At 47.1% G+C, this 72,089-nt stretch overlaps 1 protein-coding gene across 1 annotated transcript; it reads right to left on the reverse strand.

The window, feature by feature from the left end:
• Window positions 1–10,598: 10,598 nt before the first annotated feature.
• TRIB2 (tribbles pseudokinase 2) lies at window positions 10,599–35,880 on the reverse strand. The gene is made up of 3 exons (XM_002710045.6): window positions 34,833–35,880; window positions 29,532–29,824; window positions 10,599–13,020 (listed from the first exon to the last, which is right to left on the reverse strand). Exons 1-3 carry the CDS (start codon window positions 35,100–35,102, stop codon window positions 12,552–12,554), a joined length of 1,032 nt encoding a protein of 343 aa, XP_002710091.1. The 5' UTR covers window positions 35,103–35,880; the 3' UTR covers window positions 10,599–12,551.
• Window positions 35,881–72,089: the final 36,209 nt, after the last annotated feature.

Here is a 72,089-nt window from a genome sequence, read left to right on the forward strand (position 1 = left end):
GACATAAATAAATTTATTATAAACATATAATAATAAAACTATTATGACATAAAAGGTTAAATATCAAAAAATAGCTGCCTATGTTGATCAAAACAAATGTTGTAGTCCTGAATTGTATAGATTCTTGATCAATCAAACTGACCCATAAAACTAGATTGGGGAGGGTTTATTGACTTGACTTGGGGTGCTCTCCTTGGATATGGAATTTATTTCTTATGGTAGGAAAAATGGAAAGTGACCACCTTCCCCACCACAACTATTAGGCTTTCTGGAAAAAAGGAATTAAGATCTTTAAATATGGAAATCATTATGGTTTATCCAGGTAGCTCCAATTTAATCACAGTGTCCTCAAAAGTAGAAGAGAGAGGAAAATGTGGGTCAGAGCAAAAGTCATAATGATGGGCCGGCACCGCGGCTCACTTGGCCGGCACCCTGGGTTCTAGTCCCGGTTGGGGTGCCAGATTCTGTCCTGGTTGCCCCTCTTCCAGTCCAGAGCTCTGCTGTGACCCAGGAAGGCAGTGGAGGATGGCCCAGGTCCTTGGGCCCTGCACCCACATGGGAGACCAGGATAAGTACCTGGCTCCTGGCTTCGGATTGGCGTAGCACGCCAGCCATAGCAGCCACTTGGGGGGTGAACCAACAGAAAAAGGAAGACCTTTCTCTCTGTCTCCCTCTCTCTCTCTCTCACTGTCTAACTCTGCCTGTCAAAAAACAAAAAAAGAAAAAAAAAAGACATAATGATGGAATCAGGTCAACACGTTACTCTGTTGCTAGAGAAAGGGATCTGATGAATGTAGTTGACCTCTAAAATCACAAAAAGGAAGGGGATGGAATGTCCTCAACACATTTTGTTACCCTGCTAACACTTTGATTCCAACCCAATGAAGCTTGTGTTGGATTCTAATTATACCCAATTTTTGGCGATTTATCTTCTTAGCAGTAGAAAACTATTAATCACTCCAGCAAGAATCCTATGGCAGATCACAAATGTGTTATTAGCAGGATTCCTAGAAATCTGGACAAAGCTGTGGTCAACACAGAGCCAAGTTAAAATGCCTACGTTATTAAGGTACACAGTATGTAAGGGATTAAAGCCTCAGAGAAGAAGACAAGCTGGAGAGGATGCGCATGCGAGGTCAGGGGACCCATCAGAGAACTATGTTTCATGGTGGCTCCAAGGCTGCACCAAGACCACGAGGAGTGGACTTGTGATTCAGATGGCATAGGTGATGTCATCACTCATAAGGTCAGTGCCAGGTCTTTTCTAGTGATCACAGCTGAGGACAAGAGGCTCTTATAGGATTAGGCTGCTTATCCCAGTGGGAACAATGGCATCCAAAGCAACAGAAGTAGGGTGTTGGCAATCACTTGCCAAAACTCAAGAGGCCATTAAAATCCTGATATACACAAGACGTTGAAAGAAGCTAAGAATGATCAGTAGGGCAGATTGAAAGCAATACAATGGCTTCATTAAAATGTTGTAAAAATGTCCCCAGTTTATAGATTTGAGTAAGTTGTAAGATCTTGATCCATTGGGATGAAAGGAAGTTGGATCCTCAGGAGAAAGGGGCCTAAAAACCATGACGAGCAAATACTGTTTCCTCAGTCTTTTCCCAAATGCAACTGTGGCCGCTTATTAGCAGGAGTTTCACTGAGGAAACAGAGATATCTGGATATTCCAAGGACTTCTGGACACAGGGAAGGATTTTTTTAAAAATTTTTTAAATATTTGAAAGGCAAACTTACAGAAAGGCAGAGGCAGAGGCAAAGAAAAATGGCTGCAACAGCTGGAGTTGGGCTGGTCCAAAGCCAGTGCTTGGAGCGTGTTCTGGGTCTCCCAGTGGGTACAGGGGTCCAAAGACTTGGGCCATCTTCTACTGCTTTCCCAGGCCATAGCATAAAAATGGATCAGAAGTGGAGCACCGGGTCGCAAACCAACACCCATATGGGATGCTGGCATTGCAGGTGGTGGCTTTATACACTATGCCACAGTGTCAGCTCCACAGGGAAGGATTGACACTGATACCCAGGAAGCTGAAGTACCATCATGGCCCCCTACTAAAATGAAGACATATTGAGGTCAAATAATAATGAGTCCTTGCAAGAGCAAAGCTTAAATTTGGTCCCTAGGCTCTGCAGACATACCTCACAATCATTTCCCCACTCCCAAATTGAACTTGACCCACTTACTAGCTGTAAAATATTTGCATGTAGTCTTTGACCTGTGACATGAGTCAGAATAATGTAGAAGGCCAAATAAAAACTTCCCACTCTACTAAAAGCCAAAAAGTACATTTTTAAAAATTCAGTCACATGATGACAGTTAGTGCCACCCAAAAGATGAAGGAGTGTTGGTTTCTCTCAGATTTCCGTTTCATTCAACCATTTTCTTATCGCAGAAGCCAGCAACCATAAGCTCATTCAACCATTAACCTCAAAGACGCTCTGGCAGATACGGCATCATTGCCATATCTTAGGTATCTGGTATTTGGATTTGGTAAAGGCATTCTTTTGTCTACCCAAATCAGGAAAGATCAAAATAGCTTGCACTGATTAGATAGATATAGATACAGATACAGATAGATAGATATAGATACATAGATAGAGACAGAGGTAGAGGTAGAAATAGATAGATATAGATTCATCAGTTTTTTCAGGACTCTATTAACTCTGCTAATTTCTTTGACAAGGTAAATTGAAGAGATATGACCCTCTAGGCAGCCCACAGAACATCACATTGTTCTATTACGTCAACAACATTATAGTCACCAAGAAGGATGAGCAAGGATTGATTGGCCAGCCTTATAAACATGCCCATAATTCAGAGGATGGGAGATAAGCTGTAAGAGTATTCAGAGCCCTGCTCCTTCATTAAATAATTGAAAGACCCAACAGTTAAGGGCATTATCTTCAAATAAATATATAAATGACTGCATCTTTCAACTCTCCCTTCAAATAAGGAAGCACAATATCTATTAGGCCACTTTGGGTTCACAAAGGAATCAAAACAGTGATGGCATTGATAAATATTGTATTGTGTCTATATTACTTTCAATGTATTAAAAGTAGCCAATGGTCTTAAGTAAAAGCAATAAAAATATATTATGGGGCTTATAATATGAAGAAATAAAATTAAATTCATTACAAAATGAGTTGGAGGAAATAAGTAGACGTTTATTATTGCAAAGATTATTATACAATATCAAGTGGCATAATATCACTTGAAGTTCCTTTATTGTAAGTTGAGGATGTATACTGTAAATCCTAAAGCCACCCCTAAAACAACAACACAAAATGTTGTAGCTCACAAACCAACAGAGGAGATAAATTGGAGTTATTGAAAAATCCTCAATTAATCCAAAAGAATATAGTGAATAGGGTCGGCCCTGTGGCGTAGCAGGTAAAGCCCACCACCTGCAGTGCTGGCATCCTGTATGTGTGCAGGTTCGAGTCCCGTCTGCTCCATTTCTGATCCAGCTCTCTACTGTGGCCTGGGAAAGCAGTGGAAGATGACCCAAGTGCTTGGGTCCCCGTACCCACATGGGAAGACCAGGAGGAAGCTCCCAGCTTCTGGCTTCAGATCTGCGCTGTTATGGCCATTGCAGCATTTGGGGAGTGAACCAGCAGATAAAAGACCTCTCTCTCTCTCTCTCTCTCTCTGCCTCTCCTTCTCTCTCTGTGTATCTCTGACTTTAAATTAAATTAAATGAATAAATCTTAAAAAAAAAAAAGAATGTAGTGAACAAGAGAAAAGGGAAACAAAACAGGTGTGGCAAATAGGACACAAAAGCAAATTGGTTCGCTCAAGACTAATAATATCAGTGATCATTAAATGTTATTAAAAGACATTGTCATAAACGAACAGCTGTCTATGTGAAAACTGCTGTGAACATGAATATACCAATAAATTGAAAGTGAAAAGGTAGAAAATATATAAGATTGATACTAGCCAAAAGACTAGAGGGCTGTGGCACTGTAAGTAGTATAAACTTCAGAGCAAGGGCTATTGGCACAGTTAAGGTCATTATGTGGGCAAATGTTTGGTATGACACTTACCATATTGCTAGGGATCCCTGCATCCCATGTTGGTAGGTGGGAGTTCGAGCCTCAGCTCTGCTCCCACTTCCAGCTTCCTACTAATGGTCACAGAGCAAGGAAGCATAGGATGGCTCAGGTGTGTGGGCCCTGCCGCCCACCTGGGAGACCCAGGCTGAGTTTCTGGTTTCTAACGTAGGCCTGGCCCAGCACCAGCTGCTGCAGGCATCAGGGGAGTGAACCTGCAGATGGGAGATGTCTATCTGTCTGTCTGTCTGTCTCTCTTAGTATTTCCAGTAAATAAAATAAATAAATACATTTTAAGGCCATTACGTGATTACAAAGAAGTCAAGACATTAAGAGAACTTAATCATCCTGGATGCTTTTGTATCTAACATCAGAGCCACAAAACACATGAAGGAAAAACTGACAGAACTGCAAGATAAAAAGAAAAAAAAACAGCAACTTTAACCAGAGATTTCAATAATTCATTTATCAATAACCAGTAGAGCAAACAAATGGAAATTTAGGCAGAACATGAATGGAATTTACTCTGACTTTATCTATTCAATGTCATGCTGGAGATGTGAGCCAATGTAACAGGCAAGAAACAGACACCCAAAGCATCCAAATGGAAAGAAGTAGAACTGCCCATGTGCAGAAAACATGATCATCTGTGTAGAAAGTCATATGGAGTCCCCAATAAGCTACTAGATGAAATAAGTTTAGCAAAACTATAGACCAATACAAAATGTAATAGTCTCATGCATACATATGTATGCCAAACTTACCAAATTGCATATTTTAAGTATGTGCAGCTTACTGTATGCCAATGGTACCTCCAAAGCCATATTTCCAAAAGATCTTAAGAAGAGACAAACAAAAAGGAGAGAAAAGTCTAACAGAACTGTGCAGTGTTGCAGACCCTCACAACTGCAAAAGGGAAGTATGCCAAAGACTCAGCTAAAGATTGAAGGAGTGCTGCACAACTCGCAGTAATCAAAGTTCAGGTACTCACACAACATTTCTGATGGTGTATAAAGTCAGACTTCTACTCTAGGAAAGTATGATCATGAGAAAACCCTTAGGAATATTCAGTAAAGAGTAATTAGAAGGAAAGTCACGCGGTCTTCAAAGAGGGTCAGAGGATGAGCACAGGAAGAGTTCGTGCAGTTCAAGGGGTGAGATCATGAGGAAAAGAACGTGCACACTTAACAATGGGCCGAGCTGTGCTCGCTGCACATCTAGTCCTGACCCAGCTCAGTGCTCTGGCAGACCTCCATAGCCTCATCCCCACACAGTCTTCTGTTGTACCTGCCAGCGTTGCTTCCTGTAAATAGCTGGAAAAATGAAGACATGCTTCTTCATGGCCTGTGCCTTCTGGGACGATGTCCAAGCAATGGCAACAGCCCGCTGGTCCTGGAGCCACCCTGCCCCTATTACTCCACAGGAGCACAAGGCTGGCCAGGCCACACTGTTGTGAATGCTGTACTTAGTGCAACATTCAATCGTGCTTTCTTCTCTGATAGTCCCAGAGTCCATCAGTGTTCCATAAGAGAATCCCATATGCATTAGGCCCTGGGGTACCACACTCCGGGCATCTTAATGGAATGAATCAGCTCTGGGAGTTCCTCGGCTGGGGTGGCATCACTCCAGTCACTGCTCCCAGCTGTACATGGTGGCCTTCCCTCTGTATATCAGTATTTCATCTGTATTTCTGTACCACTTGTATTGCATTGGGGTCCACTCTAGTGAAATTTGTCCCTTTCTAACTTACATCTGCAAGGATCCTACTTGTCCCTTTCTGCAAACCAGAAGTAAGCTCTGTCCACATGCTGAACCTGCCTGCACCTGAACCTTGGATTTCCAGCCCCCAGAACTGTGAGAATGAATATTTACTGTTTTAGCTGCCCTCTCTTGTGTTTTGTGACTGCACCCTGAGCTAAGACAAGGCCTGTATACCTTAAAAACTTGCAGGAGTCTGGGTGAAGAGGAGATTCACTCTGGAGAGGGGGAAGATTCAGATGTTCAAAGGCTTCTGTCCAAGACTGGTTATGATTAAGGTCACAGAAAGGTAAAAAATTCATTTAGCCTCCGTGTTCTCAACTCCTGTGTATTCTCTTGAGGCCCAGAGCTGCAGAAAACATTCTCAGAGTGGGTGTGACAGGGGAGTGCAGAGGCCCTCCCTCCGGATAGCGCCAGGGTCTTGGAGTTTTGTTCTCTGTGCTAAGAGGAATCAGTATACAAAAGCTTTGGAGTGTGATGCCAGGGTTCAAATGAGATTCTCCACTCCTTAGCTGCATGGCCTCCTTCCGTTCATCTCTCTGAGGCTCACTCTCTTTATTTGAGCTTGATACCTACTGGAAAGACTGATGTATGGATTAAAGAGATGTTGATTCTTTGCCCTTCTGTCCATCTCTCAGGCCAAGTCTGTGTCTCAGGGTTTGGTTTCTTGCAGGGACACCCTACAGACACACAGAAACGGTGCAAGCCTCCCATGGGCCAGTCACAGGTTCAGTGTGGGATTCACACTCCAAAGTTGAATTTCCTGGCCCTTCTTTGCCCTTTGGACAATGGACAATCATTTGACTTACAGCAACAGGAGCCTCTAGAAACCACCAAGGATGAGTAAGAGCTCTTTGTTTAAGGTGTTTTTGTATATCAATACAGGTTGAATATCTTTTATCCCAAATGCTTGGGATCAGAAAGTTTTTGGGTCTGGACGTATTTGGACTGTAGTATACATATGAAACATTTGGGGGATGGAACCTGAATTAAAGCATGAAATTCATTTATATTTCTTATACATCTAATGCAGTAGCCCAAAGGTAAACTTTAACAATATTTTTGGTGCACCCACATTTTTAATTTGTCCTATCCCATGAGATCAGATGTGGAATTTTTCAATGATGGTGTCTTGTTGGCGCTTAGACTGACGATTTCAGTGGCTGGAGCATTTCAGATTTCAGATGTGGGGATCGGGGATACTCAACCCGCAATTTGCAATTCCTGCAGATTTTTGCTGTTGTTACACTGAGGATAAAACCCAGGACTCTGGTGGGGAAGGGCTGGCTTCGTAACAAGAAGCCCTGAGTGTGCAGGGCATCACTTCCAGGGCCCTGCATCCCCGGCCCTCCAGAGCAGGTGACTCTGTCCTTGCTTTGTCAAAACTGTTAGAGTAGAATTCTACCAATTGCCTTTTTAAAAATGCCTACTTATTTTCATCTATTTGAAAAGCAGAGTTAAGAGAGAGAGAGAGAGAGAGAGAGAGAGAGAGAGAGAGAGAGGAGAGAGAGAATGTTTTATCTGCTGATTCACTCCCCAAATGGCAAATGGCCGCAATAGCCTGGGCTGGGTGAGGTCCAAGCCAGGAGCCAGGAACTCCATCTGGCTCTCCCACAGGCACATCACTAAGAACCTGGGTCAGGAGTAGAGTATCTAGGACCCAAACTGGCTCTCTGATACAGGACGTGGACATCCCAAGTGGCTGTCTGATCCACTGTGCCACAGTGCCCACCCTAATCAATGGTTTTTAATATTTTTTCAGTCCATTAAGGCTATTATACTTTTTATTTTTTTAATTATTTATTTGAGAGGTAGATTTAGAGAGAGAGAGGGAGAGAGAAAGTGAGAGAGGAAGGTCTTCTATCCGCTGGTTATCTCCCCAAATGGCTGCAATGGCCAGAGCTGAGCCAATCTGAAGGAGCCAGGAGCTTCCTCTGGGTCTTCTATGTGGGTACAGAAGCCCAAGGACTTCTGCCATCTTCTACTGCTTTCCCAGGCCATAAGCAGAGAGATGGATTGGAGAGGAGCAGCCAGGGTACAAACTGGTGCCTTTATGGGATGCCAGCACTGCACTGGAGGCTTAGCTTGCTAAGCCACAGTGCTGGCCCCCATCAGGCTATTATGACAAAGTACTTTAGACCGTGTACTGACCAATAATAGAAATTTGTTTAGCACCGTGTTGCAGCCTGGGCAGCTCAGGAGGAGCAAGGCACTGGCGGTCTCAGGGTCTGTGAGGGCTGCTCTTGCCGTGTCCTCACATGGGGGCAGGGACAAGGCAGCTCCCTTCAACCTCTTTTATAAGGGTCCTAGTCCCACTCATGAGTTAATCACACCCCTCAAAGCCCCGCCTCTTCACGCTAGCACACTGGCTATTGGATTCCTACCTGGGAATTTTGGTGAACCACAACACATACAGAAGCAGAATCTTTTATTCTCCCTGGTCAGTCTGGGAATGCCGCATACCAAACTGATGAACGTGCAGCAGCCTGAGCTGCAGCAGAGGAGGGCCTCAGGGGGCACCTCTCCCCTCTTTTCCATGGCTTCTAATGTATTCTCCACTTCCGCACCACTTCCCAGCAAAAGAGCGGCCCTGGGGCCAGTGCCGTGGCGCCGTAGGTTAATCCTCCACCTGTGGCGCAGGCATCCCATATGAGTGCTGGTTCTAGTCCCGGTTGTTCCTCTTCCAATCCAGTTCTCTGCTATGGCCTGGGAAAGCAGTAGAAGATGGCCCAAGTCCTGGGCCCCTGCACCCATGTGGGAGACCCGGAAGAAGCTCCTGGCTCCTGGCTTCAGATTGGCGCAGCTCCGGCCATTGCAGTCATTTGGGGAGTGAACCAACAGACGGAAGACCTTTCTCTCTGCCTCTTCCTCTTGCTGTCTGTAACTCTACTTCTCAAATAAATAAACAACATCTTTAAAAAAAAAAAAAAAAGGAACAGTCCTGTTATCCCTTTGCCTAATAATAGTGACATTCTCTGTTGCAATCTTTGACAGACCTTAACTCATTGACCCCTCGCAGCATCTTTGGTCTTCATCAAAGTTAAGTGATTTGTCGTTATGATCAGGAAGTCAGGCGGGACTCTGAGCCCTGGCCTTCGCCTTCCCACACCTCTGCTCCCACTTCCCTGTGGCCCAGGCAATGTACCCTGTGTCCAGGCTGAGTGGAAAGGAGTGTGTATATATCCCCAAAGGGTTTAGAGAATACAGCACTTTTACTGGCTAATTCTTCAGACGTTAGGTGGGTTGGGGGGGGAGGGAGCTGAGTATGCTCATCTCCCGACCCCCCCCCCCCAAAGAAGCTCATTACACAGAGGCTGGGCTTGGCGTGTGAATGCCAACAACGCCCGCCCTGCAGCAACCACACACGCGAAGGTTTGACAGAACACAATTCCAACAGGCATTCATTAGGCAGCAGGCCCATTTCTGCTTAATCACAGGCAGGGAAAGAGCAAGGAAACCGGAGCAGCCTTTCTGGGCCCTAGCAAAAACCGCTGGTGGGCTTCAGTACTTGCTAGGGCTGCTTTCTAGCGACGTGCAAGTTAGACACCTGGGGTACGAAGGCCATTTAGCAGCACCTGGAGTGCTCCTGGCACAAATGATACATCAGTGAGCGGTTATTTACTGAACACCTCCTGTGTACCAGGCACCAGGTCAGGTGCCAGCTGCCGGGTCTGGGGCTGGGGACCCAGAGGCGACGCCTGTACATAATAACTAGCACTTTGTGAATTAAGAACATGATTGCCAAGAAAGCCGTGTCTCCATCCTCCCGCATGCCATCGACGGTAGCTCTTGCAGGGATTCAGCTGTGACCAGCTCCATCCACAGCTTGGCACTGATGGCATCCACCGCTGGGTCAGTCTCAAAGCTTCGCACACATGCTTCCCTCTGCGTGAAGGGCCACTGCTCTTTCTCTCACCTCGTTAACTCAATCCATTTCTTTTTGGACTCTAATTCGGGGGCCACCCATTCCGGAACACCTGACAGATTTAGACAGGTGGGATGCCCATCTCACAGGCTCCCCTGAGCCCTGTGTTGGCTCACACCCCCGCACACACTCATACACTTGCTTGTTTGCTGTTATGTCTGCCTTCCTGTCTGACTCCCCAAACCACAGTGAATGACAGCGGCGCTCACTAAAAATTTCCAGGTGGAAATGAGCCTCTCTGGGCTGCAGTCACTTCTGCAAAACGAGGGGGCACAGTGGGTGGGATCGTCAGTAGAGTCCACCTCGCCCGGCCACTCTGATTTCGCACTATGCAGAGGGTCCCACATACACAGTAGACATTGGAAATTAGGCAGTGTCTTTCTTGACAGTTCCCAATAGCGTCTGCAGCACATGCTGCTCTTCTAGGGGAATCTACAGCTCACTGTGCTCTGGGGAGCCCTGGTTACGCCACAGCTACCGCTGCTTGCTCCCTGAGAACCTCCGAGCTCTAACATGGTAGAAAGAGGAAACAGCGACACAACTGACTTGAGCTCCAGTCATGGCTCTTTCGCAGGCTGTTGAACCTTGGACAAAGTTTTCACCTTTCCGTGACTACCTCCGAATCTGCAAAATAACTAACACTTCCCAGGGTTGCTAGGACAGTATATTCAGTGAGCTAGCACATCTAGATTGGCTGGCATCCACCCACATATGATGAATGCTAACTTTTATCAATCGTAGCCGCAAATGGCTCACCCTGGACGTGACCACCTTGGGGAGTAATGAGTTCCTGGCTGGCGTGTGGTGGTCACTGATCAGTTGGCACAAAACCATCATTGTCCAGACCCCAGAATTTTAGTTAAATACGCACAATTTTATTGATTGAAGAGATTAGGACAAAAACATTAAACCAAATACAGGACAAAGCACCAGAGGCCACAGATCCCCACCATGCATGTCACCCATCTTTTCTCCTACAAGGGACTTAAAAAATAGGGGAGAAGGAAGAGAAAAGGTCCTTCTTGACACAGCACCATCTTCAGAGTAAAAAAAAAAAAAAAAGAAAGAAAGAAAGAAACCAACCCTCTCTCCTTTATATCTTCCAGTATCAAAATAGAATCAAGGGCAAATCCATGGCCGCCTTGTCTCCTGATTATGAATGGTGAAGCCGCCCTCCTGGGAATGCGAAGGGCAGGGCTCCTGCTGAGCAGGCAAAAGCATCCAAGAGTCTGCACACACATGCCACGGACTATCATGAAGCACAGATTCAAGTAACATTTACACACTAGAGTCCACGGGTTACCTACCCCAAAACATGACTGCTTCACAAAACATCTACAGGCAGTAAAATCCAAACAACTGAGGTACTGGAAACACAAATATTTATGCCAAAAGAGTTCTGTATCATACAGCAATAGAAAAGCCATAATAAAAAAAAAAAAACATTTTGCCACTGGAAATCAAAGCTACCTAGAAAAGCCAAATGAAAGGTTATTTCAGGGACAGAAATATTCAAACAAGAGAAAAATTAAAAGTCATAAATGTTAACTACAGCATGTAACATGTCATCCCAAGTCAACCCGTAATTGAAGTACTGGCTTAATACATCACAATGTGACATTTTCCTTTAATAAATAGAAGAGTTCTTGAAAATACAAAGGTGCGTATTGGGATAGAGAGCTGTTTGTATTTATATCATCCTAGCTTTCCGCCATTATTCCTCCCGTTCTTCTCTACTGAGGGTTTGTGTCCAAACCAGAGGGCCTTCCAAGCTAAAAAGATCATTCTCCATACGGAAAACTAAATAGCTGCCCTGTATTTTATATGCGTGGGACAACCGGCTCTGCTTCACTGGTTTCCAAGAAAACAAAGACAAAACGTCCAGCTGAGATCTGAGCGTGGCCAAAGGATGAGGCTCCGTGAGTGTCCCACTCTCTGGCCACGTGGCTACCCTCTCGGCCAAGAGGAATGCTTGTGATGCAAACCCTCATCACGCACAAGGAAAAAAATGCACAAGAAGTCAGATTTCTGGTTCCCCTTTAACTCTGACAGCAGTAATGCATCCTGCCACAGACCAGTGGCCAGGAGGCAGGGGGAGCTCCTTAGAGGACAGATTCCTCCCCCTCCAGGGAGCAAAGCATTCCCGAGCCATTGGCTAACAAGGATATATCACGTAGTTTCTTTAGAAGAAATGAGTTGAAGAGAGCGATTAAGAGACACAAACTGGACTTTTGTTTTCTTTGAGTTTAGCACCCAGGATTCACGTCCGTCTGTGTGCACCGAATTGTGTTTCTAAGTGACTCCCATGAATTATCAAATAGGTGGCTGGCTTGTTTAAAAAAGAAAAAATAAATTCCTCCGCCAATGGTTCCTTCCCTGAATCATAAGAAGAAGTTAAATGCTAACAGTGCGATGCCAAGATGTGTGTTTGAGGCAGAGTTTTGAATCTATCATATCAGCAACTATTTTTGAACAGAATGAGAAGCGGAGTTGGCGGAAGTAGCCCATCTGGCCAAGGGGTGATCTCTCAGGCTATGGTGAGGGAAGAGAAACTCTGGGGGAGCTCCCAGCCATCTGACCCAACCTCCCCTCCCGCGTCTCTGGCCCCCACGCTACATGTGCACTCAGCTCCTGGAAGGGTTTCCTTCTCTGAACCAAGAAACTTGTGAGTGTGAGCGTCTTTCTTGCCACCCAGCCAGGTGATTGAAACGTGTTCCCTCGAAGAACCTTCTGCTACCCTCTCTCTCTCTCTTTCTCTCTCTCTGCTCCTGGTACCTGCTAAGTCTCTGTGGGGCGGGGCACGAGCTCAGTTAAAGAAAGGGTCCAAGTTCTCTTCCATGTTGACATCCGGCACCAGCTGGTCAGACACCTCCTTAGCACCATATCCTGAATTTGAGACATTAAAATCTGTAGAAAACCAAGGATGGTCCAGAATCTCCTGCGAGGTCAGCCGCTCCGAGGGCTCCCGTCGCAGGATGCTACGGATGAGGCACTTGGCCTTGGGCGACAGAGTCTCTGGAATGTTGAACTGGCCACGCCGGATCTTGCTGAAGAGGGAACTGGGTTCAATGTCATGGAAGGGGTAGCGGCCCACCAACATGGTGTACAGCATCACGCCCAGGCTCCACACATCAGCAGCCTTGCCCGAGTAGCTGCCACTGGTGTTCAAGATCTCGGGGCTGACGTAGGCCGGGCAGCCATGTTTGTCGGACAGCGAGTCGTCACCTCCCCGCAGGATGTAGGCATCTTCTAGGCTTTCCAGCTTCACCCGAGTCCTGCAAGAAAGGGAGGACCAGGATGTGAGCGGCTATGCACGCATGGTGACATGGTCAGCCCGCATCCTCACACAGCCCCTCCGTGGATTCTCCATCCATACTCACCCTTCCGTTCACCTGACGAGACCAGCACTGAGTACTGAACTGATCCGGTTGCCAGGGAATGCACAGGTGAACACACCTGACACAGTCTTTTCAGGAAGCAACTCAGACCTTCAGCAACTAAGCACACCCAAGCCATCAGGAACACGATTAGGGCCCCTGCTTTGGGACTCTAAGTCACATCTGCATAACAACAGGCTTCCTGGGATTGGAACAAAACTCTGGCAACCTCCTGCCTCATGAGATTCAGCTCAGTCTGCAGAGACCACGCACGTCATTACTTCACTGCACACGTGAAGAACCTTACCCTCCCCTTGTAAAGATTAGAATACTGAGGCGCAGAAGGTTTGATAACCCAGCAAAGGCTCTGAGACGGGAAATGGAGAAGACTTGACCCCACATCTTCCTGAGTCAACCTTGCTGCTCTTTCTGCTACACAAGCTGCCTGTCTTTAGGACACAGACAGAAGCAAGGAACGTTCAAAAGGACTGGGCTCCCATCACCGAGTCCTTCCACGGTCAGCCCTCGGATATCAAGTGCATTGTGCTTCCCTGATTTCCTGCTGAAACTGTCTCCTGTCCTGCCTATCAGCCTCCCGGGTCCTGGTCCTTGTCCCAATTTAGGCTACCTGCAAGTTCTCCCTGTGTCACACACCTGTGATTCTGATTTCTCACGTGTGTGTGTGTGTGTGTGTGACAGAAAGAGAGAGAGAGAGAGAGAGAGAGAGAGAGAGAGAATAGGAGCATGAGTCCAAGATTCTTCCCACACTATTTCCCTTGTCCTAGTCTCCTACCCTTTAAGCATTACTTAGGAGGGCCATGATCACCAGCAGAGATGCAGGGCTCTCCAGAGTGCACTGGAGAAGTCCTGGATTGGACTCTGAGTCCCTGGAACCTGAGACTCAGCCGCACAGAAAGGCTTGGTGTCACCCCTGGGGGGTAGAATAAAGTACATGAACAGGAAAACACTCTCGGAACGGAGTTGCCCTCTTACAGTTAACTGTGATGGAGCTTGAAGGCCAGGATGCCCAGTGACTTGTTCAAGTCTGCACTTGAAGCCGAACTTGAAAGTAACTGCAATCTGGCCCTCTTCCCGCAGCCCAACTCCTAGCCCAGCCTTCTCCCCTGAGCCAGGTGCCCCGAGAAGCCCCCTTTTTCCTGAGCAGAGACGCCTAAAATCTTCCTGCTCCGCCGGCACAGCACTGCCCCTGCAGATGCCCCTTGGTCCTCGGGCCCCAGGAACTCTGCTGAAGGCTTCTGCAAGGGTGATGAGGGACGCGAGGAGACGCAGCTGGGATGTGGCGCCTAGAATGCCGGATCATTCACGTCGCTCGTTTCCTTCATCTCAGACATGCCCGTCTGCGCACCTACCCCATTGGTCCCAGAGTGTCGGGGAGCACAAAGGTGCAGGGAGTGGGAAAGTGCGTGCAGAATCACTGTGGGTCCCCAGTTCTCAGTCGGAGCCTGGGACTCAGGGCTGTCCCTTGGTTCTCTTCCTCACTCTGCCTGCAGGTCTCTGTCTTTCTGGATGATGGCAGTGGCCAGACAGAGTCAGAGAAGGGAGGTGAGATATACATTAACCACAGGAGAGCTGCTGGGTGCTTTCCCCAAAGGAGAGGTGTGCCGGAATCGGGTGTTGATTCATAGATCTCTGACTTGGCTTACAGGAGCCACCACGGTCAAGGAGTGACTCCTTCCCTGGGCCCGTTTCCACTGACATGCAACAACGTTTGTGGCCATGGGAAGAGGTGCTAGGAGGGTGGACTGCAGCCAGTCTCCATCTCCCACCTGCTGTGTGGCTGTGGCCAAGTTACTCGACCTCTCTGTTTCTCGTTCTTGCAGAGCAGCACTGGACAATGCAGTCACCTTTTGTTTGTTAAAATATGGCAAAGTACACTTCACATGAATTTTACGATTGCAACCTTTCCTAAGTTTACAGTTCACTGGCATGAAATACGTTCACATGTTCCTGCAGCCATCTGGACGAGACAGTCATCGAGTCTCTGCCAGGTTTAGCATTCTGCACTGCACACGATACAGTGACATGCCGTTTGCTTCTGATTCGCTCTCCACACTCTGTTAGAATGCATAGTGTGTATGTTCTTCTCCTGCCTCTACGGCGAATGCCCCACAAAAATAGGAATAGATGTGCTAATCTGGCATTGAGCTGATTAGAACCAAATCCCTTTTGTTTTTCCAAATCGAAGGTGGCAGGTGCAGCTGATCCACTGGCCTCAACAGATGCCCCAAGATCCAGCGGAGGTCACTGGATGAAACCCAAGGGCAGGGAACGGGGTGGGAGGTGGCCTCCAACAACAGCCTCAAGGGGGTCTCAGCAGCTTGCTCCACCACCCTTGGCTTCCCACGCCCTGGCCTTGTGCCAGGAGCAAGCCAGACGCCTCACCCCCAGCTTCTCCATCCCAGCAGCAGAGAGGGTAGGGGAACAGCTACAGCGGTGGGATGATGGTGATGCTCACTCACCATCCGTGCTACCAGTGGAGCGAACACGGGCCCTGCAATCCCGGGGTTCAGCTTGGGGTCTGATATCTCTTCCCCTCCCTGGGGAAGCCAACTTCTTTGCTATGGCTGCAGGTGACACCCCCTCCCCCCACCCCCCGGCCTCTGAACGGCTTCAACGGCCTCACTCACACTCTCCATGCCAGCCTCCCTGTGGTTCCTCAAACACACTGTCTGCCCGCAGTCCTCTTGCAGGCAAAAGCCAATGCTGTCCCCTGCCTGGCAGCTCTTCCCCAAGCCCTGCATGTAACTCACTGCCCAGAGGTCTCTGCTGGAATAAATAGATTCAAGAGCCCCTGCTTGTCTATCCTACATAAAGCAGAGACCCGCCTCCCAAGTCACCAATCACATCAGCACTGCTTGGCATCTGTGTCTGTGTATTGTTGGGTGGGGGCTCTTTGGGGTGATCACTTCAAGCTCACCTGCAGGAGCTCAGGGGCACGTGGCTGAAATCACCCCGTATACCAACAGAAACACCTGAGCTGGCTGCCGCACCTCCAGCACCTGGCGAAGAGCACCTAGCAAGGAGCAAACGCTCAATCCAGCACGAGAGGCACAGCTTCAGTGCGCACCCCTGGACAGGCGCAGGGCCCCCTGTGCTGCCTACCTGGCAAGAGTCCTTGAAGATCAGCAGAGAGAGCCACGGAGGATGAGCTCTGTAAATCAGACTACTTGAGCTCTGTCAGGGTCGGGGTGAGAAGGAGACACGATTTCAGGGTCTGCTCCTGGTGCAGCCCTCCTGGGGGCCAGACCCCGCACCTCGAGGACGCCATGTTACGCCACGTCTGATGCCTTTTTCCTTCCGACCCTTGCAGTCACAACTGAACACACTGACTCTGAACTCCACCCCTCCCACGTCCAGACGGAGAGTGGCCACTCCCCCATTCACAGCATCCTGACCCTCTCCGGGACGTCCTGCCATCACAGATTAGGACCTCGGACAATAGTGAAGGCACCCGCCCAGCCCAACCATTGCCCCCAGTGCGAGTTCTCCCTGCTGCTCTCCCACTTTAAGAGGAGGGCAGAGGCTGTGCAGGAACTTAATGGATCTGAGAACCAGAGAACAAGCTGCCCAAGTTCGGCTACCCTTAAGCAGACGTGGGGCACTCCATCCCCTTCCCTTCTTAGGCTGGGGTGAGTTGGGGTCTGTGTTGCTTGGCTTGGGCTGCGACGCACGGGAGCCAGGATAGGAACCGGGTCAGTTCACACAGCAGAGCAGCGTCTTAAAGTCCAGAGAGACCTTTGTTCAAGTTCTGGCCTGAGTCCCACATGTCCAGTGCTATCCACGTAACTAACACAGCTATGGACACATATGGGCTGTCTTCAGAATGCTCAAGGAAAATGTGTATTATATCAAAACTATGCACAGACTACAAGTTTTTTTTTTTGGCATGCAAATAAACTGATTCTATTTTTCACTGAACATTTGGAAGTACCTTCACATATTCTCTCTAAAGTTTATGAGCTAAACTTGCAAGGCAGGAATAGGAATCCTTTGGATGGATGCTGAGCCTAACGCCCAGCAAGGCACAGCAACCTCAAGGCTAATCAGAGCTGGGCGCTTCCTCTTCTCAGCCCAGCCTCACATGTCCAAGCAGCTGACCCACTCACCCTGTCCACAAACCTCCATCAAAGCACGCAGCACGGTGCACTGAGGACCACGGAGAGGCGCCACTGCGAGTGTCTGAAACCCCTTCCTCAGGGAGAAGGGGAAGAGAAGTCTGGAGAAATCACAGGGAGGAAATGCAGCCCTCACAGGCACCTGCTGACCTGGCCTCCTCCTGGGACCACCCTGAACTTGTCCTCATCGTTCATGGGCAAGGGTCGAGGTAATCACCCTGGATGGAGTCTTCGCAGACGTCCACCACAACGGGGAAGCCAGACGGGTGGAGTGGAGTCCTAGCTCTAGTGCCCACGCACTCACTGTGCACATGCAGGGAGCTGCTAAAGGCTCAAGGCCTTGCCTCCCTCCTCTGGACACCAGGGCTGCCCCACCACCCCCAGCACCCCCACCTCTGAAGCAGGGCCTGCCTGGGGGGCACTGGCCCAGCCAGAAATGGAAGCAGAGACGAATGTGCAGCCTTGCAACTTCCGATGCTCCCTGACATCTGGGGATGAGGAAGCTGCCAGGCAAAGCAGTCAGTTTCCATAAAACGCAACAGGCACATCTGCGGTCCTGGTAATTCAAATGCCTACCCAGCACCCAGGCACCGAAGAGACACTGATCATTCATGCGGCATTTACTCTGCTGAAGCTCCTGCTACTAGGCACTGGGGACAAGCGCAGGACAAGCAGCACACATCTTCTCGGGCTCCGTGAGGATGAAGTCAAAGAAGGCAGTGCAGTAGAGCCTGGGGAGCCTGGCACGGGGCAGAGCTACACGTGCTGGTGGCTGCCACCTTGACCTTGCAACTGAGAGAAGGGACCCCTGCCCTCAACTGCAGGACCTACCAGGGAAGGCAGTGGAGCTGGCCCCAGGCACATGGATTCTGCCCACATCCTTTCCTGGGAGCTTTGCACGTGGGCCTCACCTTGCCTGGGATGTTCGTCCCAACTCTGCGCCCAGCTCAGCCCCCTCACCTGATTCAGTCCTGAGGGAATCAGGCTGTGCTTTGTGCCCCTGGGGGTGGAAGTTGAGATGACGACAGAGAATGAAGATTCCCCAGCGTGACAAAGGGGTCAGCAGAGGGTTGTGCCTGCAAAGCTGTGAGCGCCAGCATCTGTCTCCCGCAGCTTCTCGGGACGAGCCGTCCCCCCGCAAGGCAGGAGCCGGGAACACTCACTTGGCCAGGGACGCTGTCCCCCTGTGTGCCTTCTGCAATCTGTCCCTGGCACAGGAAGGGAACAGCCTGCTTTGAATGAACAAGGCTTTCACGTGGGCAGCCTGGGTACTCAATGACAGCCCTGCCCAGCCAGACCTTGTGTCAGCGGATCCCAGTGCCAGGTGAGGAAGCCAGGATCACCAGGCCGCTGCTCCTCTCCTTGCATCTGTGGAGCAGCCAAGGTCGGCCCTGAGAGCACCCATCCCTGCACCCACCCTCAGCACAGGCTCGCGAGCGCCCACAGCCGAGTCCAGCTAGCAGTGGGAGCACTCAGTTCCCTTTCCATGAAAGAACAAATAGCCACAGGGCCAGAAAACAGGTTCTTCTGGCTTCAAAATTCCAGATTTTAATGTTTCCTTTAATTGTGAGGCTGCACTGACTTCAACACTTCCTATCCGACATCCTCCTGTCACTACTACAGTGACAGCAACGGCAATGTACAGTAAGTCTCTGCCACACGTGGAGGTTTTAAAGCCTACAAATCCGCTTGTCCTACAAGTGAAAGACTAGGATTATGATACATGCCCTCCTTCTAACAAACAGGGAAACTGAGGCACTCAGAATAAAATATCCCAGACCATACACAGGGTAACTGAAAAGCTGAGACCTGCACCCAGGTCTGCACCCTCTCTAAAATACATCCTGGCGCCAAAGTCACACTTTCACTTAGTGTCAAAGGAAGAGAAATATTTTAAGGGAGACCATTGTTGATGGCAACAAATATGGCACCAGGTTTTGTTTAGCACCGGCCAAGCACAAAAACTTCGCATACCTTACCTAACTGCCCTAACTCATGAGCTAGAAAGAGGTATTTGGGTCAGTCCACTCACTAGGTGCAGAAAGATGTGATTTTCCCAAGGCCACCCAGCAAGTGAGAGGCGCAGCTGGGAGGCAAACCCAAATTTCTCACCTCTAAGTTTAGCGCTGTACCCAAAACAGGGAAATTTGCCTCCACAAATAAATCCTGCTTTGCATTTCAATGTTTAAAGCATCACCCTGAGCTCTTGGCAGGAAGAGAGGAGGACAGGGTGGGCCAAGGTGGGGTTGAGCTGGGAGTTGAGCCAAAGAGGGCGTGGTACGGACAGGAAATCCGGTGGCCTGAGGTCAGTGCAATCCAGAGAAGTCCCGGAACTTGGAGATAGTGGAGAATCCAGGCAGGCTAGGGGTCAAGGGAGAAAGGTCAGCGACAGCCAGGCCTGGGCTTGCTCTGCCTGCTACTGAAAAAACTTCCTGATGGCCAGTGGCATTGTGCAGGTAAAGGTCCCATCGGGTGACTGCCAGGGCACTCAGGACCACAACCAGTAGCCTGCTGACCCAGCAGCCCCCACTGGGCCTCCGCAGGCCACTAGACTACACTAAATAAACTCACATTTGATCCCTGGGTGTGCAGATATTTCCAACAGTCTCCAGTGAGAGCCACTCTACAAGAGTGCCTGTGGATTCAGTCAATGGGCCTAACTCCTACCACAAACTGCTCAGGGATCAGCAGGGAAGCCAGCAGGTGGATCTGAAGGAGGACATTCCAGGGTGGAAGGAGGGGAGTCCACAGAGATGATAGATGACAGGGAAGGCGTTGGGTAGTTCTACAAGGTGAAGTCACCCTTTCACTACCTTACAACCCACACAATCCAGGAGGTCTGACACAGGAGACCCCCACAGCCTAGGAAGATGAAGAGACTTTCGAAACATAGTCCAGCAAGTGCGAAACCCTGTGTCCCTCCATGCAGGTGCATGCTGGCCCCTGTCTCACCTTGGCATGCAGGACCAGGGGCATCTGCACCTGCAGTGCCTTCCCACTCCCCAAGACAAGTGCAGCCTGCAGGCCACATAGGGCTTCAAGAAGGCAACAGGTCCCGTCGCCATGGGAACAGACAGGGAATTCCCTCATCGAAACTCCATTCACCACTCACGCCCCTGCACTCCCACGCTTCTCCTGGATCACTCTGTTCTCTCAGAAAAGCTCAGGGCTGGCCAAAAGGGCCCAGAAGGCTCCAGCACAGACCCAGTTGGGGATGCAAGCAGGGCTCGGGGGTGCACTGCGCATCTGTCCATCAGCTCCCCAGGCCAGTCAGGGATGCTCCACCTGGCTGGGAGCCTGAAACCCCAGGGGCTCCCTCACAGATGGCTGAGGCCACAGGGAACACAGCAAGGCAGGCGGGGAGGCTGGGTTCTGCGGTGGGTGTGCCACCTTCTGCTCTAGATTGACTGCTTCGTCTGAGAAGGTAACAGAGTTGGGTTTCAATGCATCACTCACCATCCAGCCCCTCCTTCCCAACGCCACCCTGAATCAGGGCCTGGCTGCTAGTCTCACTGTTCTCAGTCCACCACGTTCACTTCTAGATCACATACCTCATCCTGTCCCTGATGTCTAAAACAATCTCCCCAGGGGCTCCTCTCGTGCTTCAGGTCAAGTTCAAAATCAGGGCACTCAACCAAGGTTCCGGCTGTTTGTTTTCCTGTGGCTACTTTCCCCTGGCATCACCACCAACCACAGCACACGGCTCCTCCATGCTGTGTGGCTTTGCTCACATATCCCAAGCCCTTCCCCATGGCCTCCCTGATGTGAGAAACTCTGCACCCCACTCCACTGCCAGAAGCGTTAAGTGCCTACCCTCCTGTCTCTCCCAACAGACAAGGATTCCCTCGTACTGATTCTTGTAGCACCAAGGGCCAGCACTGCAAGTGGGACATAGCAGGTGCATCATAAACACTTGCAAATACTGCAACTCAGATCTTGCCAGCTCTCGTCTTCTATCTGGAGTTCAGGGTACCTGGACATGATTCTACTTAGAAGTGCAATGTCTAGAGTCCAGAGAAATTTCAAATAGATTGGGCTTTGCTCCACGAAATAGAGAAACTCCCAAGAGTGCTGAGGAAGGCCATTGAAAACAACCCCCTCCATGGCCTCCCATCTTCAACAGAGCTGGGGGATTTTCTTCTGCTTTGATATTTATGCCTCTGGAGCAGGAGTGGGAACTGTTTTTCTGCCAAGGGCCATGTGGATATTTATGACATCATCTGTGAGCCCCACGAAATTATCAACTTAAAAATTAGCCTGCCATAGGTTTATTGAATTTTGAGTCCCGTCTGCAGTTGCCTTGGCAGGGCCGGACCAAATGATTTACAGGCATTACAGAGCCCAGGGGCGGGATGTGCCCCACCACTGCTCTAGCATATGAAGGGCTGTTCTCACATCCGTTTCATCCACAGTCATGCATAAACTAAGTACTTACATCACTAAGTGTCCTGCTGGGCTTGGAGAACAGAGAAACAAATCGCCTCCTTCTTAGTTACTTGTGGGAAACAAACCCACCCTATAAAACTGACCCCACAGGACATATCAGGATGGCTGCGGGGCTGGTTAACTGGTAGCCTGGTTGATACTGATATAGCTGCTCAAGGAACCTGAAAATAGAGTTTCACTTGGCTGGTGGCTGGTCGGGTCCTTCCAAGGTGCACCTGCTCCTAACTGCATGAGGGAAATCTTCCAAGCATTAGACAAATAGGTAGGATTTTACCCAGTGTCTACTTCCTGGAGCCAACCTACTGTTTGTGAGCTTAGCTCTGGAGCCAGACTTGCTCGGAGTAAACCCCAGGTCTGCCATTGATTAGCTCTAAGACTCCAGGCCTTAATGTCCTCATCTGTAAATGGTGGTAACGAGTACCTTACTCACTGGGCTTAAATTGGTTACTTTAAATAGGGTGGCTAATTAGAATTCAATTAGTTCACAACAGCACATTATTTGGAACAGTGCCTGATGTGTGGTGGGCCCTAGATACTATCCCATTGAAATGTAAGTCCAACAGGAGGGGTTTCTGCGTCACTTGGCACTGCAGTATGCCCGGCACCTACAACACTGCTCACTATTGTCACTACAGTTTACTGACTGAATGACTGAATCTCCGGGTTGTTGCTTAGCAGGAACGGTGGCTATGGCTCTAAGTACCTCGGAGCATGAGGCGCTTTGCTGGGTCTGTCACGCTGCTTCTAACAGATTTCAGAGAAGGTGAGCCAAGACCGGAGTGCTAAGTGGAAGATCAAAAATCTTACCACATGCCCGCTGCTGAGTTTGCCCAGGGCCCACAGACTAGCCCATCAGCTAATCTATTTATTTAGCAAAGAAAAAAAAAATCTATTTGAAAGTTGCACTGGCAGAGAGAGTGGGAGTGGAGGAGAGACAGATATTCCTTGCACTGCTTCACTCTACAAATGGCCGCAGACCCAAACTGACACTCCAAGACTGGGACTGCAGGCAGCAGCTTGCCTGGCTGTGGCACAGTACTGGCCCCAGTCAGCTTGTCTATTAAAAATGAGTAGTTAACAGCCCAGCTAGAAATCCTGCTGAGGAATATCTACTACTTCATCCACTTTAAAGCATTAGAACCCACAGCTCTCCCCTTTCTGTGATTAGAAAATGCTTCATTTAAAAAAAAAAAAAAATTGGGCCAAAGCCGTGGCTCACTTGGTTAATCCTCCGCCTGCGGCGCCAGAATCCCATATGGGCACCAGGTTCTAGTACCGGTTGCTCCTCTACCAGTCCAGCTCTCTGCTGTGGCCTGGGAGGGCAGTGGAGGATGGCCCGGGTGCTTGGGCTCCTGCCCCTGCATGGGAGACCAGGAAGAAGCACCTGGCTCCTGACTTTGGATAGGCACAGCACTGGCCGTAGTGGCCATCTGGGGAGTGAACCAACAGAAGGAAGACCTTTCTCTCCCTCTCTCTCTCTCTCTCTCTCTCTCTCTCACTGTCTATAACTCTACCTGTCAAATAAATAAAGAAAAAAAGGAAAAAAATTACAGTCCAACACTGCTTTTGAAAACAGCATCCTCAATGAATGCCCCTTTTGTGGAAATCATTAAGTCAAAATGCAAATGATAATTTCTCACTTAGTTTGAAACGTCAAGAACAGTTCTCTGAAAAGGTGTCTCCATGGGGGATCCTTAAGTTTTCTGGGATCCCCATTCCAGGCAACAACTGACTTCCTTTTTTTGTTTGTTTGTGGTTTTTGTTTTGTTTTGTTTTGGTTTTGTTTTTGACAGGCAGAGTGGACAGTGAGAGAGACAGAGAAAGGTCTTTCTTTTTGCCGTTGGTTCACCCTCCAATGGCCGGCGCACCGCGCTGATCCGAAGGCAGGAGCCAGGTACTTATCCTGGTCTCCCATGGGGTGCAGGGCCCAAGCACTTGGGCCATCCTCCACTGCACTCCCAGGCCATAGCAGAGAGCTGGCTTGGAAGAGGGGCAACCGGGACAGAATCCGGCACCCCGACCAGGACTAGAACCCGGTGTGCCGGCACCGCTAGACAGAGGATTAGCCTATTGAGCCGTGGCACCGGCCAACAACTGACTTCCTAATGATCCCTACTTACCCTTCCCTCACTAGCCTTGTCATGAGAATCCAGTCTGCACTGCTCCTACCCCAGGAGAGAGGTTTTCACTCGTTCAGCCATCAGCAATGTCAGTAACATCCAGCAGCAGTGAACATGAGCATGCCTCTGTGTCCAGGCCAGATGCCACCTCTCTAGCAGGGGAACAGGACAGCCTGGAGATGCACACATGCACCATCAGACTAGCACAGGGGTGTGTGTCAGAGAGCGAGGGTGCCACAGGGGCAGGGATCATTGGCCATCCAAGGGAGACAGATTGGGGAAGCCAGCCTGCCCTGAGGGTGGGCATTGACTCAAGCCATAAAGGTGATCAACATGAATAAGGAAATGCCAGGTACAGAGTTTTCCCAAAACACAAAGAGCCTACACCCTGAAAAGATACACATGGCTATTAGCAAAAGCAGGGCGTGCTGGTGTCCATGGCGCTGCAGTTTAGGGGCAGGGGAGGAGAAAGGCCCCTCCCCCTGCAGGAACGTGCAGGTCTGAGCACCTGTACAGGTGACACTGCAAGGCAAACCCCAGAGCTGCTGAGTTCCTGAAAACGGTCCCAGCTTCCATCCTGTAAAAGCCAGGGCCGGTCAGCTTCCATAAAGCGGAGGAAAAGAAACCTGCTGTGTTCAGAGATAAAGATCTTCCAGCCACAGAAGACACATGTAAAGAGACAGGTTGCTCCGTTCACGTGGGGTACAGCTGCGCAGGGAGAGGTCAATTCTGCACTGAGACAGGGGTGAGTGTGGGAGGTGGCAAGAACCCTGCTCCCAAGAAGAAAAGTCCCTTGGACGAAATGAAGCAGGGAGTGCTGTGGAAACAAGGCCCACCCAATCATTTTAGGCAGCCCACAGGTGCACCAGCTTTGAGGGCCATTCGTCTCCATCCCTGACTTAGCAGAGACACTAAGTACAGAGGGGACTGACAGCAGGAACGACCGCTTGCTGATGGGTGATTCTGTGACAAGTGCTGGGCTCACTTGTGTTCATCCATCTAATTCCACAAGGAAAGTCTTCCTGTTATTTCAGTTTTATGGATGAGGCAATTTGAGGTTAGGCAATAGGTCAAGGTCAGGTTTCCTAATATGTGCAAGGGTAGGGATGGGAATCCAGGCAGCGACTCCGACTCGACCAGGAAGTGCCAGTCAGGCCTCCCCTTGAGGCATAAACAGTGGCCTTGAAGAACCAGCTGACCAAGCAGAGGAGCCCAATACCACAGCTGCAACAGAGAGGCTGCAAGGTCTCTTTGGGAATTTGGGCACATTTTCTGCTTTCTCTGGGCTCCAGAGCCTGAACTACAGACCACGGCACAGGCATCTCATAGAAATGAGGATGCCAGGCATGCTTGCAGTTTGACTTCATTCAGCATTAGTGATGAACGTCCTCAAAAATGCCACTCAACGCCTGGGGGTTCCCAGGCTTGTCGCTGTCATCAGTGTGAAACCAGAAACCTGAGGCTCTGCCCTGCACAAACATCTGGGGATGGGAAAGAGAAGCAGGGAGGAGAAGCTGCCACAGGGGCTGCAGTCCTCCCTCTACGAGCCTGGGGCCATCTCCCCATGCTGGCCTTTTGAGCCTCAGACTCCAAAACACAGATGCACTTGACTGGTGGGCCATTTTCTTAGCACTGACTTAGTGGTTATAATTAAACAAGAAAAAGACAGAGGAGGATGTGGCCTAATCTGAACCCCAACATCACAAGGGCACCACTCTTCACAGCAGAGGCTGCCAACGACAGTGGCTTCATGCCTCACGAACTCGCCGAGGCCAGGGTATGGCTTGCCCTTCATGGTACAGTTTTATCAATGAGTCTAGGCACAGCCATCACTTAGTGAGCGCCTGCCCTGCCCCGTGAGTCACAGCATCCTCACAACCACCCTGCTGCAAGGCCAGGACAACTTGTGCTGTGGCAAAACCTCAGCTCACAAGCATTCAATGACTTATCCAAGATCACAGTGGTGGTGGAGCCAGGGCGAGTCTAGAACCCAGATCAAAGGGAGTTGCTGCCACTTCAACGGATCAGCAAAAGGCACACTGCAGGCTGAACCGAAGGCTGGGTGTCATCCACGAAGAAGACCTGCAGAGCTGCCAGTTCTGGGTTTCCATGTATGGCCTCGCATGTGCAGTACAGAGACTCCACAATCTAACGCCTTGGCAAAAGGAGTCAGCCCACAGGCAGGTCTCCTTCTGTGCCAGGAGTGGCTCAGCCCACTTCACTGTGTGACCCTTCACCTCCGGTCACTTTCGGGATCATCAGAGAACAAGCAGCACATCCTTGAGAGAACACTGAAGTGCAGAAGAAATATCTGGTGTCCCAAGGCTTAACAAGTGGCCCCTGCAAGGCTTTTGCCCATGCTTGCTCCACCTGACCCTCCAGCAGGGCCATTGCATAGAGTTAGGAAACAGACCCAGACTCCTCAATGGAACTCTGCAAAGTTCCTTCAGATTTAATGTTTCCTGGCACTTCTGATGTCGTCAGGAGAGAAGGAAGCAGGGGCCCAGCTCTACTGCAGGTGCTACAATTCAGAGCGAAGGCCAGAGCACACAGGGACACAGCCTGCAAGGGCCCAGGCCCCTGACTCCTGCATTCACACTGTGCCTGCAGGAAATGCCTGCGACTCGCTCTGTTGTTGGCCACCGCTTGGGCCACCTCAAAGTGACTGCCACAAAACTCGAGAAAAGCACCAAGAGACAGAACCAGAAGTTTCCCATTCTGGAATCAAGAGGGAGAAAGCAAAACAAGAAGAGGAGGAAGAGGGGCTATTGGAGATTCTCCCCTTCCATGAAAAGCAGACAGGTGGGAAACAGAAGTCCCTAACAGCTACTGACGAGGATACTCAGAACAGCCTTGCAAACCAAAGTGACCTTCCCCAGGCTGCCCAGCCAGGGACACCTGGCATGCTGGCAAGTCCACCGGGACCTCAGCATGGCGAGGGCCAGAGAAAAGGCATGAGCGTGAAATGAGAGACTTTCCAGGCTGGCTGTGTGATGCTGGACAAGGTCACTTACCCTCTGCACAGACCCTGCAACCTCACCAATCAGATGGGGAAGGTCCTGTTCTCCCCGATGGTCCCCACAGGGCCATGCTGCTAGTGGGCAACAGGCGCTACCCGACCCCCTCGCAGTGGCTTACAGCCCCCTTTTAGGGGGAGGATGCTCTTTACCATTGGAAAGGCTTTGATGGGACAGGTCTGCTCCATGAACTGTTCCAGTTTCACAGCCACACCACACCCTCCTTCCTCGTTCTCGCTGGAAAGGGGCATTTTAAAACCAGCGTCACTCCACACTGAGGGTCATTCCCAGTGCTTGGCCTGGAAGCTTGCTGCATGTGGGCATTTTTCCCCTGGGACCTGGAACACCGTGGAAACAGAAACTCTGCAGAAACATCCTCGGCATCCTACACACCTGCTCCGGTGGGGACACTGCTAGGTCTGGAGGGAGAGCCTGGCAGTGACCTGGAGGCTGGCCGCGACCCCTCGTTCGCTCTAAGCCGGCTGTGCACGAGGGGCAAGCGCTCTGGTCCCTGCAGCTCTGCCTCTGGGCACAGAACCAGACGGCTGGCCCTCCCAAGCTTCCCCAGTCCACTCCTGCTCCAGCGTTCCACGCCCTGGGATGTCCCCCCGGACTCACTGCACAAACACGCAGCGACTGCGGGGGTGACAGCCGTGAGCCGCCACTCCTGCCACTCACTGAGGCATGAACACTCAGACACGCAGAGCCCCTGAGAGAGGGCATCTTCTAGCTTTTGCCCTCTGGTGGACAATGCATTTCTTGAGAGCTTGGCTGGCTTCCCAGAGAACCTGGCCTCGCCGCTGCTCTTGCTTGTCCATGACTTAGAGGCTTCACCACATTGCACTTCACGGTCCTTGTCAAGGACACACAGTGCTAAGCTCACCTATCCAGCCTCTGCGAGGTAACCTACAACCTCAGATGTCTGGTCGCTGTGGGGAACACAGAGGGACAAAGAGGGACGCAGTCAGCATCGGGGCTGAGACGTGGTCCACTTCCAGTGAGAGCAAGTCCCAGGACAATGGAAGGATGAGGAACTTGAGCCTGGGCTGGGGGCAGAAAGGGAACAGTCCGAGGTAACATAGGGTACTAGACCCAAAAGCAGGTAAGGCTCTGGGTGTGCAGCTTCAAAGTCAGAAGCGTCTGAGCCCAGAAAAGAAAAGGTGAGCACAGCCCCCTCCCCCCAGCAGCCCCCAACACATACACACACTGGCTCTCGGGACGGCTCCCCATTCTCTGGTTTATTAACAAAGGTCAGAGCCTTCCCAGTCAAAAGCCAGGATAGCAGCTGTCCCCGTGACTCTAATTCCCCTTTGTGAGTGAAAATAAGGACTAATAACCAACCTCTGCAGGTGCAGAAGCCCAAAAACCCTCTGCACTTTGCAAACTCAGCAGGATTACAAGTGCCCATGAAATTACTCCCTTTGGATGAAGTCACAACAGGCCCCAGTCCCCTGCTTATCCCAAAACGCTTCCCACACACTAACCTCCTTATTCATTCAAACCACGGAAATGAGAAAAGCCAGGCACACACTGCTAGATCTCGCTCATTTGAAGGCTCCTACATCTCAGGCTTGAACACCTAACAGGCCACCGGACAAAGAAACTGGACAGCAGCAGGCTGGGATGCAGCAGGCGCACAGAAGGTCCTGGAGGAACATTTGCACTCACTGCTGAGCGCAAGAAGGAGGCGCCCTGGCCTTGTAAACAGAAGACCCGAGCTGGGACCCACAACTGCTGTGGATCGTGGCGCCTCCACTTCCCTGGCTTATTTTCCAGGAGGGCCCGAGGATGTTCGGGGCAGTTATAAACATCCCATGACCACGATGCACAGGCAGAGCCCAGCGGGCAAGTCTTGACATACAGTGAGCAATGCCAAGAAAGCTGTTCCTAGATGCACATCCTGAAAAAGAAACAGGTGCTCCAAGGAGGTTCCACCATCAGAGTCGGCTAGGAGAGCAGGCAGGGTCTGCTAGGGAGGGTGTAATGAGCAAGCGGCACAACTAAACAGAACCCAGATGCCCGGCATCCTGTGCAGCTGTCTCCTGAAATAACCGTGACCTTCAGAGTGCCCTGCACTGGCTTTGGGAGTTCCCTCACCTGAAACCCAGTCCTCTTTCAAGTCCTGACCCCTCTCCAAGCCCCAGTTAGGACCAACATCCCCTGACCCCTGACCTCCCTGGCTGTCACATGACACAGGGCATGCGTCCGGTTAGGGTCTGTCACACTGCCTTTGCAGGTCGGTTCCCTGGCTGTCTCATTCATTGTCACCCATAGGAAGGAGACCTGTGATTCATAACTCACACACACTTAGGAAACAGCCATTGAGTGAGTGAATGAATCAATTACAACCTACTGACTCCAGGCACTGCCTGTTCTGAGTGCAGAATTTTCAAAATCCCGCCTTTGTTGACGCTGAAAATGTCACACAGGCTTGCAGGCTCCTTCAGACCTCTGCAAACATATTCAGGGGACCACAGAACATCCCCCTTAAATGTCTGATGCCGCCTTCAGAGTAGGCTGTTTGTTTTCCAAGGGCACTCAAGAATGGCAATATTTGCATCTCTTTGTCCTCCGGAGCTTTGTTCTGCTGGCCTGGACAACAGGCAGCAGGGCTGTTCATTGCAGCCTTTCAAGGCAGCCCGGGGAAACAGCCGGCCAGGGTCCTGGGACTGGGAGGGGAGCAGCCTTACCTCTCTTCATCCTTAAAGATGAACTTCCGCAGCTTGAGGTCGCGCAGCACCAGCCCTCCGTCGTGACAGTGCGCCACGGCCGAGGCGATCTGGTAGAACAGTCTGGCCGCCTCCTCCTCCCTCAGCTTCTTGCAGGTGCGGACGAAGGAGTGCATGTCCCCATAGCTTCGCTCAAAGAACACATAGGCTTTGGTCTCGCCCAGGATAATTTCGGTGATTTGATTGATGTTGCTGTGGGCAGACAGGCAAAAGCACGGGGCCAGGGACTCCTGGTAGCAGCTGATCTCAAAGACCTAGGGCAGGACGAACCAGGAGACCAGAATCAGGGCACTGCCTGCACCGCCACATCACAGAATGCCGACGCCTCCCGCCCGCATGGGCTTTGGAGATGACAGAGTGTGTGAAACTTGGACCCAGGCCACAGCAGCCCTGCCTCCTGGCAGCTGCGTGGGACTGAACGGGCCACCTGACTTCTCCGGGCCTCCAGGTCCTCCTGTGAGAAATGGACCCTTGGCCCTGGCCTCACAGTGTGGGGGCACCTGCCTGAGATGAGGAAGGTAAACCAGGAGTCCCAAATCACCCCTGTTTGTGGAAGAGCTAAGGTAAAACCTGGGAGAAAGCGACTGCCTCTATGTAGCTCTGGCAGTATCTCATTTACCTTAAAAAGACAGAAACTGTGTCATATATCAGCAATTAACAGATGAAACAGCTAGACTCTGCATAATGGTTATCTGAATTCAATACATTTATTTTACAGATATGGAAACTGGGCTCAGAGAGTCAGCCGAAACTCAAGCCCCCAGTGGCGGAGCTGGGGATAGGACACAGGCCACCTTTGTTTTACTGCATCTTATTTTTATTTACTTTCATTTTATTTGAAAGGGAAACAGACAGACACAAAGAGAATGGTCTTCCATCCACTGCTGTACTCCCGAAATACTGAAAACAGCAGGGTTGCGGAAAGCCAGACCCAGGAGCCTGAACCTCAATCTGGGTCTCTCACGTTGGTGGCAGGGACCCAAGTACTTGAGCCATCATCTGCCTCCTCCCCGGCTGCACATTAGCAGCAAGGGGCAATGGAAGTGAGGTAGCTGGGACTTGAACCAGGCACTAGGATACAGGCTACCAGCGCCCCAAGCAGTTAGTTACTTAACCAATGCGTCCACACCTGCCCCCAAAAGCTTTCTTAATTGGAAAGCACACTGGCTCCTTCCCTTCCCTCCACAGTTATCTGACTCAATGAACCAGTTATTCACTAATTTTTATGAATCAACCTGAGCCTGTGAAAATGCCACCTCATTGTGGAGTTGCCAGAAAACCTACCAGCAATACCTTTTGAAAGACCTGACAGATACAAGCACTACAGAGAGGTTTTGAGGTTAGAAAGAAAAACTTTCATCCATCTCCAGCCGTCCACTGAATCAGGAGCAGCCAGTGGGCTGGGGGTGTGGTCCCCATCTGCACCAGGCAGGGTTGAACCCATTCACCGTGTGCCTGCGCGAGGAGGGGCAGGTGTCACGTCCGACTCTGGACAGTCCGCACGGCGGCAGCCCCCTAAGGATGCACCTCATGTTAGCAGTTCACAGCCACCGAGCTAAATCGCTGGTGCATTTGTTAGCACACCATTTGCTTCATCATCATTTTCCAGTGTGCTGGGGAAAACGCTGGCCCAGAAATCACCAACCTGGAGGCTGTGATCTGGGCTGGGCCACCCATCATCTGCACAGGATGAATAAAGCCCTTTGGGTCACTGACCTTGGTCCCCTTCACAAAATGCAGATGCCGATTTAGGACACTGTTATCCTTTCTGGGTCCTGACCCCGCAGGACCATCTGTTAACAGCTCTGTCGCCTCACCACTGGGGATGCCCCACTCTGAGACGCAAGCACAGCACTGCTTTCATTTGAACAGGATCCACAGGGTCCTCAGAAGCCCACGGAGAGACAGGGGCGCCATTTAGCTATTCATGAATTAAGGTACTCTAAGCGTCAAAAAAAAAAAAAAAAAAAATCTGTGAGTCAAACAGATAATGAGAACCTCAAGAGGGCTGGTGCTAAGTCGGGCCGAGAAAGCAAAGTTAACAGTCACGTTGTGAATGAACCATAATGAGGCATCTCAGGAAAGCCGCGCAGCTGCTGCCACTATAACCTAGAATTTAAGAATGAATGCTTCGACATCTCCTGGGACCACAAATCACACCCTGATACTGTCAAACGATGACCTAAGAGCGGTGACCTCAGAGGCCTGTTCAATTAGGAGGACTCTGAAATGCCTGAGTCAATAGTAATACCCGGACTGCCGGCAGCAGAAACCTGGGGAAGCCTCAGCAGTCTGAGAGAGCTTGCAGACGCTGATGTAAACACGCCGCCTTATATAACGGGGCGGTGTAGCCAGAGCACCCGGCTGCGGTGCTGTCGCTGGTACCCATCGAAGCCAGATAATTTATAACACTTGCTGGTTCCAGGAGCATTTAAAAAAAGGGGGGGGGGTAATTTTCTTTTTTTTTTTTCTTCCTCAGGACTTCTAGCATGTTCCCTTGCTCCACTCCAAAAAAAACCTGAATGGACACAGAACAGAAAAATCAAACATGTCCATGGCATCTTCCAGACGTAGCCATATCCTTCTGTCCAAGAGAGCAGATTCCAAGATGGTGGACAGAGTATGAAAAATAAAACAAGTGCATGTGTTTTCCCAGATGGGAAGGTGACAAACTTTTATTGGTAGCTGTACCAGGCATTTATGGGTTTCGGACTGGTATTTAAACCATCACCTTCAAGCGCAAAATCAAGCCAGACACCTGGTTGCCAGCTTCTTTAAAACGTTTAATTTGGAGCGTCAGTTATATAACATGACAGTTTAACTAAGGCAGTCAGATGAGGCCATTGTTAATAATGTTAAAAAAAAAAAAAAAAAAAAAAAAAAACCAAGGGTGGGGGCGCCCATTCTGCCAAGAAGGTAATGATGTCAATCTGCACAGCAACTACCAGCATTTTCATGAACAGGATGCAGCCACAGGCTTCCTGAAGCTCCTTCCCTCATTTGCCTAGGCAAAGCAGGCACACAGAGACAACAGACAGGCTTGGCTATTTTATTTAAAGGACCCCAGAATCTGACTCCCTCCAAATGATGTCCTGGAGAATTTCCTGTGCAGTCTTCGTAACAAATAGCATCTTGACTTTTGATCTGTTTTTGTAAAAGCTTTTTTTTTTTCGTTGGGTCAGCACAGCCCTAGGAAACAGGAACCCTACAGTCCAAGACATCAAAAGGAACTTGATTCATGTGTCCATTTCACTGAGCCTTGAAGTCAACCAAGAGCTCAGGGCATCTCTCTCAGTACCGGTAGTTCACAGAATAGTCTTAGAAGACTCACTGGGAGCTTCCTAGGCTATATCCAACTGTGCTTGTGTAAGAAGTCCCTCACGTCACCTCTGGTAAAAAGGCAGAATACAGAAACCGCTGTATCTTAAAGGGATGACCTCTGTCAAGCACAACAATGATACTGCACTTAAATCCACTCGCAGTCGCACTGTAATTGGTGAGGGGCTGATTCCATCTTTGCAATAACTAAAGCAGCAGATTAAGTACAGTTTCAGGCCAGAGAGCAGGTCTGCAGTTGACCCTGTAAGGTCAGCCCGCAGTGAAATATGTCTTGAAGAGTCTGACGGGAGAAAAAGAGAGCAGAGGCCAGAGTCATCTCCGATTTTAAACAAAGAAGTAGCAGCAAGATGCTCGCGCAGAATCTGGCTCCAGAGTCTCTCTACTTAAAAGCATCCTCAGCCTTTGAAAAATATTAAAATGCTGCACTGAAGTTGAGCAAAAGGAGTGAAAACACTCACTGCTGGGTGATTGTGCATATTTCATTGGAGGCAGCAGCTCTGTGGAATTCATTCATTTCAAAGGATGACTGTCCTATTGTGCAACCTTGCAGGACTTCTGAGAATCCAGTCCAGCTCTGAACTGCCTACTAAATTTTGGTCAAATGGGCACAGTTGCTGTGGGTCTCAATAACTCAGAAAAGATGCAAAATACCGCAGGCTCAGTCCAAGCAAAAAGCAATATTTAAAGCGGCTCCGGTTTCTCCCTAAGGTCTGAGTCGGACAATCACAAAACCGACCGGAGAGCTACACCAAACCCAATTTTTGCAATGAAATACTCCAGTCCAGTATGAAATAAGACAAGTTCACAAAGCAGTCTGTGGCTCATGGTAAGAGTGTGATGCATTATTTGTAGTACAGCTGTGCACTGAGCCTGTTTCAAAGACAGCAGGAGTCCTGGCTCCCCACCCCCGACCCCCACTCTCCCCCCCAGGAAAAACAACAGAGAGCAAATCTAAAATTAAATGACAATGGATTCTTGATCTATGTCCAATTCTGGGTAGCAATGCGCTCTACTGTACTTCCCCTCTTCAGCCTCTTGTCTGGTGCCCGGTGGGTGCACACAAAGACACAGACACACACAAGCCAGGCATCCTGCAGGGTCAAAAACAAAAAGGCAGCTAAATTGTCCCCGGGGTGGTTCTACCTGCCAATCCCTGGGGCTCCAAGGGCTAAGCTCTAAGCTGACGGGGCAAGGTGTGTGTTGATGGTGGGACGTGTAGGCAAGGAAGTCTAGACAAGAAAAGAAACAGACGGGAGAGAGGGACCCCAACAATCCGCTCTTCACCGAAGGTGCGCCCGCGGCTTTGATTTCCACCCAATCTCCCATCAAGGCTACAAGGTCTTTGTAAACTGCCTCCCCGCGCCAGGCCCCTGGGCACAGCCCGAGGGGACACCTTTGTGTGTCTCCGAAAAAGGGCACCTTCGGAACAAAGGTTTAACACCTGCACGCTGCGAAGAACAATGGCTGCGAGAGGGACCGAGTCACTAGGGTCTTAAAATTAGAGGGGGATTCCCAGATCCACGCAGGAACGAGAGGGGAGAGCCACTGGGAACCTCCCAGCCCCCCGCGCCCCAGTCGCTGGGCAGCGGGTCCCGGCCTGGCGCCAGGGAGCTCCGGGAGCCTCGGGAGCACGCGTGTCCGGGGGCCCCCGCGCAGTCCCGCGCCCTCCCCGCCGCGGGCTCTCCCCAAAACGCCCCCGCGGCAGCCCGCCCCATTGTCTGAACCTTTCTAAAAACTTCGCAACTAGTCCGACAGCAGCAAATAAAGGAACAAGCCCGCGGATCCAGGCCACGGACAGGGACCCGGTGGATCTCCCTCCCCCAGACTCAGGGCTCGGCGACCTCCCCACCCGCGCCGGCCCCTGTCCAAGGGCCCAGGGAATTTTTTTTTTTAACCCAAACACCAACACCCCCGGCTCCTTACCTTGCACACCAGCTCCTCTCCGCTGTGCAGATGCACCGCACGGAAAACGTGGTCTCCCTCCAGAGGTTCCAACAATAAGTATTTCCCGATGCAAGAAACGCAATGCGACAAGTTCGGAGTCTCGGGCGGGCTCGGGGAGCCGAGGTTCGGGCTGAAACTCTGGCTGGGCTCGGCGGACCTTATAGACGACAACTCTTCGAAATCCTGGGTTTTGTTCCGCGATCTCCCATATCTCGCTATTGTGATGGGGGTAGACCTGTGTATGTTCATGAGTGTGGGGATCGCGCACGACAGACAAAAAGACCCGCTGGCGGCACGAGTGCGGCTGCAGGCGCCTCGGTGCCCCGGGTTTCGGCGGGTAGCGAGGCGCGGGGCTGCGTGGAGAAGGAGTCAGGAGCCCCTGGATGGGCGCCGCCGGGTACCTGGTCTCCTGCGAACCCGGCTCCCGGGGGCACTCGCTCCGCAGGCAGCCCGGGTCCTTTTGTTACCCCGAAGCCGGCAGCGACGCGCAGAATCGCCGCACTTGGAGTTGCTCGCTCGCTCTTTCCCCCGGCGCGGGTCTGGAGGAGCCGCGGGGCCGCGCAGACGGGGGCTGCAGAGCCGGGTTTCCCGAAGCGGTGCCCAGGCAGCCTTGGGAATCGCACGCGGGGCGGAGGAGCCCGGCTGTGTGTGGTTCGTGCAGTCCTCCGGGAGCGCACGGCGGCGGCGCAGGCTCCACGCGTTGCAAACCAAACAAAAAGCAAAAGGAAATCGGCACGGGTCTGCCGGCTCGCGACGCACGGCAGCCAGGATCCGCGCTGCACCCCCTTTTTTGGTGGAAAGGGTGGGGGGCGTGGAAGGGAGGGGGGTGCCGGCGAGGGCAGTTACCTACGTTTCAACTGTAGATGGCGTCTGAGGCTGTTCCAAGATCGCCAGAGCGCTCCAAAAAATTACACACACACACAAAAGAAAAATAGCAAGGGAGCATGTAAGTTGGAGCGGTCCGCAGCGCTGCCAAAAAAAAAAAAAAAAAAAAAAAAAAAAAAAAATGGCAAGAGCCGGGCAGAGTCGCGGCGCGGGCCGGGCGCAGGTTCCGCGACACCGCCCGGGCTGGCCCGCCGCGCCGAGCTCAGCACAGGCGCATGCTGCAGCCGCGCGCCCGCGCTCCGGGTCTTCCTGCGAGCCGAGCCGGGAGAGCGCGCAGGGGCCAGGACGGAGCGGCGGGCTCCGGTTTCCCCGGCGCGGGCTTCCGGGATCGTGCGGGCACCGGGAGAGGATGCGCCCCCCTGGCTCGGCCCACCCGCGGCGGCGTCGCCTTCCCGCCGGAGAGCCGCGGCTCGCCTCGGAACAACTGGCAACCGCTCCGTCTCCCCCTGCGCCGGACCCTCAGCGCCCCGCGCGGTTTGTTTTGGAGAAAATTGACGCTTTTCCGCCTTCTTCCTTAATTCTTCCCTGGCCCCGCAGCGGTAGGCGAGGGCAGTGTATTTAAGGATGAAAGGGGATGGCCGACGGCGCCGAGGCCAGCCCCCGCTCGGCACGCCAGCACCTCCCGGCCAGGCGGTATTAATAGTTACTTACGCGGCCGGGGATCTCGGCGCGAGCGCGGCTGCCTGTGCGCGCGCGCGCGCCCCGCTCGCGCCCGGTCTCCCCATTCAATGTCACCGACACACTCGCCCCGGCCCCGCCCCGCCCCTGCCGGCTCCCCCCGCCCCTCATTGAGCCGGGTGCCCATCCGTCAGCCTCGCCGCTGCTGCCCCTGCGGCTCCCGGCCCGGGCCGCCGGCGCTGGGGCTCGGGGCGGTAAACAAAGTGCTATATCCGCCCCCCGGCCCCGGGCGCCGTGGCCAGCGCCGTCCGGGCAGCGCGCCCCGTGCCGGCTGCGTGCCCCGCTGCAGGCGGGCCGCGCCTCCCCACCGGTTCGCCCGGCGCAGCTCGGACCGCGCCAAGGCTCTGCCTTTGAACCGAGCGCCTGCATCCTCCTGGCGCTTTCCCGCGGAAAGCCGGGCGGACTCGGAGCCTCTGGCCCACTCTGCTCGGATGCGCTGAGCGAGGAGCGCCTCTGTTTTCCCAGAAGGTGCCCGGAACAGTACCACTGCCTGGAGCTCCACGAATTCGTTTCATTCTATCTCCAGCATCCCTCTCCCCGTTTAAAAAGAAATCGTGTGCTTGCTTTCCTTTGGTGCCACTACCTCCTCCCCTTCCCCAGCCTGAGTATTTAATTTTCTTAAGAAGACATTTAACGCAGACCACATTGAATCTTTTATACTCCCCCCTGCTTTCAGGGCATTGCCCATCGTGCCGAGAAGGCCCAGGGTGACAATCCTTGGCACCAGCGCTGCGGGCGCCCAGCTGCAGGCCGCAGGGCTTCTCTCTTATCCCCTAGCACATGGACCACGGATGCACTCAAAGCTGAAGGTGATGTGAAGGCAGCCGTTTCACCGCCGAATTATTAACTCCAGTCCGCTTGGCTGGGACGCGGGAGCAAAGAATCTTGAACCCACTCAGAGCCTTGGAAATCTAGAACCTTTTCCAAATGGATCTTGGTAATGAGAAGCCATCCAGCCCGGAGCACACTGGGAGGGGCTGGTAAAGGGGCATTGAGATGATTCTGGGCGCCCTCCCGTCTTGTACGTGGTTAGTAAAGAACCTACAACTTACTGCCCACAGTGGGATAATTTGAGTGAAAAAAGAGGCGTTTATGGGGATGCCCACCTGGGACCAGGGAGTTGCTCCAATGATGAGGAGTCCCTGGAGTCGGCCCCACATGAGCCAGGACCCTAAGTCTGCAACTGCCTCCCAGCGGTTCCTGGGAAGGAAGGGAAACAAGTGGGCCCTGTGGCTTGGCATGCCTTGCCATGCTGCCCATGACTTCATCCCTGATCCTGGGCGGATAGATCAGGACAGCCTAAGGGGTCTTCCAGTCCAGCGTCCCCCCACGAAGACATGGGCCCGTGTCAAGAGCAGCTCCAAGGCCACCTCTGCTGGTGGGTGGGGAAGAAGGTGTGTGGCCGTCTCTGGTCAGGGGCTGCCAGAGGAGCTTTGCCAGAATTCAGGGTTGCACCCTGTTTTGCAGTCCTGGCTGGGCTCCTGATTTCACATGGAGATTGAATCAAGAAATACCTTTGTTCCCTCCCTTTCTGGGTCCTGACTCTTCATCTTTGAGGGCATGGCACAAACCCTGCTCACCTCACACGATTCCTTTGGAATTGTGTTTCCAGTTCCAGGAAATCTATGAAGGCTTAGTATAAGCCGAGCCCTGTGCAGAGTGTTAAGGATCCAAATAGGAGTAAGATTTGATGTCTGCCACCCAGGAGCTATGAGTCTAGCCCCAGAGAAAGACTGGGAAACAAATAATTTCATTGTGTATGATGTGGCAAGTAGAATATCAGGCTCTCAAGGGAGCCCAGAGGAGGGAACAACTTTTCCTGGATGTCGAGACTTTTCCCTCCAAAAAAACATATGATTTTTCTTTTTTCTTTTTAACCTGGAATTAATCAAAACCAAAAATATTTATTGAAACCTACTACGTGCCGGACACTGGATATGGACACACAATGATCTTTAAATATATTTTGTTTATTTGTGGACCTTGAAAGAGTCCTGTGAGTCACAACATAATATGAATAAAAGATTGTGGTTGGCATTTCGAGCAGAGAAGGAATGTGCATAAGCGAAGGAGTGAGATGTTCTGAAGTTTCTAGCAACTCATCCTCCTCCAGCATTGGCAGTGTCCCAGGGGGAGTCAGGCCTGGGGCTGGCAAGGTGGTTGGGGTTTGATCACAAAGGTGTTAACAGACACAGCCAGCACTCAAGGTCTTCCTTGTAGAAAAGACAAAGAGTTGAGGCATATTTAAATTGGCAAGTGACAAGGTTGTACTGGAGTTGCACGAAGATCAGGCTGCAGGTCAGAGGGAGTTAACACCACTGCACTTCCCACTAGCCTGGAGACAAGAAGGAAAACATAACTCTTGATGCATAAACCTCTATACCTGATGGATGAGGCTGTATGGCAGCCATTGCCCTGCCCAGTCTTAAAAGCTAAATTCACAGCGAAGTGCTCAGTGTTCACTGAGCAGACTCGTGGAGCAGTTGCAGCACACGATAAACAAGCTAATTTACACGGAGGGCCTTAAACATTTGTTAGGCCTGTAGACTCAGTAGTTCTTCTCAAGTTGAAACGCACAGAAAAATGCAGTACAAGATCAGCGGGACTCTTTCATTTATTCATGTTTGAGTTATTTGGCATTGAATGAATTTAGAATATCTCGATATGTAAAGTGGAATTATAATCTGAATTTTGCCAACAAATGAAACTTATGGAAGATGCACTAAAGGAACTAACACAATATCTTATGTGTACTAGAAACTCAATATTTATGATTTTTTCTAAAGATTTATTTCTTTGCAAGGCAGTGAGACTGACAGCTAGAGAGGGATCTTTGATCCACTGATTCACTCTGCAAATGCCTGCAACATCCGTGGCTGGGCCAGGCCAAAGCGAGGAGGCAGGAACTCCATCCCAGTCTTCCACATGGATGCCAGGAACCCAAGTAATTGGGTCATCTGCTCCTTCCTAGGTGCATAACAGGAAACTGAGTCAGAGGCAGAGGAGCCAGGACTCAAACCAGGTACCCTGGCGTGGGATGTGGGTTATGCCACTACGCCATAACACCAGCCCCAAATTGTCACTATTATTATTGTTATTGCTGAAATATATCCACAGAAAGCAACCTGCCATGCTGTACAAGCAAGAGAGTAATAGATAAAAAGTTTACAGCATCAATGAAATCTGTGTGAGTTGTTAAACACAGTGTGTTAAGGGAATGGTTAAATGCAATGTGCTTATTAAATTAAGGATTATGTGATTATAAGAAACATTTTAAGCAGTTGACTATAGTAGGCCTGCCAAATCCAGCTGTCTCAAGTCAGAGCCTGATACCCAGGCTTCCTGAAACATTCTTTTTCCTGGAATATATTCAGTTGCTCCTTCTTTCTTGCCGTTGCTATTTGGTTCACTCATTCAGCAAGCATGCAGTGGGTATCCGCTAAGCGTGGAGCCCTGAACTGAGTGTGGTGTCTGCTGCTCAGAAAATGGCTTTAGAGAAGGACTCATCAGACGACCGTGCCACTGCCAGCTCGGTATCTACCACTGGTGGTGGTGTTCACCTGTCTTGACTCTCACAGCAAGTTGTGTCTTGGCTCAGAGCTCTGTGGCAATTTCCAGGAGGAGTTCTGGAGAGTGCCACCTCGTGCTGACGTGCAGACTGCGGCCTGTCAGCTCCAGAACAGTGTCTTCTCATGGACATCTCTGTAGGTGGCATCCCTAGGACCGTGCAAACTGCTGTTGTCTTAGTCCATTGGGGCTGCTGTAAACTGTGTGGCTCATAAACAATAGAAACTTGTTCTCAGAGTTCTGTGGACTGAGAATGCTAAAATCAAGGCACTGATAGGTTGTGTGTCTTGTGAGAGTCCAAGTCCTGGTTTCTAGATAGTGTCTTCACTCTGTGGCCTCATGTGGTAGAAGAGGCCCTGCAGCTCTCTGAAACCTATTTTATATGGACATTCCTCTCATTCGCAAGGGTTCTGCCAAAAGACCCTACCAAAGGCCCTACCTCCTAAAACATGCTATTGCAATCATGGTTAGATGTAAGAATTTTGGGGACATAAAAATATTTGCATCATAGCAGCAGTCTTGTTGGTCATACATGGAGCACTGGGCAAAAGTCACTGAGCTAGCATTCAAGAACTCCCCAAAGACTTCCTGTCTCACTTATCTTGGTTATAAAGGAACCAGTCGTCCACCACTCCACGGTCTCCAGCATCCTCCCTCTGTGCCTGTGACTTGAGTCGTACCCTTTCTCATGTCTGGTGCCTCCAAGCTCTCCTGTGATCCTTCCCAAGGCACACCCTCCACTTGCTCACTCCTTCAGTTCAAGGTTGTACTTCCCAGTTCCCGTATTTGGCTTTGCAGATGCTTCGGGTTTTCTGCAGTATGTTCTAAATCAAGGAAGCATTAGCATACTTGACTAACAAGGAGGGTTTCTGTGGAGTTAATGCCCGAGTTGCAATTTAGATACTCCTGATGATAGAATCTACAGTTGGTCTAGCATCAGGGTCAGTAAAGGTAGACAAGAAAAGTGCTCCTATCACTCCATCATTCAATACTTAACAAATCAGAGAATCAAAACCAAAGCAGAACACCATTCTAGAATGCTGCTCTATGGTATTTTCAGGAGGTCTCTGTGTTAATCTGAGTTCTTCACTGTCGCCTTAGTTTCTATCATTTGTGCTACACTGCTTTGCATTTAACTTCATAGCCCTTGCTGCTTTCCTTAAACACTCTGCTAACTCTGGAAGATGTTCTGTTGTTCATTTGTGCAGAAAAAAAGGGAGAGTGGCCAGTGTTGTGGCATAAGAGGTTAAATTGCCACCTGCAATGCAAGAATTCCAGATAAGCACTGGCTCACTCCCTGATGCTCCACTTCCAACTCAGGTCCCGGCTAATGTGCCTGGGAAGGCAGCAGAAAATGGCCCAAATACTTGGGCCCCTGCCACTCATGTGGGAGACACACATGGAGTTCCCAGCTCCTGGCTTACACCTGGTCTAGCCCTGGCTGTTATGGCCATTTGGGGGTGTGAATCAGGAAATGAAAGATTGTGTGTGTGTGTACTCTGTACTCTGCCTGTCAAATAAATAAATCTAAAAAAAGAAAGAAAAGGAAGGAAAGAGGGTAGGAAGGAAGGAGGGAGGGAGGGATCCAGGGAAGACCGTGCACACCTGCATAGCTACAGCCAGGAAAGCCAAGTTGGACCAGGTTCAGAATAGTCCTTTGCTCTCCACATAGTCTTGACATGCAAATAAGTTTTGGTCAATGATGAGGCCTGTGACTTGCATCCAGGCTTGGGCACATGTTGACTGTGTTGATCCCACGTCATAAATCCCATCATCACTGTGAGAGTGTTCTATATGACAAGCTTCAAGAACAGGTAAACTGTAAGCCCTTTGAGTGCTAGAGCGTTTCTGTCCCTCTAGTCTCAGTACAGCACTTCAGATTACAGGACCAGGAAGAGAGACAGACAGACAGACACTAATTAACTGAATCCATGGGAACTTATTACTCATTGGCCCTGCAGATTTTGTGTGTGTGTGTGTGTGTGCACGCTGGGAAGGAAGTGGTCAGGGGAATGAGTTTATTCTGAAACTAAATTTTTTTACTATATAATACTGCTTGACATCAGACTTTCTAGAGTTGACAAAACGTTTGGCTTGAATGGTACACTTAAAAGTCTCTAATAACGGTGACTTCCTTTCTCTCTCAACTTGGTTCCTTTTTAAGCAGCTCACAGTTGGGAAACAGCTGCTTATTTACAAGGCACTTCCTAGTGCTACCTATTAAAAGGTGATATTTTGTTTGCTTGCTTGTTTGTTTTACCACGGCTGAGCAAGGGATGTATTTTTCTCTTTGGACAAATGGTCTGCTGGAAAAAGTCCAGTACACACCGAGTCACCACGTCGAATCTCTCCTAGTTCTGTCGCTCTTGTTCGCAACAGGGAAATAGTTTTTGAGTTCTCATAGGTGAGTGAGAGACAAAGGGATTTTTGTTGCTCTTAACTTAGAAGATAGTGGGAAACCCAACTTATGAGAATGTTCTGGGTGTTAAATTTTGCTGAGCGCCCAGTGGAGAGAAGTAGGTAAAATGAACTAGCATACCCAGGAAGTGCTACAATTTGTGTAGTGTCTACAGTACCAGGTTACCATGAAGGAGTCTGATGGGAAGTGTCTGGTCAATTGAGTTGGGGCTTTGTATGCCCTCCATGGGCTTATCTTGAGAGAGCAGAGATCTGTGTCCACAGAGCTGCTCCATTTCAGAAGCACTGAGGCCTTGAAGGGCACCTAACTTCCCTGACCTTCATTGCCTATTGGGTGGAATGGAGATAATGCCTTCTTTACAAAGGAAATGGATAAGTCCTGCGATCACATAACACTCTCTTCAGATTTTCCAGTCCAACCTTCAGCATAGAACAAAGAGGATGTCACACATAGTCCAATGTCTGAGCGATGATGCGTTAAGTTTCTACACCATTTGGGCCTCAAGTCAATCAATGAGTAACTTGAGCTTGGACAGTCCTGAGAGCTCAATTCAGGTTTATAAGGATTACTATGTGTACTGGGATTGCTGATTTGCAAAGCACTCCTATGTGTTTTGTGTCATTTGAGCCCCACAACTACTCCTAATAGGAGGCTTCATTATTAGTCTTACTAGAAGAAACTGAGACGCAAGGAAGTTATTAAGCCAAAAGCCCCAACCCAGTGTTTCCCATGGCACCTCCTGTGATCTTCTGTTGACAGTCTTCTCTCTTTTTTTTAAGATTTATTTATTTATTTGAAAGAGTTACATAGAGAGGAGAGGCAGAGAGGAGGAGAGAGAGAGAGAGAAAGAGAGAGAGAGAGAGGTCTTCCATCGGATGGTTCACTCCTCAACTGGCCGCAACAGCTAGAGCTGCACCAATCCGAAGCTAGGAGCCAGGAGTTTCTTCTGGGTCTCCCACGTGGGTGCAGGGCCCCAAGGACTTGGGCCATCTTCTATGCTTTCCCAGGCCATAGCAGAGAGCTGGATAAGAAGTGGAGCAGACGGATCTCGAACCAGCACCCATACGGGATGCCTGCACCTCAGGCCAGGACGTTAACCCACTGTGCCACAGCACCAGCCCCAACAGTCTTCTCTTTCTTGCCTCTCCCTTTCCTCTTACACCTTGTCCTCTTCCCTTCTGTCCCTTTTCCTCCTCTTTATACTTCTTTCCATGTGCAAATACTATTCTGACTTCAAGACAGTTTGGGAGAAGGGAGGCGACACTGTGGTGCAGCGGGTTAAAGCCCTGGCCTGAAGCACCAGAGACCCATTTGGGTACTGGTTCTAATCCTTGCTGCTCCTCTTCTGATCCGGCTCTCTGCTATGGCAGTGGAAGATGACCCAAGTCCTTGGGCCCCTGCACCCCTGTGGGAGACCTAAAAGAAGCTCCTGGCTCCTAGCTTCGAATTGGCTCAGCTCTTGCCATTGTACCCATCTGGGAAGTGAACCAGCAAATGGACGACCTCTCTCTCTCTCTCTCTCTCTCTCTCTGTAACTCTTTCAAATAAGTAAAAATAAAATAAAATAAATTTTTTAAAAATACTGGTCTAGCTTTTTAGAAAAAAAGGCAGCTTGGGGGTCATCTATTAGAGCTCTTTGCATAAGATCCCACTTGAATGAAACATTAAGTTACAAAATGAGAACGCACCTCTGAACAAAGAAAGTGCTATCTGTAGAATACCAGCTTCTAATTCATGAGCCCTATGTCCCCAGGTGGTCTCAGATGCTAGCAAGTGCAGCACCAACTTCAGATCTTTGGGAAACAATCTTTTCAGTACACTCCAGATGGAACAAACAAGATGTCTCACACATTTCCACACAACCTACTTGCAGAACTCAAACTGGCACTCCAATATTGGATGCCAGCCTTGCAAGCGATGGCGTAAACCCACTGAACAACAAAGCCAGTCCCACATACATTACAGGCTTCTGTGGTCAATAAGATACTTGAAGAGTAAAAAATATATATTATTTCAGAATATATAGGGAATATATAGGGATGTTTTTTTCTTTTTCAGGTAGTAAGAAACCTACCTAAGTATAATTGCTTAGGACAGCATGAACTTTTATATCATTCCATAAGAGAACTTGCTAACAAATATAACTTGTAAAGGTGACTCCAGGAAGTGAAGGGCTTTTTTTTTTTTTTTTTTTTTTTTGACAGGCAGAGTGGACAGTGAGAGAGAGAGACAGAGAGAAAGGTCTTCCTTTTGCCGTTGGTTCACCCTCCAATGGCCGCCGCGGCTGGCGCGCTGCGGCCGGCGCACCACGCTGATCCGATGGCAGGAGCCAGGTGCTTCTCCTGGTCTCCCATGGGGTGCAGGGCCCAAGCACTTGGGCCATCCTCCACTGCACTCCCTGGCCACAGCAGAGAGCTGGCCTGGAAGAGGGGCAACCGGGACAGAATCCGGCGCCCCAACCGGGACTAGAACCCGGTGTGCCGGCGCTGCTAGGCGGAGGATTAGCCTAGTGAGCCGCGGCGCCGGCCGTGAAGGGCTTTCTAAGTGGTGGAGACATTTGGTGACTCCCAGGCTTGGTCTCTGGCAGACCCTGAAAAAACCGCATGGGGAAGAGTGGAAGGAAAGGCCAACTAACCTCACACAGCAGTGAAGAGACCTCCAGTGAGCACTTCTGCAGGTCAGGAGCTCTGTGGTCTCCGTAGACTGTATAATAGTCCTAACCCATGCTTTCTGCCTCCTGACAGTGGCACAGACCTCATCAGATTCCTGTAAGGTTTAGAAGCATGCAGGTGAACCGCTGGGTTTAGTGCCTGGGAGAGGGTGCGATCCATCAACAGTATTAGCACAACTAATTCACATGTCTCCTCCACCTCTGCCCCTGTCTCTCCTGCTGCCTCTTGCTCACACTCGCCTACGCAGGAATGCTGGAGAGACACTGTGATGCTCCGCTAGCCGTTCCAAGGAGAGATGGGCACCTCAACACACAGGTGTGTACGACAGAAGGCCTGGCTGAGGGTCCTAGCCAGAAATCGGGGTCCATCCAGGGACTGCAGAACATCACCCAGGCAGACTCAGGTGTTGTTGACATAGTTCTTTCCTCCAGATGCAGTACAATTCCTCCAGAAAATGCAGGCAGCATGCTGGGGAACATCGTATGTATTCAACCCCTTATTTGGCTAAGTGTGGCTCCCATCCTGCCAGGGTCCCTGTTAGGTCATCTCAGAATTAAAAGCTTTCAGATGCCTATAAAACCTTGGATCCCAAATGATTAGCAAATCATTCTTTCTTGAAGACTGCATCATTCTGCACCCAGCCTGCCAGAATCTGGGGTCCACAGACATACTGGCGTTACGGATGTTCAAAATGACTCATGCTCGGATTTTCACTTGGGCCAAAGGAAGATTTCCTGATTGGTTAGATAACCAAGGCACCACTAGGATATGGACAGCAAGGCACTTATCCCAGGCACAAAAATGGAAAGGAGGAACCGAAAAATATCAGTTATCCAGACCGATAGCATTTAGAACAGAATTTCATGTATTTTTTAAACATTTGTTTATTTATTTGAAGGGGAGAATGAGAGAGCATGCCTGAGAGAAATCTTCCACCTGCTGGTTCACTCCTTAAGTGGCTACAATGGCTAGGGCTTGCCCAGGCCAAAGTCAGGAGCCTGGAATGCCATTTGGGTCTCCCACATGGGTGGCGGCAGCTCAAGTATTTGGGCCATCTTTTGCTGCCTTGCCAGGGTACATTAGCAGGGAGCTGGAAATGGAACAGCTGTGACTGGAACCGGCTCTCTGATGCAGGAAGCTGGTGTCGCAGGCTGCAACTTAGCTCGCTGTACTACAACAGCAACTCCTAACATAATATTTTAAACATTAAAAATTGATGCAAAAATACACGATGAAAAATATATCCAGATTTTAAATGTAGAGTAGAACAGTATTACCAATTTTCCCTTTTGCCTCAGGCTCCAAAGGGCTGCTGTGGCCCTGTTACCCATCCGGTCTCTCCCCCTGCAGAGGGGAGAAAAGGAGGAGGGAAACAAAGAGTACATTTTTCTGCATTTAGTTCATGGCAGGCACTTTGCAGACACGGCTGCACATCTTCCTCATAACAGCAGTGAAATGTATGGAGAATTAATCCCATTTTATAGAGAAGGGAAAGTAGGATTCCACAAGAGTGAGCTGCCTTTGTTGGCTAGTATATGTCAGAGGCAGAATTGGGACTGCTCTGTGTCTAGGCCCACTGCCTGGAACCCTTTCCTACTGTTAGCCATCTACTCGGTCTGCTGCACTGCGTGGCTCAATTCTTCTCAAATGACAATGCATTAGTCAGCTTGAGCTGCCGAAACAAAATACCACAACCTGGCGGCCTGAACAACAGAGCATTATTTCCTTGCTGTTCTGGAGGGTAGACGTGCAAGGCCAAGGTGTCAGGTGGTTTGATTTCTCCTGAGACCTCTGTTCTTGGATTGCAGATGACCAGTCTTGCTGTGTCTTTGCATGTTCCCCCACCCCCACTCTGTGCACCTATATCTCTGGAGTCTCTCTTCTTATAAGGACACCAGACCTGTTAGATCAGGGTGCACTTGTATGACTTCTTTTAACCTTATTCATGTTAAAATAACATTGTTTAGGTTATATCTCCAAATATAATCCCATTGGAGATTGAGACTTTAATATATGAATTTGCCAGGGAACAAATCAGGTCATTACAGACAATTACTATGCTTTGGGATTCTGTTATTACAGGCATTATGGAGAATGATTGTACCCCTCCCCTTAGAATTTATATTGAGTTAAGGCATATGTGATTCATACTAATTAATCCTACTATAATTCCTACCATAGAAACTACAATTATAAAACATAAACCAAATAAAGCAGGGATTTTATTTGCCATTTCATCCTCTAGAAAAGCCTTTGACACAAAGTAGAACTTATGTGTATGTGTGTCCACGTATGCGCATGTGTGCATAAATCTGTTTGAAACTCTAAAGAAGAAGAGTTTTTCCAGACAGGAGACTACACAAGAAAGCACTTGATCTGGCCCTGGAATCTGAACAGATATCAGCAGGTCAATTTAGAAGAATCATTCTACGAGAAGTTGCCTGGCCAAGTCCTGGAGATAGGGAGGCACAGCCCTGCTGGGATCAGAAACAGATTTTTCTGAGGCAGAGGCAGAAGCTGCAGGGAGGGGAGACAAGACTATAGTCAGAAAGTGGGGACATGTGGTGGATGAACTGAAACTCCAGGTCCTCATTCTTCTGGCCTGACGGCCCCTTGGCCTCTGGATAAAAGATCCTTATGAGCCAGAAATTGCTTTCGTGGTATAGAAAGCAGACTGGACTGGAGCTGAGCGGCTTGGAATCTTACTCTTCTTTCATACACTTGTATTGATTCTTTATCATGGCATAACAAATTGTCACCCCAAAGCCCATGTCGTAAATCAGCCCATAAGTCAACCCAGATTCATGGTCATGTTTCTGATCAAGAATTCAGGCCTGTCTGCACTGAGCCCTCTGCTTCTGGGTCATTCTCAAGAGTGCAATCGAGCTGTCATCTCATTTGAAGGTTCAACTGGGGAAGGATTTACTTCCAAGGTCACCAATAGAGCTATTGTCAGGATTTGGGTCCTTGGAGGTTGTTGAACTGAGGGTCTCATTTCCCTGCACGTTAGCTGGGGGCTACCTCTGGTTTCCTAGGTCCATGGGCATCTAAAAAGGGCTCCTTACAACACGGTAACCTGCTTCAGCAGAGCAAGCATGTGAGGGGAGACACACACACACACACACACACACACGCAGAATAAGTAAGTCACAATCTTATATAGAAAATCTTGGAAGTACCCTCCCACATCATTTTACCATACACTACTCATTAGAAGCAAGCTCCCAGGCCATCCCAAACATAACAAAAGGCGATTACCCAAAGGCATGGATTTTATTCCAGGAGACAGAGATCACTGGGATCCATTTCAAAAGTTGCCTGCCATGGCAATCTCTACTTGGCATATCAGAATTTGAGGTGCAGGTTGTTGTTTCTAACAAGAAGGGACAGAACTAAAAGTTGTTGATCTACACCAAGAGTGTTCATATCATTCTGTTATATGAAGATTCTTCCTTCTGGCATGGTGTCTTGTGGCTAGGCTATTAGCTGAATCAGCCTGTCTGCCCCTGACACCCACACATCATCTTAGACTCTAAGAAAGTGAAGAGAATGTCCTTATTGGGAAGACAAGGAAGCCCTTGAAACTAGGGCCCATCTTGTTTCTATATCCACAGTGTTTAGGATGGTAAAGGGAGCATGGTGGTTGTCATTTTGGTTTGTTGGATGAATCAGTCTATGAGTAGTGTTCTTCCGACTGTCTGGTTCTATGGACAGAGTAGACTTTGTACAGGGGCAGAAAGTATTAGGGTTGACCCAAATTTTCTAGTGCCTCCATTCTTTTCTGCCCACCCAAGACTCTCTTCCAGCTGTGCCTGAGTGGAGGGGATTGCATCTTGCCACTCAGTCTTCAAATGCTTATTGGATGTTTTTAGATGATGTTTCAAGTCCATATTTCACAACTAAAATGGTTCCATTGTGTTCTGAAAATCTCCTTAATTGAATGTTCTCTTTGTCAACTCAATAAACTGTAAGTTTTGCAATAAGATTCCCCTGGCACCTTTCCTAGGAGGTCCAATGAATTCAACATAAGTTTCAACATAGGTTGAAATTCACTCATATAACAACAAATTATAGCAAACTTCTGTCAGCCAACTCAGTTTTATTGATTGATCACCTTGTAAATGCCCAGCACTGTGCTGGGAGCAGGATACAGGATAGAGGAGCATGTAAAAATTCAGGTTGTCATGGCATTGCCTGCTATCTTCTGTACTGTTACTCATCAAGAGATTTTTTCCTTTGTTTCTTATCACATTTTTGGTTTGGGGCATGAGTCAACAAGGTTTTCTTAAACAGAGGAAGCAACCACAAGTAGGTAGATAATTGTGACAGCTTAAAGATGGCCACAAATGTTTGACATTCCTCCCATTCAGAGGTAGAATCCAAACCCTGTTTCTTGAATCTGGACTCCTTGGACAAATGGAGGATAGCTAATATGACCATTGCTGGTTCCAGTCTTTTCTTGGAAGGAACTAGAAACTTCTGCCTTGGTGTCTTGGACTAAGGACATGTGACAAATTCAACCAACTACCCCATTGGAGAAACAACTGGGCAAGGCCTTAAAGGTTTGTAGAGAGGGTGAAGGGCCAGTGAAGCCCAGCCTTCTATCCTCCAAATGGCACCAGCAGTCACCAGTAGAGAGCTCAGGAACCCAGTTTTAACATCTCCACAAACTATTGTCCGATAAAATCATGAAAAAAAGAAGTGGGGGTTATTTCTCAACACTTAGTAATGGATTAGTTCTTTTAGGAGCATCCAGATAAAGTAGGATAGTTCCTTTCTCCTAATTATAGTAAATGCAACCTTTTTTAGCAAATGATTTTCCATGGAGATGGGTACAGTAGTTGCCACAGGGGTAGGAAGTGAAGTTCTGAGGCCATAGCATAGGACTTTTCCAGTTATCCTTGTTTCAATGTTCAGAAAACACCCATATTCTCCTTCTAATAATATTTCTTAATTTCTGTAAATATGGCTTTCTTTCCTGTCCCTTAGTGCCAGGCATTATATTTTCAAGGAACTATTGCTCTTGCTCTTGACTGCCTGGAATAAATAGCATTCTCACCTCCATAAATTTCACTGATTTCTAGAGACTCCTCTTGAACAGCAGCTCCCCAGACAAACTGGTGCTGAGCTAAGCACCAGTTGTGCACAGCTCTATCTGACCCAGGCTATATTTTACCTTATTTCATTACAGATGTATTTTTTTATTTGAAAGTCAAAGTTACAGAGAAATGGAGAGAGGGAAAGAGAAAGAGACAGGGAGAGAGAGAGAGAGAGAGAGAGAGGAGAGGAGAGGAGAGGAGAGGAGAGGAGAGGAGAGGAGAGGAGAGGAGAGGAGGAGGGGAGGGGAAGAGAGAGGGGAGGGGAGGGGAAAGGAGAGAGAATCTTCCATCTGCAATGGTCAGGACTGGGCCAGGCCAAAACCAGGAGAAAGAAGCTTCTTCTAGTTCTCCCACATGGGTGGTAGGAGCCCAAACACTTCCATCTTTTCCAAGCCGTTAGCAGAGAGCTAGATTGGAAGTGGAGCACCCAGGACACTAATTGGTACCCATATGAAATGACATCATCACAGGTGGCAGCTTTACTTGCTATATCACAACGCCTATCCCCCCAAATCATATTTTATTGAAAGTGTCTCTGCACATCAGAATTTACAATGTGCAAGTTCACTGAAGGTGCAGATAGTAGTTTACCCACCGTCAGATATATACAGCTGAGAGATTGCCAGTACGCGGTAAATGGCTGACCTAGCACTTTCATGCTGCCTTGCAGTTTATATAGGGTTTGCATTATGATCCCTGTTGAATAATTGAAATGAGGCTCAAAGAGGAAAGTGACTTCCTTAAGATCACCCAACCACATTGCCCCCTTCCCCCACCATGTGCATGCTTGCTAATTTCCTTCCCCACATCCTGGCAATATGGAGGACATCTCTCTGGGGAGAGGGAGAGAGCTCTGACCTCCCCACAGGTACATGAACTTTGTTTGCAGCCTCTGGGAAGTGCCCCAGGATTCCCTGCTGCGTTACCCTGGGAGACTGTTGCTCCATCCCAGTAGCTGTTCTGGTAGAGAAGAAAAAGCAGGCATTCTGAATGCATCATCCATTCAACACAATATTGAGTGGAAGGTACTAATGAGCAAAAACGCCTGTATGGTGTGGTCTACTCCCAGTGAGGTCTAGCTCTTAATTTACAGTGGGTGTAGCAGGAAGTACTAGTGTAAAAAATAAAACATATATATTACTAATACTGTTGCTATATAAAACAATATTTGGCCAAGATGGTTAAGATATGATTCAGTCCTTGTTCATCAAGTGGCTAAATATTGTTCTGTGAGTGGAGTCACCATATGGTAGAACTGAGTTTTCTTGGGAGGCTGCATAACATATACTGCTAGGCGTAGAATCTGGAGTTGTGCAGGTCTCTGGTGGCTAGAGTCTGCCTGAAGCTGCAGGCTGCTAATCCTGTTAAGGCCTCATGCAGAGATGAGAACGCACATGGCACATCTCTGCATGCATCACGCTATGCAGTCTATTTCCCTCAGAAACTGATGGAGAGTGGGCAGAACCACACATCTAGACACAGATGTAATCTTTAAAGAAAAATGTGTGTGGGCAAGTACAGTACCAGCTGGGAAAGTCTAACTGACTGAAACTTATGACTCAGAAATCTTAAATTGCCTTAAAATTAATGAAGCTCTGTGGGAATGACTCAGTCCATTCATGTCCTTAGCTTGGAGGCCTGAGCACTTGCAGGAAGGGCCATTGTCCACAGCTTGCAAGAACACATCCCGCAGAGGAAAGAGGTCCCTCCCTGGGTATGGGCTGGAGTGCAGCAACCTGAAGCAGAGCTGGAAAGGGAGGTGAGCTTGTCTCATTCTTTCTGAAGGCTTGGCAACCTCTAGCAAGTGAGCTCTTCTCTGGGCCTGAGTTTTTATCCTTCAGGAAAAATAAAATGAAAAAGAAAGCTCAGGTTTCTAAATTTTCATTAGCTTTGATATTCTGATTATCAGAGTCTCAGGAAGAAACAATTTGGTTAAAATGAAGAGATCTTAGTAAACGGTCTCTTAACAGATGTGTGAGCCAGGTTCAGAGAACCAATAGGGAAAAGTAAGGAACCCAGAAACCAGTAAAAACATGAGGTCGTTGATAACCCCAAGACCACAAGGATAGAGGGAAAATGACATTGTTGGAGCCCAGTAGGAACCAGATATCTGGGGGAGCTACAGTTCTGGGAGAGGAAGTCTCAGTCAGAAACACAGGCTCAAGCAAGGCAAGAACAGAGAAGAGAGCATCTGCATATTGCCTTCTACCCCTGGTGCTGCTCTTTGATGGGGAAGCCATGCAAGGAGGGAGCCCAGCTAAACCATCCGTAAGGGATTGACCTCATGTAACAGAAGGAAGAGCACACAAGGGCAGAGGTTTTTGGTGGCAATGAGAAAATCCAGCACATGGTCTATGATTTCCAAACAGTAGAGTTCCTGAGAGCTAAGAGCAGTCGTGGCTGATTTTTTTTTTAACTCACCAAAATCTATTGGGATGTCAGTTCCATGATAGATAATGAGGAACCAATCACAAACCAACATCTACAAACCTCTACAATTATCTAGGGCATGATACATGGTGGTCATTTGATAAAATTCCATAGAGTGAACACGGATGTGTAGGTTCAAACCAAACCATGCAGTCTTTCAGATGAAAACCTCTGCACGTTTCAGGCACACCCTTGGGATTTTAATTCTCATAGTCATCTTGAATATAATTTATGGCTAGCATTGCACAATCTATGGAAATGGGACCTGCAGTGTGAAGTAATAAGTTAATAATCAGGAAAGCACTTAAAAGGGATGTTTTCTGCCTCTCATCATCACTGAGAAGTTTTAAAAGCAGGAATGCTTACAAAAGGAGAATGTGTAGCATATCCAAAAACTCATGGAATCACCTTCTGATATGAAGCACAGCAGGGATGGATATCCAGCCGCAGTCTCTGCTCTCTGACAGAACACAAGCACTTGCCCTGGTAGACCTCAGGTTCCTTCCAGTGCCTGCTTCGCAAGATCTGTGAAAGGGACTCAGTGAGATGATGGGTGTCAAGTTCCGGGGAAAGAGCCCATGTTCCCTCTTCTGGTGGGGTCATTTAGTTTCTCAGGAGTAATGAAAGCATGAGACCAAGGAAGGGAAGGGTATTTTCTGCATTATTGTGCAGATTAACTTCAAAAAGCCAGTTCTTTTATCATTGAGAGAATCCCGGGCGTTTCTCCTGAGGATTCACTTAGTTCCTGTGGGAGACGGTTGCTGGCAGCCACTCTCCCCTTCTGTGATGGTTAATTCCTAGTTACTTCACGGAAACTGAAAAGCCAGGTATATGTTCTCCCAGTTTCTCATGCAAACAACCAAGGCCACGGGATGCAATCCTGACCAAAAGAACTCACAAACACTGGAGTAAGATTTTCCTCTCCAGTAAAAGAGTAAGCCCCCACCCCAGCCCCGGGGATGATTTCTGCTTTCTGTGTTCCCATGTGAGGGTATGTGGCTTCAGGGGTTGGCAGCATTGTGAGATCATAAAGGGAAAAACTAAGCGAACGAGAGAGAAGATGCCCAAAGGCCTGGTGTGATAGAGCTGTGGAATAACTGAACTCCTAGCTTGTGGTTAGAGATCCATTTACATTCACTGTCACTCACATACTCCATTACGTGGAGGCAAAAATATTCTTTTCTTTTCTTTTTCACTCACATACTCTATTACGTGGAAGCCAAAATATTCTTTTCTTTTCTTTTCTTTTTCTTTTAACTTTTATTTACCAAATATAAATTTCTAAAGTACAGTTTATGGATTACAATGGCTTGCCCCCCCATAACTTCCCTCCCACCCACAACCCTCCCATCTCCCGCTCCCTCTCCCATTCCATTCACATCATGATTCATTTTCAATTCTCTTTATATACAGAAGATCAATTTAGTATATATAAAGATTTCATCAGTTTGCACCCACACAGAACACAAGTGTAAAATACTGTTTCAGTACTAGTTATAGCATTAATTCACATTGACAACACATTAAGGACAGAGATCCCACATGAGGAGTTAAGTACACAGTGACTCCTGTTGTTGACTTAACAATTTGACACTCTTGTTTCTCCCTTGGCTCTAGTCTTGAGTTGCCAAGGCTATGGAAGCCTTTTGTGTTCGCCGACTTTGATCTTATTTGGTCATAGTCAAAGTGGAAGTTCTCTCCTCCCTTCAGAGAAAGGTACCTCCTTCTTTGATGACCCCCGTTCTTTCCACTGGGATCTCACTCGCAGAGATCTTTCATTTAGGTTTTTTTGGTTTTGTTTTCCTTTTTTTTTTTTTTTTTTTTTTTGCCAGAGTGTCTTGGCTTTCCATGCCTGTAATACTCTCATGGGCTCTTCAACCACATCTGAATGCTTTAAGGGCTGATTCTGAACGTGGAGACCAGAACATTCTAACAGAGAAAGCTCTTTCCAGAATTCTTCCAGGGAACAACTGAGCCCCATGTGTGACTGTCCCTTGTCTCCAACAGGTCATTAAAATCCTGGAAGTCTGAAATCAAAATTTTTGATTCCTCTATCCACTTATTTACTCACTCATTCAATCACCATTCATTATTTACTCGATCATTTCAATCTTTATCGAACTCATATCAAGTCTTTATTTCACTGGTTGACTTAAGCTGGCCCCAGACCACTGGTCTAGCATCCTGAACCACCATATTTGGCTGCATACCTTTGTCTGTGAATCCTCAACAGTCAGTCTTGCACCCTTTCTGGCATGTGCAATGTTCTATTGGAATGATTTATCAGTGTATCTTTCCAACTACGGCATGTTTTATCTAAATGCAGAGTAATCAATAGTGTCCTCTCCCTCTCCCGTTCTTGCTCTGCTTCCAGATGTTCAGGATATGATTCAAAGCGGTTTCTAGACAAGAGCTGGAGTAAGTTCCATGGGAAATACAGAAGAATAAGAGCTGCTTATGAAGGGCAGATCTCTGCCTTTTCATGTTGCAATTCCAGGGCAGGATCCAGAGGAAGTGCTTGGTAAATGTTCACTGAATGAAGAAACTCGAACCTACGTAGAATGTGTCTTATTGAAATGACAAAACTGACCTAAGAACGAGGTTGGATGTGAGTCAGTGCAGTCTTGCGTAGCATTAGATGAAAGCTGTGTTTCATAAATATGCAGTAAATAAGGTATTTATACCTTATCCAGAATGTATGTATCCAGAATTTAACATTTTAAGTTTAAATGTTGTGATGTGTGGTCCTATCCTGATTTTTCTTTACCAAACTGTACACCTAATATCTCTGCCTCAGTTTAATTGGGGCCAGCGCTGTGGCACCTGCAGTGCTAGCATCCCACATGGGCACCGGTTCGAGTTCCGGCTGCTCCACTTCCAATCCAGCTCTCTGCTATGGCCTGGGAAAGCAGTGGAAGATGGCCCAAGTCCTTGGGCCCCTCATGGGAGACCTGGAAGAAGCTCCTGGCTCCTGGCTTTGTATCAGCACAGCTCCGGCCATTCTGGCCAATTGGGGAGTAAACAAGCGGATGGAAGACTCTCTCTCTCTTTCTCTTTCTCTCTCTCTCTGCCTCTCCTGCTCTCTCCGTGTAACTCTGACTTTCAAATAAATAAATAAATCTTTTAAAAAAAGAAATATCAGTTTAATTGTATATGAAGTACTGACATATGAGTCATTTTCTGAAATTGTCATTCTCTTGCCTTGTACCTTGCAGTAATGTTTAAATTAGTGAGTATGTGTGCGTTACACATGCATGTGTCCATATCTTTCTTATTCTCATTGTTTTTCAACAATTTCTAGCCATTTAAAGTACTAGATAAACTTCAAGATCAAATGTTAACATCCATAAATATCTCAAAATCGTGTCTTAAAGATCAGGTAGTATTTAGATGTTTGGAAAATGAGATGTAGAATGACACAGGGACTAATAGCACTGTTTGGCAGTTGAATGCTCAGAACTAAGGAACATAATGTATAATCTTTTAGCTAGTGATCTTTCTCCAGTCAGTGAACAAGTCTGTTCATTTGTGAAAATGAGAACAATAATATTATCTATGTGTAGCACTGTAAGCTAGATAAACTAAGAACATTCACTTGAAATACTGAGCCCAGAGTCTGGCACTCAAAGCCTGTAAGAGTAGCTAATTAGGTACGGAATCTCTCAACATTGTTGTAACCTTCCCACAACCCCATAAGCCTTGGGTGGAGGAGATAGCTAAGTTGATGTTGACTTTCCCATTAGGCTGTTTTCGGGGCCAAAGGAAGCAACATAAATTTTGAAAAGGGGAAACATGGCTATCATTGTGATTATTATTTTGCCTATAATAATACAGGGGATTGTACCCCTGTTCTGTCCTTTGTTCAGGTTACTTAGCAAGTTCAGTGTAGTGTAAAAGCTGTGTTTTCTATGGTGTAGAATGATTTCAGCCTCACAAGCAATGAGAGTGTCCCTAGAAGGCGACGTCCTGAGGATGCCTGGCTGCTGGATCTGTAATCTGTAAATAGCCTGCATTTTAGCTGCGATCTCTTCTGGCATGTAGAACATAAAACACCTTTAGAATATGTGTGCTTTATGACTAGGAGATATGTCCTAGTACCCAAAGGCACATACATGACTCACGCTCAGCCACATTCAATTGACCTTAGCATCCTTGACTGTTCTATTTTTAAAAGGTATTAGCCTCGAAGCATTAATGGTTAAGCCTCTAACAAAGATAGACATGAGTAATAGAAGTATGTGGTAGGGAAGCACACTTTTTACCACCCGTGAGTCATGGTTTATGAAACCACTTTGTAGCATGTCTGTTGCTAGCGCCTACTCAGATTCACTTAGGTCAAGGAAGAAACATGGGAATCCCTTGTTTTCTTTTGTGCTGCATGCTAATTGTGACATTCTCTGAAAGTCTTCGGCCATTTCAAGGACACTCTGTAGTCTCATTCTATAGTAAAGATCCTGAAACGTGTCACCTTTTCCCTAGACTACTGTATTATAATTTGAACAGCCAAGACACAGTGTTGTCACTTAGAATATTGTTTTAAAGTCTTCCAGTTAGTTGGTAGCTAGTGTGTAGGCAGAAATATGGCTTTCAATTTAGAGTTGTAGAACTTTTTTGGTTTGTGGCCACAAAAGAGAATCTGGTTTTTAACCAGCTTTTTGACATTTTTTCTGGTTACGAGCCAAGTCCCTCAAATTAAATGTGAGAAGTGATTTTTAAAGGCATTGAAAAAGACTGTAAGTAGCACCTAATAAGAACATCAAAAACCTGCATGGTCACAAATGGGAGTTGTAAATACTTATACCAAACTTCCTTAACCCAACGTCTGGGTTCTTAAAGATTGAAGATTAAGGGCAAATTGGTCTGGGGGGAGGGGTGGGAGAGGTGGAGAGTGGATGAAAGAGCAGAGACTAAAAGGTCCCCAAAATAAACAGATTAAAAGGAAGACTCAGAGGAGGTTAGGGACAGACAGACCTCCCCTTCGCCACGCGGGAGCAGCTGTCATTTGGGGTTGCTGACCTGGACGGTGACTCTTCTGTAATCCTTAGTTCTGTACCATTGAGATGAGGATTTTAAAGCATTCTGATTGCTCCTGCTCAGAATGAAAACAGCAACTGCAACAAAATCGCACTACAAGGGACTTCAAAGCAGAGAGATTTTTCAAATTTATTGCTCCAGTCAGGTCATATAATTTTAAAAGGATTATTTTCATTTACTTGAATGGTAGAGCAACAGAGAGAGACAGCAACAGAGATACCAACATTTCTATCCACTGGTTCACTCCCCGGATGCCCACAATAGCTAGGACTAGACCAGGATGAAGCCAGGAGCCAAGGACTCCATCTGGGTCTCCTAGGTGACTGAAAGGGCACAAATACCTCAATCATCATTTTCTATCTCCCAGAATTCACTAGTAGGAAGCTGAATTAGAAACAGAGTATCAAGGACTGGAACTAGCACTATTATATGGGATATGGGCACCGCAAGTGGAGGTTTAACCTACGCACCACAACCCCTGTGCCTAAGGCATATTTTGAGTCTGAAAAGTGATAGTAAAACAATGAAAGTTACATATTTTGGGGAATTTTAATTTATTGATTGATAAATTAATTTTGCAGTATTGAAAGACCTATAAGATAGTTCTATTTTTTTTAAGATAGTTCTATTAAAAACTATTTTCAATGACATAATCTTCTTAAATTCTGAAACATCTCTAGGTACATAAAAGCAAATGCCAATCCTTTTATATTGATTTTATGAAACATATAACAGAGTCCAAGCTTAATAATTAGTCTTGGAATGTATTTGTGTATTTTAAACCATTTCTTAGCTAATTATATCTACAAAATCATGTTGTCACTGTTGTTTCAATATAACCTTATTACCTTTAATCTTAATAAAATCACCTCCAAATCTTTTTAGAGTTTCATTGCAAAATCAATAAATGGAAACTTGGCATGTCAGACTAATTTCTATATTCTAATTGTGGAAGCACTGTCTATGGATTCCTGAGTATTTGGTAGGATCAGAACAAATTCTGCTCCTGAGGGAGTTCCTCATGATTTTATTCATATTGCCAAGGGTCATATTTCACATAAACAGTGTACAGGCTCTTGTCTTTGCAGTCAAAGCACCTTTCTTCCACTGGTATTTTAGAAAAATTTGTGCATCATTTGCACTCTCATCCTTGTTCAGCTCTTCTGTTTCCTTTGTAGGGAAGAAGTTTGGTGTTCTCTTGTTTGCAAGTTTTGTTCTAATAATCTCACATATTAGGAGCTTCAAAAGCTGCATGGTTTTTTATTGTTTATTTTAGGGATAGAATGCCTTATGTTTATCAAAAAGATTTCCAAAGAATGTAAAACAAAATATAACTAAACTTAGAGACTTGTTTATAAAAAGTGTAATGGCACTGTGGGGCACTTCAGTAGAGATACAAAAATATCAAACATTTCTAAAATCCGATTAAAGAAGAAGAAGGAGGAGCAAAGACATGGATGTGTGTGTGTGTGTGTGTGTGTGTGTACATTGAGATACGTGACATTAGCTCTGTTGAATCTTCTGTAGTTTAGTCATTTCAGACAGCTTTATGTATAAACGCACGTTCATCTATTTGTACACACATGTTGGCAAGGCAGCTTTTACTTCTACTGGCCCATCACTGCAGCTTGTCTTCATGCTATTGTTAATTATGTTTGCCTCCCAAGAACTCCAAGGATCATTCTGTTCCATAGCTTTCTTAATTTTATCTTTTGTTGAAGAGGAAACACATAAACCATTTCTCAACACAAGCTTTATCAAGTTCAATACCCTTACGTATGCAACTACCAACCATGTAGTCAGTCTCCAGAGAACAGAGTCCTGGGAATTTGATGACATCAGTGCAGTCTCACTTAAGGATTAACTGAAGATAAATGGGTGCCTGTGAAATATTTTCAAGATTAGGAAACTAAAAAAGGAAGCCAGAAAGAGCCAAACCAAGACTGCAAGGTGGATGCCTAATGATTTACCATTGAAACACTCTCAAAATTGTCCTTGTTTGAAGGAAGGAGTGAGCAGGAACATTGTCTCTGGAGAAGAACTCTCTGGGGAAGGTTTCTTGGACATTTTTGTGCTAAGGCTTTGGCTAACCTCAGCTGAATACTATTCAAGAAGCAGAAGTAGTCACTCTTGGATGCTCCATGAAGTCAACAAACAATCGTCAAAATCTGTTCCCGGGACCTTTGCTCCCTCCCTCCCGGTCCATTTTTGCTGTGAGTGGATCATTTCTGTCCCTTGTGAGCCATCACTTTGTTGTGCATTGTCTTCAGGACCATACTGGTAAATCCATGCATCATCTCCTATTACAATATTTGAAGAAATCCTTCAGGATCTTAATCCCACATGTTTTAAATTTCCACTGAGATCTCTGCAGCTGCTCTGTGGATAGCGATGTTGACATCCATCAGGCAGGGAGTTTTCTGAATTACAACTTTTCAGGCAGAATTGCATGAGATGAATGAAGTTAGGTGTTTAAAACTGCATTTTTACAACTGTCACTGTGGGTTTCATCTTCAACATCTCCTTGTCCATTCTTAAAATGCGTTTCCAATTCACAAACTGCTTTCTTTTGGTCATTGTCCCTGTGAAGTTTTTATAAGGTGTCAGTGATTTCACGGTTCTTTCACTCAACATTCACCATCAATGTGATGTTTGTTGTTGCATCCATATTTAGCAGAATTTATGATGTTCTGATAGGGGATTTTTTAAACCTATGTTAATCATTCTTAATACTACAATCTAGACCCTACTCACATTTGTTAACAAATTAGTCTAAATGTATTTTAATGTAAAATAATTTAAATCCATGCACATATTTTTAATGATTCACATTTTGCATGAACTTTTTGAAGACCCCTAATCAGGCCATGGCTGCTTTTTAGTTCAAAGAAATGTATTTTTCTATCCATTTACTTTCAGTCTCTGTGTGTCCCTGGATCTAAAGTCAGTCTTTTGTGGACAGCATGCATTTGAATCTTTTTAGAAAATAGTTCATTCCTATTTATTAATGAGTAACATTCTTTTTTTGTCTTTTTTTAACTTTTATTTAATGAATATAAATTTCCAAAGTACAGAATATTGATTACAATGGCTTCCCCCCCCATAAAGTCCCTCCAACCCGCAACCCTCCCCTTTCTCACTCCCTCTCCCCTTCCATTCACATCATTATTCATTTTTGTTTCTCTTTATATACAGAAGATCAGTTTAGCATACATTAAGTAAAGATTTCAACAGTTTGCTCCCACACAGAAACATAAAGTGAAAAATACTGTTTGAGTACTAGTTATAGCATTAAATCTCAATGTACAGCACACTAAGGACAAAGATCCTACATGAGGAGTAAGTGCACAGTGACTCCTGTTGTTGACTTAACAAATTGACACTCTTGTTTATGGCATCAGTAATCACCTTAGGCTCTTGTCATGAGTTGCCAAGGCTATGGAAGCCCCCTGAGTTCACTGACTCTGATCATTTTTAGACAAGGCCATGGTCAAAGTGGAAGTTCTCTCCTCCCTTCAGAGAAAGGTACCTCCTTCTTTGATGACCCATTCTTTCCACTGGGATCTCACTCGCGGAGATCTTTCATTTAGGTTTTTTTTTTCCCCCAGAGTGTCTTGGCTTTCCATGCCTGAAATACTCTCATGGGCATTTCAGCCGTATCCGCATGCCTTAAGGGCTGATTCTGAGGCCAGAGTGCTGTTTAGGACATCTGCCATTCTATGGGTCTGCTGTGTATCTCACTTCCCATGTTGGATCATTCTCTCCCTTTTTGATTCTATCAGCTAGTATTTGCAGACACTATTCTTGTTTATGTGATCCCTTTGGTTCTTAGTCCTATCATTACGATCAATGTGAACAGAAATTGATCACTGGGACTAGTGAGATGGCATTGGTACATGCCACCTTGATGGGACTGAATTGGAATCCCCTGGTATGTTTCTAACTCTACTGTTTGAGGTAAGTCAGCTTGAGCATGTCCCAAATTGCACATCTCTTCCCTCTCTTATTCCCACTCTTATATTTAACAGTGATCACTTTTCAGTTAAGTTTCAGCACTTAAGAGGAATTGTGTATTGATTACAGTATTCAACCAAAAGTATTAGGTAGAACAAAAAAAATACTAAGAGGGATAACATATTAAGCTGCTCATCAACAGTCAGGGTGAGGGCTGATCAAGTCACCGTTTCTCATAGTGTTCATTTCACTTTAACAGGTTTCCTTTTTGGTGCTCAGTTAGTTGTCACCTATCAAGGAGAACAAGTGGTATTTGTCCCTTTGGGATTGGCTTATTTCACTCAACATAATGTTTTCCAAATTCCTAACAGGGATCACTTTTCAGTTAAAATTTAAACACCTAAGAATAATTGTGTGTTAATTAGAGTTCAACCAATGGTATTTGAACAAAAAAAAATACTAAAATGGATAAAGTATTACCTTGTACATCTTTTTAAAAAATTTAATTTCAGAATGCTTTCAAAATGACAGGGGTTTCCAATATCTCTCATCCTATATTCCCTATTAACATAGATTAATGTTCAGTCACAATTAATGAACTACACCCAGCGTCCCCTATTTTTTGTGTTATTTTTTAAATTTCTTTTTTTTGAAGAATTTACTAATACATTAGATTCTCAAGGTCACAGCAAATGCATGCTAAATACTACTTTTCTCATCAATTCTCAAGAGAATAAATTCAATGTACTTAATAGAAACAATTCTAAGATTGATACTTCCCGTCTTTGTTCCCTCTCTTCCTCTCCTTCGTTCCTTCCTTTTTTTGTTTCTTTCTTTTTTAATTTTTGAGATAACATTTTAATTTATATTATACTCAAGGGCTTAATGCTCAGCTAGATAAAGAGTTCAACAAACAAAAAAATGCTAGTTCAGTGGAAATATAGACAAGGACTATAACAAAATAATCAAGTGGGGGCTGGAGCTGTGGTGTAATGGGTTAAGCCATCTTCTGCAGGACCAACATCCCATAGGGGTGTTGGTTCGGGTCCCAGCTACTCCACTTCCAATACAGCTCCCTGCTGATGCACCTGGGAAAGCAGTGAAAGATGGCTCAAGTGCTTGGGCTCTTGCACCCATGTGGGAGCCTTGGATGAAGCTCCTGGCTCCAGGCTTCATCCTGGCCCAACCCTGGCAATTGCAGCCATTTGGGGAGTGAATCAGCAGATGGAAGATCTCTCTCTCTCTCTCTCTCATTCTGATTTTCAAATAAATAAATAAATAAATCTTTAAAAAATAATCAAGTGAAAAGATAACCATTGAACTCATATATAGTAAGTGTGAAAGTAATCACAGATTATAACTATAGTGGTATACCATCATTTATATCACATTGGTAAGCAAATAATTTGACCTCTAACTTTGAACTTTTAAAATGAATTTCAATTATTTGTGACATTTACGTAGCTTTACTTTGACTCCATAAAGTGAAAAACTGCATTATTGTTTTTAAATTTTTATTTATTTATTTTCATTGTGTTTTAGAGAGAGAAAAAGCAGAGAGCACCTGGAACTCACTGTGGGTCTCCTACATGGGTGACAGGGACCCCATTACTTGAGTCGTCACTGCTGCCTTCCAGGGAAGCAGGAAGCTAGGTCAGAAGCAGAGGAGCTGACACTCAAACCACCTGCTCCACTATGTGTTGCAATCATCCCAGTGGCACCCCAACTGTTGTGCCAAATGCCTGCCCCAGGGTTCATTATTAAAATTAATCTGACTTTCTATTTAAAGTGTATATTTTTTAGAAAACTGAATAACTTAGCTTTTTGTGAATTTCTTCTTCTTATAGAACCAAAACATTAACATTTATAGTTTCACATTTACTATAAGAACAAGAAAATTTAGAATCAAAAATAACAAAAAACTAACTTGACCAGTGCTTTGATCTAAGTGCAAAGTCATGATCGCAGTCACTCCTTCTGCCACTTCAAGAATTCAATCGTATTCCTCAGGCACTCTCTCATGAAAATAATTTTGAAATGAGTTCTGGCATTTCTTCAACATAGCCAACCTTTCAAAGTTTCCTGTGGTTACTATAGAAGATAAACACTGATAAGCACTTGTGGCATATCATGATTCTCTTCACTGAAAAACAGAAATGCATATATGTATATTTATGTAATTTTCAATTTTAAGTGCTTTGATGCCAATATAATTAATAGTAAAATATCAAATAAAATAATTTTAAAAACAGTTGTATATCTAGTTTACATAACAAATGACAATCTTTTCTTTCTAAACACTGTAAGAGAAGATTTCTCAAACATATTTAGCTTGCATTTTACTTGCGTGCTCACATATATCTCTGTGATTGGTGGCCTAGAAATCTTGTGGTGCTCATATTTCCAGCACAACTGAATATCCTAGTAGAAGAGTGACAGAAGCAGCTTCAAGTATTTCTCTCAGGGCAGGTGTCTGGCTTAGTGGGTAAGCTGCTGCTTAGGACACCAACATCCCACATTGGAACACCTGGGTTCAATTTACGGCTCCAGCTCCTGATTTGAGTTTCCTGCCAATGCAGGTCCTGGGAGACAGCAGTGATTGCTCAAATAATTAATCTCTGACAATCACATGGGAAATCAAGATTGAGTTCTCAGCTCGTAGCTTTGGCCCCAGCCCAGCCCTGGCTGTTTCGGGCATTCGGAGAATTTGAGGAGTGAACCAGCCCATGAGATCTCTCTCTCAAATAATATTTAAAAATTACATATATATATATATAATGCACTGCTACCCAAGAGCAGAAAGAGTGAACTCTCCCTAGGTGGCAGAGCTCAAACATTTTGTTTAACATGCTGGTGTCCTACAGCTGAGAAAAAAAAATATTAGTTATTGCCTGTCTAGAAAGGCTGAAGAAGAGAGAAACCTGTTGTTTTGGTCATATTTCAGATTTAATTATATGTTAAACGGAGGTCTTGCTTGAAAGCACTCATTTCAACTCAGTAGATTAATTGATCATGAACGAAAATTTGAATGAAAGTGAAGGTCTAGCAAATCCAGCTTAGTTCATTGCATTGCAGCAGCTAATTATAATACTAATTAAAAATGTTTAAAAAAAAACATGAAAAAAGTGAAAGAGATGAGCACTAAAGCAAGAGGCATAAAAAGGCCTATGCAGGGGAAGCTGAGATACACGGTTACCCTGCAGATAATAGAAAAAAGAGTGAGTGTCACAAAAGCACTGTTTAACACACGGTGCAAAATCCAGTGGCCTAAGCCAGCAATCGTGACTTCTCATGGCAGTGTGGATCCGCGGAGGGTCTGATTTCTGTTGGGTTTACATATGCCTCTGAGAGCAGCTCACTGTGGCTGCATTCTCATCCACATTTCTCTCATCCTCACCAGGGACCGTCAGGAAGTTGGTGAGTTTTGCTCAAAGCAATAATAGAAGCATATGGGTCAACCCAACCTGGCAGAGCTTGTCAAGCCTCAAGTCACATTTGCTGTTATCTGCTAACACTTCACTGGCAAAGCAAGGGACATGGTCAGTTCCAGAATCAAGGTGTAGAGAGGTAGCCTGCTTATGGGAAGAAGAGTAACACAATCCTTCCTGAAAGAGATTTCCACAGCGCTCTAAGTACAAGTATTTTGTGGGATTTTCTGATGTAGTTTCTTTGTGTGACATTGTCTTAGCCCATATTCAGTTGCCATGCCAGAATACCATAGAGTGATAAACAATAGAAGGTTACTTAGCCTGTGGTTTTCGAGACTTGAAAGTCCAAAATCTTGGGGTCGTATCCGGTGAGGGCCTTTGTGTTCCAGGAGGAAGGGCAATAAAGCAAGCTGGGATAGAGAAAGAGCAGGAGGGGGCCAAACATAGAACCAATGCACTCTTGCCATGAATATCCCACCCTCAATAATGACATGAATCCACTGTCATGGGTTTATTACAATGGCAATTAGATTTCGCCATGAATCTTGGAGGGGACAGAGTAGACAAACTTTCCTCTACATGTACAAATATTGCTCTTAGTCAATCACAGTTGTGATGAAGTAGGCTTGTTGTTATCTCTGATGCTTCAAGGACTTAGCCGCAGCCACAAAGCTAATGGATGGCAGAGACACAATTCCTCAGGTCCAGGTGGCTTTCCAGTCTCCCCTCTCATCTCTTTGGCTGAAATGCTCTACAGAATTGGCACAAAGAAATTGCTTTCTGAACTGTTGCTAGAGGCCCTGCTAGCAGCATGGAACACATGATCATTCTCATCAGACCAGAATATAATTATTGATATAATTTTGAGCTGCTGAAATTTCATTCTACTAAAAAAGTCACAGCATGTATCTGAAATATCAGAAAGACTCTGGGGCTAAAGAAAATAAAATGCCTGGGAAAAAGCTGCCATGTGTACGGATCCCAGTGGCATCTGCGTGTGCTCGCTACCCTGCAGCATTCTCTCTGTCCCATTTGTTCCTCAGGTAGCTCACATATCTCGTGGGGCTGGATCTATAGTGTTCTGAAGACCCTCAGTTTTCTTCCAGGGTATGCCTAACAACATCGTTTATTATTTTACTTCATCTCGTACATGCAGACCTTAATTCTTTTCTCAACCAACTGAATAAACAATTTTCCTAGGCATGTGTTTTCCTTCTACTGAGAGTGGCATGTTTATTGTAACACACATGAAGGCTCCCTACCCCATGCCTCTGTGACTAAGGATGTTGGCTTGCAAGTCTTTTAGGAGAAATCAGCAAGTTCAATGGCTGGGATTTGGACAGAAGTGACTGAGGCACACAGGGAGTCCTGAAGAACCAGAGTAAGACAAGACCACCTATAGTGTTCATGGCTGAAACTTCAGAATTTGGAGCTCACTATAATCTTAGAGTCTACTCCCAGCTTTTATTTTTAAAGGAAATGAAATGCAGCATGAATCCTTAATAATTCCAACAGCATAGCCAAGACTTACACCTAGTCGTATGCAATGATTATTTCTTATGTCAACTTGGCTAGGCTTTGATGCCCTGTTGTTTTCAGCTAAATATTGATGTGAATGATGCTGTGAAGGCATTTTGTATGTGTGATTGACATCTACAACCAGCTGACTTCAAGGAAAGGGGAGTACCCTTGATAGTTCAGATGAGCCTCATCCAATCAGTTGAAGGTCCAAATAGCAAAAACTAAGGTTTCCTTGGAAAGAAGGAATTCTGCCTTACAGCTGCAACCTAGAAATCCTGCTTAGTTTTCAGTCTGCTGGTTTGCACTGCATTTTTCACACTTGCCAGTTACATGCACACACGCTATTGGCTCTGTGTCTCTGCAAACCTCTACCTGAAATAGATTTTGGTATTGAGAGATTGAGAGTAGGGTGCACTGTATCAAATACCTAAAAATGCAGAAATGGCTTTGGAATTGGTTTATCAACTAGAAAAACTTTGAGGCACATATTAGAAAAATCCTATGCTGCTTTGAGGAGCATAGATTCAAATATGGGTGTCCCAAGCAATTCTGGTGAGAGCTCTGACAAAGACCCACACAGAGTTCTCCATTGATGACAAATGCAGAGACTGGAGCAATGCCACCACAAGCCAAGGGATACCTGAAGCCAGTAGAAGCTGAAAGAGGCCAGGAAGGATTCTCCTCTCAAGGTGTTTAAAAGGCATAGCCATGCCGATATATATTCTTTGGGATTTCAACATCCAGAACTGGGGAAGAACAAATTCCTCTTATTTGGTGCCATGCGGTTGAGGAGTTGGGTTTCAGCAGTCCTAAAGTACTCAGACATCTGGGTTTGCTAAGATTCTTGATCAGTGCTAAACTGTAAGACCACAAAGAAGGGTAAAACAAGGTCTCTCTTCTCAAAGCACTAATTTTATACTTACTGTAGTATTTATTAGCAATATAGTTGACGACTACTCTAGTGTGTCTGTGGAGTAATATCAGGTTGTCATCATTACTTGTAAATCAGACACAAGTTTCTTTCTGTAATCTTATGAATGGGCAGTTCTAACTACATGCCACAAGTTGAAAGGACCAGGTCTGTGTGGACTGGAAAGTGGGGTAGAGGGAGATGATGACCTTACCTTACTTATCTGGGAAGAGAGATGAGGTTTGAATAGGAAGAGAGTAGAAAGAATATTCCAGAACAGAAGCTCTCAGGCAAAGACAGAGGATGGGATAAAAAGCCTCTAGCAAGCTCCTACTGTAGGTTTTGTATTAGTTAGTTAACCCTGAAGGATCCCAACAAAGTGGTTATTACTCTCCTCCATTTCAGTGATGAGGACGTTGAGATTCAAAGACTCATTCACAGTCTTCCCATGGTTGGGAAGAAGCAGAGTCTATTTGGCCAAGAGATAATGCATATTCATGGGATGGTGAAGGGTCCAGTATAGCAGAATCAAAGGTTCCCATTGACAATGACTGAAAAAGTTTCATTTCTTTTCCATAAATTTCTATCACTACCCATCTTGTAGTTAAATTAGCATGGTGGGTTGTCTGAAGATACAGTGAGAATGTAAGATTTGATCAAATTCAAGACATCAATGCTACATTTAATGGTTTGGTGACTATGTCAAAAACATACTTAACTATTACTGGGGCCATCTATTTCCATATGTTGCCCTCGCACTGGTGGTTTGCTCTTGGCCCCTGCCATTGTTTTCCTGCTGTGTGTGAAATGGGATCATTGATTCTCGATCACTGATCATGTAGCATGAATTTATGATGTTGAGTTTTACTAAAAATGAATTGATCATGTGTGAATTGGTAGTAAAATATACTGAAAGAACATCCCAGTAAGTAGTTAATGAAGAATTGCCCTGTGGAGCTTGAGACTAAAGGGTCAGGACAACAACCTGGATTCCATAGCCCAATATCTTCATGCCAAATACTCTACCTTCTGCAGTTTCACAGCATAGCAAGGAGAGCCCTGTGCTAGAAGCTTGGAAATGACAAAATTATATGAGACATTTGTGTAGCTTTGCTATAGGTTTTACATGTAAGACCTTTGTCTTCCGGACAAGCCTCTGAAGTAAAAGCAGTCATGCTCCACATAACATTTGGGTCAATGGTGAATCTCACCAGGATGTGATCTGATAAGAATATGTTGCCTAGTGACACAGGAGTCATTCTCGTTTGTGTAACTGCACTCTGTGATGTGTACACAGTGGTGAGATTGCATAATGATGCATTTTTTCCAAATGTATCCCTAGTGTTGAGTGACCCATGATGGTCTGCTCTCTCCATTTTATGGAGAGGATGCTAAGTGTTAGTTCACACGGCTTGTAGCAGAGACTCGGTCTGGTGGAACAGGCATTTACAAACGCCAAAGTCTGCCCTCTCAACCGCTTTGCTACATTGCCATTTTGAGTATGTGCTGGGTTCTTGATAAACAAATAGATGATGAAAAAAAGGTATTTCTTTGACACAGATGCACTCCAGTGTTTTACATTCCCATCTTCAAAAGGCAATGCTAGGACATGAAAGTCTAAGGTCCCTTCCACCCCTACCTGTCTGTGTTTCTAGGGTACATTTAAATATCCCATTGTATGATGAATTCTATGACTATGAAACCCAGCCTCACGACCTTGTGTAGAACAAAGAACTGTTTCATGGCTACAGGTACTCTCTGGTTTGGTGAATCTAATACTTTGGTTTACTTTGTTCACTCATTTATCTTTCCCTCCTAAACACTCAAGAATTTAAAATTAGATACAATCAACAGTACAGACAGGGAAAACAAGGAGAGTGAGGTGAGGGTAAGTGAGTAACCCAGACATGTGAAGCTATCACGCATGGGGCAGATGCTGGGTGCAAAGGTTAAACCACCACTTGGGATGCCTGCATCCAGTATCAGAGTGTCCGGGTTTGAGTCCTGCCTAAGCCACTTCTGATTCAGCTTCCTGAAAATGTGTACCATGGGAGGCAGCTGATGACAACTCAAGTACTTGTGTCCCTGCTACATATGTGGGAACCCTGGATTGAGCTTCCAGCTCCTGGCTGTGGCCTGGCCCAGCTCTGGCTATCTTCGGTATTTAGGGAGTGAATAAGGAGATGGAGCTTCTCCTCTCCTCTCAATTCTCTCTCCTCTCTGCCTTTGAAATAAAAATTCAAATGACGATAAATAAATCAAAAAATTGCAAAAGACATCACACTGTTGTGAAAGGGAGGTGGCATCTCTGGCTCTGAGCTGCTTAACAATGAACTTCTATAACTGGCAGAAATGGAGTTGTCTGATTTCAGTAGTGAATCTAGGCTTGATGCTACCTGCTGGGCAGACAACAGCCTTGGAGCCAGCCCCATCTCCTGGCAGGCAGAGGCCTGGTTGAGTTGGGTAAATTAGACAAATCCTCGGGCTCAATAGAGTCTAGGCAGTATCTTACTGTGCTTTCAGTGCCTGAGGCCTGAGGCAGAGACTGGCAGGGATGTCCTTGGGTGTGTCAGAGGCAGGGATGCAAGGCAGAGTGGGTAGCCATCGAAGGTAGAAGCTGAAGCTGCTAATATAAAACCGAGTTGTTGATCCACAAGAGTTGACTAAGAACTGGTGCCAAAAGGAGATGCAGCCAAAAGGGAGTTGTGAAACCTGGAAAGAAAGCAGAAGAGAAGCTGGAGCTGAGCAGACACACTGGAGACAGCCTGGGGCAATTGCAGGGTCAGGCGGCAGTGGCCATGCTGGTGTTTCATGCTGTTACCACATGGACTTGGGGCCTATTTACAGAGCTGGCTCAGGGGAGGCTGAAGACAGGACTGGTGACACATCCACTCCAGACAATTCCATTGGCCTCTCCGGGGTCCAGCAAGGAGGTCCTGCTCAAGATCTGCCCTGAGCCAGCTCCCTTCTGTCTGGTCCACAACACTGCCGAATGGCTGCCCCAGCAGTACTGACAATGGATGCAGAGCTCAAAATGGAGACTGAGGACTTTTTAAGAGCTCTTGATGGAAGGAATAGAAGAGTCAGCCTTTTGTTTTCATGATATGGCCTTTGTGACAGGGACCTGTGCTTACTGGTAGAAAGGGGACCCTCTGTCCCCTTGCAAGGCTGTGTGCACATCTGTGCGCTGTGCTGACTTTCCTCATCAGTGCCAGCATTCCAGGAAGATGGCTTCAAGCTCCTAGTGTCAATCACAGTGCAGTGAACTGTAGCTAGCATCTCTCTCAACCACCATGTATGCATTTACCCTCCCTTCCCGACATGCAGGGCCTCTGCACTCCCCTGAAGTCCCCTTGAAACATCCTATTTGCTGCTTGAAACACTTTGTAAGCTGGAAAGCACTGGAAAATATATTTCAGTATGATTTACCTGCTCACTCAACAAACATTTTTCCTCTAAACTTTTATGTGTTTGTTTATTTATGCTTGAAAGGGGGGAGGGAGTGGGGGAGAGAGAGAGAGAGAGAGAGAGAGAGAGAGAGAGACTCTTCCATTGACTGGTTCATCTCCCAGTGCCTGGAACAGCCAAGATTGAAACCAGGATCTGGGACCTCAATCCAGGTCTCCCATGTGAGTGGCAAGGAATCATCTAGCCTAGCCATTATCTGCTGCCTCCAAAGGAGTGTATTAATACGTAACTAGAATTGGAAGCAGACCCATGACTTGAACCCAGGTACATTATTATGGGATGTTGGCATCCCAAGCAAGGCCCTCACCACTGTCACAAATGCCCAACCCATTCAAAAACATTTGCTGTTCACCTGCTGTGCACCAGACACTGGGGTAAGTGCTCCCAATGTGCACTGCAAGTGGCCACAGTTCTTCAGGCTGCAGAGAGTGAGAGATACCGTATCACCGCAGACAAAGTCCTCCCAGCAAACCAAGAGCAGGGCTGAGGATCCTGAAGCCTTGCTCTGCCCGGGGTCAGAGGCAGATGGGGAAATTGTGGGAGAGGGACCAGATAAGGAGATGGATGAGTGAGGTATTAAACTCTGTGGAGCAGGAGGTATTCTAGGCAGATGCAGCAACAGGGGTAAAAGTTGTGAGGCAGAAGAAAACTTGTTGTGGGTAAGGAAATTTTTAAAAGGCAGCTTTATTGTATCTTTTTAGACATAGTTTTAATTTTTATTTATTTGAAATATGGAGTGCCAGATAGAGAGGGAGACACAGAAAGAGATACCTTCCATCTACAAGTTCCCTCCACAAATGGCCACAACAGCAGGGATTGGGCCAGGCTGAAGCCAGGAACCAGGAACTCCCTCCTGGTCCATATGGGTAGCAGGGCCATCTTCTACTGCCTTCCAGGTGTTAGCAAGAAGCCGGATGGGAAGCAGAGCAGCCCGGACTCCAGCCAGTGCTCTGACATGGAATGCCACCTGTGTAGCTCACTGCACAGCAACACTGAGCCTCCTCCCTGCCCCCAAGTGACAGCCTTTTTGAAGTAAATTATGGAGAAATACTCAATTGCTTTCAATAGAGAGATTATATCTCCACATTGTTTTATTGTTATTTTTATGGATCATACCAGAAAGTAATTCTGGAAATGCCAAAAGATTCTCTCCTTTGGGATTGGGAAAGAA

Source organism: Oryctolagus cuniculus, chromosome 2 (assembly GCF_051225735.1).
Source record: "Oryctolagus cuniculus isolate XC-2025 breed Fujian yellow rabbit chromosome 2, ASM5122573v1, whole genome shotgun sequence".
Lineage (NCBI taxonomy): Eukaryota > Metazoa > Chordata > Mammalia > Lagomorpha > Leporidae > Oryctolagus > Oryctolagus cuniculus.

Coding starts and splice junctions, on each gene's coding strand:
- TRIB2 (XM_002710045.6), bottom strand. CDS start 35,102: ATGAACATACACAGGTCTACCCCCATCACAATAGCGAGATATGGGAGA. Junction 29,825..34,832: donor GAGAGGAGCTGGTGTGCAAG/GTAAGGAGCCGG, acceptor GTCCTGCCCTAG/GTCTTTGAGATCAGCTGCTA. Junction 13,021..29,531: donor ATCTTTAAGGATGAAGAGAG/GTAAGGCTGCTC, acceptor CCTTTCTTGCAG/GACTCGGGTGAAGCTGGAAA.